General features: G+C 42.8%; 2 protein-coding genes and 1 long non-coding RNA gene across 4 annotated transcripts in view; all 3 read left to right on the top strand.

Annotated features, from left to right (window-relative positions):
• Positions 1-9,940, top strand: part of GINS4 (GINS complex subunit 4) — an 11,337-nt gene extending 1,397 nt beyond the window's left edge. The window contains exons 3-8 of one of the 2 annotated variants that reach the window (XM_042934757.1): positions 3,303-3,389; positions 4,234-4,347; positions 5,781-5,878; positions 6,044-6,132; positions 8,772-8,862; positions 8,945-9,940. In XM_042934757.1, the coding sequence (XP_042790691.1) occupies positions 3,303-3,389; positions 4,234-4,347; positions 5,781-5,878; positions 6,044-6,132; positions 8,772-8,862; positions 8,945-9,041 (576 nt within the window). In that variant the 3' untranslated portion in view covers positions 9,042-9,940. The remainder of the gene's footprint in view (positions 1-3,302; positions 3,390-4,233; positions 4,348-5,780; positions 5,879-6,043; positions 6,133-8,771; positions 8,863-8,944) is intronic. The other variant, XM_042934758.1, reaches the window with a different exon arrangement.
• Positions 9,941-37,508: 27,568 nt separating this feature from the next.
• On the top strand, positions 37,509-50,119 carry LOC122217587. The gene is made up of 2 exons (XR_006201590.1): positions 37,509-37,843; positions 49,640-50,119. It is a non-coding gene; the product is annotated as an uncharacterized LOC122217587 (long non-coding RNA).
• A 146-nt stretch (positions 50,120-50,265) lies between these two features.
• GPAT4 (glycerol-3-phosphate acyltransferase 4) lies at positions 50,266-71,197 on the top strand. Its single transcript, XM_042934755.1, has 12 exons — positions 50,266-50,648; positions 58,501-58,570; positions 58,732-59,032; positions 59,837-59,911; positions 60,652-60,741; positions 60,925-61,018; positions 61,652-61,767; positions 62,857-62,912; positions 63,461-63,546; positions 67,911-68,039; positions 68,127-68,206; positions 70,191-71,197. The coding sequence occupies exons 1-12, from the start codon at positions 50,484-50,486 to the stop codon at positions 70,297-70,299; spliced, it is 1,371 nt and encodes a 456-aa protein (XP_042790689.1). The 5' UTR covers positions 50,266-50,483; the 3' UTR covers positions 70,300-71,197.
• The last annotated feature ends 263 nt before the right edge of the window (positions 71,198-71,460 follow it).

The following is a 71,460-nucleotide window of genomic DNA, read 5'->3' as shown; positions in this document are numbered from 1 at the left end:
AAACTGGCTCTTTTGTCCAGAATAATATATGCATACACACACACGCAGAAATTTTACATATAATTTCAGGAGATTCACAGACACCCTGAAATCTGCCCACCTAGTTTAAGAGCCCCTGTTTGTTAGGAAAGGATTCATTAAACAAAAGTCCAAAAGCACAAAGCATAAAGGAAAAAACAGATACATTCAACTGCATTAAAATTAAGAACTTTTTTTTTTTTACACCTTGATGACAGTAAAAAGACACGCTGCAAAACTGGGAGAAAATTGTTCACAATATTAGTATCCACAGTATCTAAACAAACTTTACAAACTACTCAATAGAAAAAATGAAGTCCGAACAGGCATCTCCCAGAAGTGGAAACCCGGATGGCCAGTAATACCATGAAAAAGATGTTCAATCTTTTTAGTGATCAGGAACATGAAGATTTAAATCCCAAGAAGGTAACCATTTCATACCCGTCAGATTGGCAGAAATGAAAAAGGTGAACAATATAAAGCAAGGACGTAGGGCCATTTGCACACCTGTATATACTGTGGTGAATTGGTGCACTTTGGAAAATAATTTGTTCTTGTATTGTCAGGTTGAAAGCATACATATCTTGTGTCCCAATCATTCTACTCCCAGGGACAACCCTAGAGAAAACTTCCAGGAGACATGCACAAAATGTTAATAGTATTGCTTGCAAAAGTTAAAAACCAAAAATAGCCCAAATATCCATCAACAATAGAATGAATAAATATCATGAGATATATATATATATATATATAGATATATAGATATATAGATATATATATGTATGTGTGTGTGTGTGTGTGTGTGTGTACACACACACACACAGCAGGGAAAAAACCAGCAATAAAATGAGTGAAAGGTAGCTCCTGCCACAACATGGGTCACTCTCAAGAGAATAATGTAGAACAATAAAAAGTAAGTTTTTGAAGAAACAATTTATGTTAAGCTCCACCATTTGCAAAACTGTTGTTCGAGGCCGAGCTTGTGGCACATACTAGTGCACTGCCGTGCCATATCATGTTAACCATCTACCCTCTGGGACAGCCAGAGGCAACCCAGGCTGGTTGCCTCTTGTGGGTACGAGGGGCTCCTTGGAAGGAAGCCTGAGGATAGTGGGGTCTGACAACACAGCCCCGGTTGGCAGAAGGTGAGCATGCCTCACATCTCGGGCCTGAAGCTCCATTGCAGTGCCCCGAGTATGCCATGGCATGGGTCCACCACCTGGACAGCTGCCAGAGCCGGACACAGACTCAGAGGCTGCACAGCATGGCCTGAGGAGCAGCCTGACAGGCCATTGATAAACACAGCTCCGGAAGCATGTATAGGATACTCATGAATACCTGTTAAAAAAATGATTTAAAAGTTATTACCTACAGTGCAGATTTTCTCATTTTAATGATTGTATTAGTTTGCTAAAGCTGTATAATGAAGCACCACAGATTGGGTGGATTAAACAACAGACCTGTATTTTCTCATCTCTGGAGGCCAGAAGTCTGAAATCAAGGTGATGGCACTGTAGGTTTCTTCTGCGGCTTCTCTCCTGGGCCTGTAGATGGCCATCTTCTCCCTGTGTTTTCACATGATCTGCCATGTGTGTCTGTGTTCAGAGTTCCTCCTCTTGTAAGGACATAGGCCACTGGATTAGGGCTCACCTAATGACCTCATTTTAACTTGATTACCTCTGTAAAGACCTTATTTCCAAATTCAGGCACATTCAGAGGTGCTAGGAGTTAGGACTTGAACATATGGATTGGGGACACAATTTAGTCCATAATGATGAACAGCTTGTCATTAAAATTTTTGATCAGGAACCAGATACAGCTATTTCAAACATAGAACCTGATTGTTAAAAAAAGCCCATGGATTTAAATGTAAGTTTCTCACTAAATATATTAAAAACTTTTTTTTGAAGGTTTTACACTTCTACAGATTTTCTCCTAATGTTTTGTACATTTTTATCAAAATAATTTCATAATGTCAATGAGAAATCTCCCTTACCTACCCCATTTCACCCCAGTGTATACCCAGAAAGTGCTTTCATTTTCTTTGAAATCATTGGGAATTGTTATGTAGAGATACAAACAAATGTAGTGACACTGTGGAGAAAATTAAATACTAAGGTCAGGCTAACGAATACCTTTGAAGAGGGAGGGAGACACAGAGACTTTTAAAGTAATGATAATACGTGTTAATGAAGTTCTGTGCACACAGGTATTTATATTTCCATTCATGTTGTATGTACTAAATATTACTGTACCTATTCAGTATTTAATAAAATCAGTTAAAAAGAAAAACTCCCGCTTTATTAGTCCTGTATGACAATTTGGGCTTTCCTTACGTATAATGCTACTTGAAAATACAGACTGTCTGGTTGCAGGTGCTTGAGCATGTGAGAAACATTTTTATGATAGTACCAGTACCTAGTATTTAATAATGTGTCTTCGTGGTGATAACTGGAGATGCAGAGACTCAAGGACATCAAAAGGAATAAAGTGAGCCTGATTGGCATGTAATTCTGAGCTATGCTGAAACTAAATTTCCTATAATTGAAAGAGAAGATTAGTTTTCCTCAGTCACTTATGGATATTTCAGTTCTCTAAGCCTTGGTAATTTCTGAAATGTACCAAGCATCTGGGCCTGAGTCATACATAAATTAAGGATTTAACCTCTTGTTCCAAAACTATTTAATAGATGAATATCCTTTTATATTGTGATCCTCTATACTTTTAGGCGGTTAGTAAATAATCTGTGTTTTCTCGTTAATAAGATAAGGATAACTGTATCCATTTCCTCTCAGATGGTATAGTGATGAATGAAAAAGTATTTTTAAATTGGCTCTAAGCTTCAAGAATGAGGAGATGTGTGGATTTATGTGTTACTTCATCTCTTACAATAGAATGGTGCTGGTGCCCCCTGGTGGGAAGTAGCAGGTGAAGAAGTAGAAATGTGTTGTTATTTGGTGAAAGGTACAGTTTGAACACCAGGTGGTGTTACTCTCAGTAGTAGGTATCATACTGACAACATTTTTGGAATGAAGTGATTTTTTTTTTTTTTGTAATGTCGGTTAACTATAAGATTGTAAACACAGCCTACCTTCTAAAAAAATAGAAAAGCTATCATAAACGTAGCTTGTTTTGAAAGCATTTCCAGTATTTCCAACTCACAGGCAGTTTTCTTTGTCAGAAATAGCTGTGGTTTTCATGGGATATGTACAGACGCACAGGGTTATTTTGCTCCATTGTGAATGATACTGATATATATGGTGGGGGGGGGCATTGTTTTTTAGGCCTGGATGAATGAAAAGTTTGCCCCTGAGCTGCTGGAAAGCAAGTCTGAAATTGTAGAATGTGTCATGGAACAGCTAGACCACATGGTAAGAATTGCTTATGTCAGGGTTACAAAGGAAGAGAACTTTAAAAGCGTTTGTCAGCATAGTGAGAGGTTGTAGCCTGTTTTGTTTGTAGTCTTTTTTGTTTGACCCAGCCTTGTTTTGTTTTGTTTTGTTTTGTTTTGTTTTTAATATTGAGTTGGTTACCTACATTTCTAAAGCATGAGTGTTCCTTTGAATATCTAGACATCAGCTCTCCATGAAAAGTCTAAAACCCTGTCAATACCAGACCCACATTTCTATATGAGAATAGCTGACCAGAGCTGGGTAAGGGCAACCCCCCCCCCCCCACCTTTCATGTGCTATCTGCTCCCCACAGTCCCTAACTGCCCACCTTTCTCAGATACCTTGCCTGCCTGACCCCCACAGACACTTGAGTTTGTGGCCCTTGGCTTTCATGAGCTGAGCTTAAGTCCTTATCAGCCTCAGAGTACCTTTAAAACATTGGTATTATACCATTTCTCAACTGGTGATATAACACTGCTCTTGGACATTTTTTCTGCTATACTCTCTCCTTTACAATTAGACCAGAATTCTTCTAGGCCCTTCTGACTGACCATATTCAGATTTGATTCAGATGGTTGTTTTCTAAAAGTAAATGAGAATTGTTTGAACTTTTTATAATGAGGCTGTAGTCACATCTATATTATTTGTGTATGCAAATGAGAACTCTCAGGAGTTTTTTGGTTCTCCTTTGACCTAAATGTAGTCTTTGAGTCCTCAACACTGCCAGGGATGATAGTTCCTGTGGAATTGTGCAGATTAAACAAAGAAGGTACTTAGTCTGAATATCATCTTTTTTTATACACTTCATTTTCTCTTTTAACAGGAAGAAAATCTCAGGAGAGCCAAGAAAGGGGACCTGAAGGTCAGTATCCATCGAATGGAGATGGAGAGGATCCGCTATGTCCTTAGCAGCTACTTGCGATGTCGGCTCATGAAGGTTTGACATGGAGATCCTGTGGGCGTTAAGGCAGTGCAGTTTGTAATATAGATTGAGTGTCTTGGGGGAGAAGTTGGGCTGGGGCCTGGGAGAACCCGGGGCCTGAAGGTGCTGCAAAGACCAGTATCAGGGTAGCTAAAGAGTAAAGAGGACAAAAGATTATTCTGGAGAAGCATGAATGGAACATGTGTTGCACACTTCTGAGGACACATTTATAGTCTGTTTATCAGCTGTGTGGATGGTGCCCCATTGAATTACAGCATGGCAGTCCTGAAGAGTTGTTTGCATCAGTTGGCCAGGGAATAATGACCAAAGGAAAACCAGTTTCAGAAATTATTTTGTACCCATCTTGTCTCCAGTGTCAAACTGACCCTGATAACTTGACGTTCAGCTATAGTTCTGAGGTCGTCTAACTTATGTCTAACTTTGCAGTGAAATTGCAAAACTTAAACTCCTTTTAACAGATAAGCGCTCATTTATCTCGGCTCCAGGTCCTTCCCATTGTCATTTCCCTACTTGCATTTCCTTCCACATTTTTCCAAGCTCACCTCATTGTGGACTTCATCCTTGCTAGTTATATTCTTATAATTAAGAGTCACTATTCTGTCTGCTTGTGCATTCTGTATTCGTCTTTCCAGCTTTTGTATGTTCTATCTCATAGAAAACAACCTTTACAGTTACCTAGAAATGTTAAGTGATATCCCCTATCTCCCTCATAAATATCATTTACAACTGTATTTTCAGATTTTCTTTCATGAAAGCCTCTCATCCTTTTAATTTATTTTTATTTATTTTTTTAATGTTTATTTATTATTTTTGAGACAGAGAGAGAGCATGAACAGGGGAGGGGCAGAGAGAGAGGGAGACATAGAATCCGAAGCAGGCTCCAGGCTCTGAGCTATCAGCACAGAGCCCGATGCGGGGCTCGAACTCACGGACCGCGAGATCATGACCTGAGCCAAAGTCGTATTCTTAACCAACTGAGCCACGCAGGCACCCCTCCTCTCATCCTTTTTAAATGGTCTTCCTTTTTAGAGCACTTATCTTTGCTCTGAATTCTTTGAAACCTGCCTTCTTGAAATCTTGAAAGTCTAGAAAGGGTCATGACCATGAAGACTTGCTTTTTTTTTTTTTAATGTTTATTTGATTTTTTGAGACAGCGAGCAGGGGAGGGGCAGAAAGAGAGGGGGACAGAGGATCTGAAGTGGGCTCTGTGCTGACGGCGTGAGAGCCCAACATGGGGCTCAAACTCACGAACCACAGGATCATGACCTGAGCTGAAGTCCAGATGCTTAACCGACTGAGCCACCCAGGCACCCCAAGACTTGCCATTTTTTGAAGTCAATTCTAGATTAACCTCAACCCATTTCAGAAAACTAGGATATTTGACTCTTGAATCCTGACACATTTTCACAATTTTTATTTATCCTCAGATAGAGAAGTTTTTCCCTCATATCCTCGAAAAGGAGAAAACAGCCCACGAAGGGGAGCTATCTAGTCTTTCTCCAGAGGAGCTGGTCTTTGCCAAACAGTGAGTAAGCAGGACACAGGGGGACTGCTTTTTTTCCCTGGCTTGTGAGCATGAGTTTTGGTGGTTGTCTCCATGGATCCGATGACTGGGCCATGGTGTGCGTCCACCAACCCGGCAGCTCCTGCCAGTCATGTGGTCACAGCAATTTGGATTCCTGTCTTTCAGGTACATGGCTAACACAGAGACGTACCTCAAGAATGTTGCCTTAAAGCATATGCCTCCTAACTTACAGATGGTGGACCTCTTGAGGTCAGGTGAGCAGAACGCTCTCTTTTCAGACATAGCTTCAGGTGCCTTGGAATAAGATCTTCATGTTTACTCTCAAGCCTGGAAAAGTAAGTATTGTAGATAAGCAGAAAAGGGAAGAGAGGAAGTGTTGTGCATTAAAAACAAATCATTAAAAGCAGGTGTAAGGGTAGCCATTTCAGCATGACTTTTGTGGTCTTCAGCTTAGGCTGAAATTCTTATGACTGCCATTAAAAATGTAGACTTGCTCATGTTCAGTCATTCATTCCTTTAGTCGGTATCTGCTGGGCATCCACAGCATGCTACACTCTTCTGAGACTGAGGAGGCAAAGGTCTCCACATTCAAGGGGCTCGCACTTTTCCACAGATTCCAACCCATGCAGGGACTCCCTAGCTACCAAGGAGGAGTTAAATAGGCTAAACAGACCTCCAGTGATTGCCACTCACTTCCCAGCCACCCAGAGGAAGGGCTCCCAGTATTTTTTGTTGTGTGGGGTGTCTCATGGAAAGGGGAGCAGGGCTGAGAACGAGAGGAGAAAGGGAAGGCAGCCGGGAGAAGGGAAACCCAGCCAAAGCCACCTTTGTGCTCATCTCGCACAGTCCCCCAAACATCCTGCTGAGCCAAGGGAAGGGAGTTACGGTAGTCACGCTCAACCCTGGATCAGCCAGTTGGGGACCCCTGACGTGTAGGTTAAAGTCCATGGCCCTCAGCTGGTGGTAGCTTGACATATCCCAGCAGAACCTCATCCAGCAAAATTGCCAGGCCAAATGAAACCGTTCTCTGGGATCCACCTTGTTCACAACCTGCATGTAATGTGCTGAGGCCACAAGTTTAAGTACAACTGAGCCCTGGGAATTCATCTCCCACGCATCCTGTGCTGGGGGCCGGATCGTTGCCCGGGCGTCTCAGCTCAGGCTGCTATAATGAAGTACGAAGACTGGAGGGCTTAAAAAACATTTTTCTCTAGGCCAGAAGCCTGCGATTGGGGTGCTAGCAGGCTTGGTTTCCTCTGGGGCCTCCCCCATGGCTGCCGCTCTGTGCACACAAACCCCTCATGTCTCCTCCTCTTCTTATAAGGACACCAGTCATCCTGGACTAGGCCTACCCTAATGGTCTCATTTCAGCTTAATTACCTCTTTAAAGGCCGTTTCCAAATACATTCCCATTCTGAAGGACTGGGCTTAGGGCTTCAACAAATGAGTGTTGAGGGGACACAGTGCAGCCTATGACACCAGGAGCAAGGCAGACCCATAGCAGATTTGTGGAACTCTGAAGTGGTCAGTTGGTGAACCTGCCTGAGGAAAACAAAAGCTCCAGTCCGTGTCCAGTTCGGCCACTTTTGTCTGCACCTTGGAAGAATAGGAATGAAGCAAGGACCGTATGCCTAATCATTGCCCAGCGCTATCGAATCTAGTTGATTCAAACAGCCATGAGCATGCTTCTGAATTCCTGAAACTGACTTGAACTGAATTCTACTCATTGCTGGCGGACACCTTCTAAAACACTCACATGCCACTTGCCCCAGATCCCTTCCAAGGACTAGAGCCAGGCCCCCTGGAATTGGAAGCTTGCAGGGGGATCCGCCTGCCCCAGTGAAATCAGTCTTGCTTAGTTAGCCCAGGTGCCCTGAGTCCCCCTCAGACCTCTGGAGTACTGTAGACCCCACTGGCAGAGTGGGGGAAGGCATTTTGAAGTCTAAGCTGGGTTCCCTAGAATGAGGAGCTGCTCAGTGGGGGCAACTGACCCTGTGAAGTTGGAGTCTCTTTGGCAGGCCCCAAACTGTGGAGCGGCCCGGGGAACCCCCTTACACCTTTGAGCCAATTATACTGAACCCCTACCTGTGGGTGAGGGAATCAAGGGCAACATGAATGCTGAGCTAGCCTCTTAGAACTGAGAGTTATCCAGTAGGTTCTCAGAACCTGCAGCTGATGGGAGTCCTCTGGGCACACATGGAGCTCTGGGAAGTGAAGAGCTGTCGAGCAACCCAGCACAGGGCACCTCCTTACATGAAATGTTGGCTGATGGTGGAAGAGGCAACAGCCTCTTACCCTGTAATCAGCCAGTGAAGGACCACTTACGGTGAAAGCCTGTATTCCGTAGTCTGACATTCAAGACTATCCCGTCACCCAGTCTTTTTCATTCTCCCTCCTCCCACTCCCTTGTATAAAAATATTGCTCACTAGATTTATACACTCTGTCCTCCCAGAACGTCATGTATATTTCTACCTTGGCCCTTGGTATTACCTCCCAGGCTCACTTTTCCTCATTAAGTCTGCATTGACTCCTTTCTCCCCACTTCCCTGAGTGAATGTGCCACCACTGTGAGGCTTTATCAGATGCTGCTGGTAGCCCTTTCCAAAGAGACCACGTGTTACGCTTGCTTGTGTCTTCCATGGTGTGTGGCGGGATTCCCAGCACATTTTACATATTGTCATCTATTGCACGAGCTGTTGCTGTGTGAAACCATGGATGGGAAGTGTGCTGTTTCCATAAAGAGCCAGATGTCTCCTCAAAGTTACCCCTCCCCCAAAATGCTTTCACATCAGGGGTCCCTTAGTGCTCAGGACAATTAATCCCAGCAACTTTCCCATATTGATCTTGTGAGCTGCTGAACATTTTCTGACTGCATTATCATTTCTCTGGCAGTTCCCAAACCAGATCTAGATTCATACGTGTTTCTGAGAGTAAAAGTACGACAGGAAAACATACTGGTAGAACCAGAAACAGACGAGCAGAGGTGAGTCCTTGACCATGGGAAATCTTACTCCATTGGGGCACCAGCTCAACTCTGTGGATACATTTTTTTCCTTCTTTTTCAGGGACTATGTGATTGACTTGGAGGAAGGCTCACAACACTTGATCCGTTATAAAACCATTGCACCTCTGGTGGCTTCTGGAGCTGTTCAGTTGATTTAAAATCAAAAATAAATAAACAAGAATGATGGGCTGGAACCTTAAAGGAAATATTTAGAAACTTCTTCCCACTTTGTCTCTCAGGACAGCAGATCTCCTCCGCAGTGCTGTGGATCCCTTGGACATTGAGAAGGAGCTCAAGGACCTACCTGGCCACACAACCTGACTGCTGTTTTAGCCACAGTCAGTAGATGGAGCCATCGCTCTGCTGATTCCACGTGCTGGGCAGGGACCTGGAGATTCCCCCTTTATGTGCCTATTCCAACAGAAGATAAAATATCTTCTAGGGTATCTCACTAGATTGTGTGAAGTAACCTTCTGAAACCTCTCATATTGTACTTATAACAGTTTCTGTCCTGGCTAACTGAGAATCACAACTAAACCAATAAACCATTATTAAGTTTCTGTTTTGTGGCAGAAGGAGCCTCGGGGCAGTTCTCATTTTGTAGCCTAATGAAGGATGTTCTCCCTGCTGCTAAGCTGCAGCCCTTCCCTGAATCTCAGGCAGCTTGGCCAAGCCACCCTCCAGGCCATCTGGCCATTCTTGGCCAGGAATGTTAACAGCAACATTAACTATCCTATCTTGTGACCTCAGCAGCGTTTCTGTTTTTAGCTCTACTTTCTCAAGGGAAGTGGATGAAATTAAACTAATATGAGGGGTGAGTATCACAGGGATACCTGAAGGGAGGATGTAGAGACAGTGAATGAATCGTCTTTTCCTTGAAACATGAGAAAAAGGAACCTGCATTCCAGTCCTTTCTTGCTGACGAGAAGGCAGCAGATTTTCGTTTATATGATGTAGGCTTTTAGAGTAATCGATGTAATATGGGTATCATTTCCAAGAGAAATCACAAAGTGGAAGCAAGGAAGGTTTTATTCATTAATAAAAACATTTTCTATTTCATGCGGTGCTTTTTTTCCACAGTGACTTTACCCTCTTCAGCCATTTATAAAACAAATATGTATTGAGCATACAGTGTGCCAGCACAGTTCAAGGCACTGAGGCTCCAACCCAGAATAAGACAGTCACTGTCACTGTTCACATGGGATAAGTGCTTTGCAGAGGGTTGGAACAGGGTGACTCCCTAGAGAGTATCTAGATTGGAGTTAAGAGGTTCTCACCGAATTCAGTTAATCTCACTGAATTAGGCTGAGACCTGAACACCTAGAAGGAGCCAGACACACAGATCAAAGGGAAGGTCATTCCCAGCAGAGAAAATAGATTGTACAAAAGCCCTGAGGCAGAAATGGGCTCTGGCTGCAGTCAGTGTGCCCAGAACACAATGGGCAAAATGGAAAATGGTACACAGGAGGGTCTGAGGAGCAGGCTGGGCCCAGATCATGTAGGGCTTTGTTAGCAAGGATCCCTGTTGGCCCTCACAGCAGTCCTGAGAAGGAGACAGGGCTGGTAGTAAGTCATAGGTGGAAAGTGGATGTTCAGTGGTAAGTCTGAGACTAGAACCCATGTGCCCCTCCTGATCACATGTACACAGGCTCACTCCCCATTGCCTCCCTTGCTCTGAGCAGCCTACAGAGGGATGTGGGCTATGACACTATTAGCCAGAACAGTGCCTCCGGAGCCTTAATATGAACACCAATTGCCCAGAGATCATTTTAGATGCCCACTCCGATTCAGGAAGATGGGTGGGGCTGGAGTTCTGCCTTCCTGAGCAGCTCCCAGGCTATGCTGTTGCTACTGATCCAGGAGCCACGCTTTTGAGTAGCAGGGCTCTACGTCATCACTGGCTCCTGCCCTGAACGTGCCAGGCCACACGGAGGAGTTCAAGGTCTCAACGAAAGCCACAGAGTGAATTGCTCCATTTCATAGGCCCCCTCTTTAAAGGAAGACTGGTTTAAATCAGTCATTTGAAGGTAAAGGGAAGTTCGGTTTCAAAACCAAGTAGCAAAGGAAGTGAAGTGGCTTAGTGTGACATTGACTTCAACTTTTCCAGTTCGTATTTTGCTCTATTGATAAAAACTCATCATGGACGCATGACGTGTTTTCTTCAAATAATTGCAGCATCTCTCATCCTAAGCTTGTTAGCAAACTGGCTTTTCCCGAGAAGTGCCTACAGACCTGCAGGCACTTCTCGGGAAAAGCCAGTTTGCCAGCAATACTCATGCTTCAGCTGTGACCTTGCGACGAGGTCAGCTGTAGTTACTCTGTGTGCAGGCCCCAGCCAGCAACGTGACTTTAGTGCCATCCTCATATGCATCAAACTTCCTTCTGTGATGTACACGAGTTGACCACAGAGCTTTCAGAGCACATTGTTAGGCAAGCACCTTATATATCAATTTTAATATAATGTTCCTTAATTTTTCATGGGAGGCTAAAATTCCAAATATCTAGATTTCCTCAGAAATTCACTTTTTTTATATATTGTAAAATACACATTCAATTTCCCATCTTAGCTATTTCTAAGTGTACCACTCAGTGTATTAAATCCATTTATATTGTCCAGCCATCACCACTGTTCATCTCTAACTTTTCATCTTGTAAACCTGGACCTCTATACCTAGTTAACAACAGCTCCCTGTTATCCCCTCCCCCCCCCCCCCAGCCCTTGAAAACCACTGTTCTACTTTGTACTACTTTGCATTCTACTTTGTGCCAATTTGTACAACACGGATGTACAAATATCTCTTTGAGGGGTGACTGGGTGTTTCAGTTGGTTAAGCGTCTGACTTCGGCTCAGGTCATGATCTCGCAGTTCATGAGCTCAAGCCCCATGTCGGGCTCTGTGCTGACAGCTCAGAGCCTGGAGCCTGCTTCGGATTCTGTGTCTCTCTCTCCCTTTCTGCCCCTCCCCTGTTTACACTCTGTCTCTCTCCCTCTCTCTCTCTCTCTCTCAAAAATAAACATTAAAAAAAATTTTTTTTAATCTCTTTGAGACCCTGTTTTTAATTCTGTATACCCAGAAGTGGAATTGCTGGATCATATGGTAATTCTATTTAACACTTTGGAAATGTTATTCTGCTTTCCAGACCAGCTGTACTATTTTACATTCCCACCAACAGTGTGGAAGACTTCCACTTTCTCTACATCCTCACGCTGTTTTCCATTTTTGTTTTATTTTTTGTTTTATCTTTTTAAGTTTATTTATTTTGAGAGAGGGAGAGAAAGAGAAAGAGCACAAGCAGGGGAAGGGCAGAGAGAAAGAGAGAATCCCAAACAAGCTCCACACTGTCCGCGTGGAGCCCGATATGGGGCTTTGAGCCACTAGATCATGCCCTGAGCTGAAACCAAGAGTGTGACACTTAAACGACTGAGCCATCCGGGCACCACTCCATTTTTGTTTTATAATGGCCATTCAAATGGGTGTGCAGTGGTATCTCATAGTTTTGATTTGCATTTCCCTAATTGATGTTGAACATCTTTTCATGTACTATTCCTGTATCTTCTCTAGAGAAATGGCTATTCAAGTTCTCTACCCATTTATTTTTAGTTTACTTTTTAAGTTTATTTATTTATTTTGAGAGAGAGGGAGAGAGAGAATCCTAAGCAGGCTGGCACTCTCAGCATGGAGCTTGACGAGGGGCTCAAACCCACAAACCATGAGATCATGACCTGAGCCAAAATCAAGAGTCGGATTCTCAACCAAATGAGCCACCCAGGCACCCCTCTTCACCCATTTTTTAATTGGGTTGTTGGTTTTTTTGTTGCTGAGTTTTAGGAGTTCTCTATGTATTCTGGATATTAACCCCTTATCAGACATATGATTTGCAAACTTTTTCTCCCATTCTATGGGTTGCCTTTTTACTCTGTGAATAATGTCTTTTGATGCACACAGTTTTAAAATTTTCATGAGGTCTACTTTGTCAATTTTTTCTTTTGTTACCTGTGCCTTTGGTGTCACATACAAGAAATCATTGTGAAATCCAATGTCATGAAGATTTTCTTGTATGTTTTCAGAGTTTTATTGTTTTAGGGATTATGTTTAGGTCCTTAATTTATTTTGAGTCAATTTTCTATATATGGAGTTAGGTAAGGGTTCAACTTCTTTTTTTTTTTTGCTTGTGGATATCCAGTTTTCCCCCCACCATTTATTGAAAAGACCGTCCTTTTCCCATTGAATGGAAAAAATCATTTGACCATATATGTGAGGGTCGATTTCTGGGCTCTGTATTCTGTTCCACTGGTCTATATGTCTGGCTTTATGCCAATACCACACTATTTTGATTACTACAGCTTTATAGTAAGTTTAGACATCAAAGAAGTGTGAATCCTTCAGTTTTGTTCTTTTTCAAGACTGTTTTCATTATTTGGGGTTTTCTTGAGATTACATATGAGTTTGGGATGTATTTTTTCTATTTTTGCAAAAAATGTTGGGATTTTGATAGAGATTATATTGAATCTGTAGATCACGTTAGGTAGTATTAACATTTTAACAATATTAAGTCTTCAAGTCCATGAACGTGGAGTGTGTTTTCATTTACTTATGTCTTTAATTTCTTGCAGCAATGCTGTTTAGTTTTCATTACACAAGGTTCTCATCTCCTTGGTTAATTCCTAAGTATTGTATTCTTTATGATGCTATTGTAAATGGAACTGTCTTTATAACTTTTCATTGTCTGTGTATAGAAATGTGACTGGTTTTTGTGTGTCTGACTTTGTATCCTGCACTTTGCTGAATTCATGTATCAGTTCTAACAGCTTTTTTGCGAAGTCTAAGGTTTTCTACATATAATATATTATCTGCAAAGAGAGATCATTTGACTTCTTCCTTTCTAATTTGGCTATCTTTTATTTATTTATTTATTTTTCTTGCCTAACTGCTCCAGCTAGAACTTCCAGTACCGTGTTAAATACAAGTGGTAGAAGCGGTCATCCTTGTCTAGTTCCTGATCTTAGAGGAAAAGCTTTCAGTCTTTCACCATTTAATATGGTGTTTGCTGTAGCTTTTATTATGCAGAGGTAGTTTACTTCTCTTCCTGTTTTGTTGAGTGTTTTTATCCAGAAGAGGTGTTGAATTTTGTCAAATGCTTTTTCTGTATTAATTGAGATGATCTTATGGCTTTTTTCCTTCATTTTGTTGGTGTGGCCTACTACAATGATCAAGTTCATATATTGACCCATTCTTGTATCCCAGGAATAAATTCCACTTGGTCATTGTATATAATCCTTTTTGCATCAGTGTTTGTAAGGAGTATTGGTCTGTACTTTTCTTGTAGTGTCTTTGTCTGGCATTAGTCAGGGTTATGCTAGCCTCAATGAATGAGTAAGGAAATGTTCTCTCCTCCTCCATATTTTGGAAAAATTTGGTAAAGATTGGTATTACTTTTTTTTTTTTTTTTTTTTTTTTGAGAGAGAGAGAGAGAGCATGAGCGGGGGAGGGACAGAGGGAGAGGGAGACAGAATCTGAAGCAGGCTCCAGGCTCTGAGCACAGAGCCAAAGTCGGATGCTCAACCAACTGAGACACCCAGGCACCCCAGTATTAATTTTTCTTTAATTGTTTGGTAGGAATCATCAGTGAAGCCATCAAGTTCAGGACTTTTTCTGATTTGAAGATTTTTTATTACATATTCAGTCACCTTACCAGTTATAAGTTGGTTCAGATTTTCTATTTCTTCATGATTTAGTCTTGGTAGATTTTGTGTTTCTAAGAATGTGTCCATTTCATCTGGGTTATCCAATTTTGGTGTACAATTATTCAGGTACTCTCTTATAATCCTTTTTATTTTTCTAGAATCAGTAGTAATGTCTCCACTTCTTTTTCTGATTTTAGTAATTTGAGTCTTTTCTCTCTCTCTCTCTCTCTCTCTCTCTCTCTCATCTAGGCAAAGATTTGTTAATTTTATTGATCTTTTTGAAGAACCAACTTTTGGTTCTATTGATTTCCTGTTGCTTTCTATTCTATATTTAATTTCTCTCTTCTCCAGTCCTTACTATTTCCTTCCTTTTGCCAGCTTTGGGTTTAGTTTGTTCTTCTTTTCCTAGTTTCCTAGGTTGTAAAGTTAGGTTTTTGATTTGAGAATTTTTTGGTTTTAATGTAAACATTTATGGCTATAAATTTTCCCATTAGCACTTCTCTTGCTACATCTCATAAATTTTGGTATGTTGTGTTTTCACTTTTCACTTATATCTGTTTTCTAATTTCCTTTATGATTTTTAATTCGAGCCATTTGTTGTTTAATCATGTATTGTTTAACTTATACAATTTTGTGAAATTTTCAGCTTTACTTTAAAAAAATTTCTTTTCAACATTTACTTATTTTTGAGAGAAAGAGAGAGAGAGAGAGAGAGAGAATGCGAGTGCAAGAAGGGCAGAGAGAGGGAGACAGAGGATCCGAGTCTCACAGCACAGAGCCTAATGCAGGGCTTGAACTCAAGAACCGTAAGATCATGACCTGAGCTGAAGTCAAGAGTTGGCCACTTAACTGACTGAGCCACCCAGGCTTCCCTCAGCTTCACTTTTGTTATTGATTTATAACTTTATCCTGTTGTGGTCAGAGAAAATGCTTTGTATGGTATCCATCTTTTTACATCTAATGAGACTTAATTGGTGGCCTAAAATGTGGTCTATTCTGGAAAATGTTCATGTGTACTTGAGAAGAATATGTATGCTACTGTTGGGTAGAGTGTTCTGTATATGTCTGTTAGATCCAGTTGGTTTATTGTGTTTAAGTCCTCTGTTTCCTTACATAACTTCTGTTTGTTCTGTTCATTATTGTGGGGGGAGGCACTGAAGTCTTCAGCCGTTATTGTAAAACTGTCTATTTCTCCCTTCAATTCTTGCTTCATATATTTTTCATGGTCAGTCATTAGATGTACAAATATTTTTAACTGTTACATCTTCTTGCTGTATTGAACCTTTTATTAATATATAATGTTCTTCTTTGTCTCTCATAAACTTTTGTGATTTAAAGTCTGTTTTGTCTTGGGGCACCTGGGTGGTTCAGTCTATTAAGCGTCCAACTCTTGATTTCAGTTCAGGTCATGATCTCATGGTCATAAGATCAAGTCCCATGTCAGGTTCCATGCCCAGCATAGAACCTGCTTAAGAGTCTCTTTCTCCCTCTCCCTTTCCCCCTCCCCGACTTGTGTGTATGTATGTGCTCTCTCTCAAAAAATATAAAAATACTCTATTTTGTCTGATATTGCCATAGCCACCTGTGCTCCCTTTTGATTAGTATTCACATGGAATATCTTTTTCCATCCTTATCCTTCCAGCCTGTTCATGGCTTTGAACCTCAAGTGAGCTTCTCTTGGACAGCATATAGTTGGGGGTCATGTGTTTTTATCCATTCTGCCAATCTTTCAATTGGAGGTTTTAATCTATTTACAAATGTAAAGTAATTACTGATTAGTTCTATCATTGTGCTGTTTGTTTTCTATATGCCCTGCAGCCATTTTGTCCTTTATTTCCTGTCCTTCTTTTGTGTTTAGTTGATTTTTTTTTTTATTTTTGCAATGAAATGTTTGAATTCCTTTAGGGGCACCTGGGTGGCTCAGTCAGTTAAGCATCTGACTTCAGCTCAGGTCATGATCTCATGGTTTGTGAGTTTGAGCCCCGCATCGGGCTCTGTGCTGAGAGCTCAGAGCCTGGAACCTGCTTTGGATTCTGTCTCCCTCTCTCTCTGCCCCTCCCCTACTCATGCTCTGTCTCTCTCTCTCTCTCTCTCATAAATAAACAAACATTAAAAACAAATAAATTCTTTTATTATTTCCTTTTGTGTATATTCTATAGCTACTTTGTGGTCATCATGTGGATTACATTTAATATCCAAGAGTTAAAATACTCTAATTTTAATTCATACCAGTTTAACTTCAATAACATAAAAACTTTGCGTATTTGCAGCTCTGTCTCGTCCCTTTCAGTTGTTGGTGTCACAGAATTACATCTTTATACACTGTGTGCCAAAAAACATAAACTCATAATTCATTTAAATTCATTAGTCTCCTAAATTATGTAGGAAGCAAGATTTGTTGATACAAACCAAAGTTACAGTAATACTGGCTTTTACACTAGAACTCAGGGTTTTTTTTATTTATTTTTTTTAACATTTATTTATTATTTAGAGACAGAGCATGAACATGGGAGGGGCAGAGAGAGGGGGACACACAAAATCCGAAGCAGTCTCCATGCTCTGAGCTGTCAGCACAGAGCCTAACATGAGACTTGAACTCATGAACCGTGAGATCATGACCTGAGCCGAAGTCGGACGCTTAACTGAGCCACCCAGGCACCCCTAACTCAGCTTTTCTCTTAAAATATATCTCTCTTATATCATGTAGAAAACAAAATGTACAGTTATAAACCATTATCACAATAATACTAGCTTTTATAATTGCCCATGTTTCCTTTATTAGATTTTTATCTCTCCATGTGGCTTTGAGTTACTATCTAGTGTCCTTTCATTTCACCTTGCAGGACTCCCTTGAGCATTTCTTGCAGGGCAGGTCTAGAGGTCACAAACTCCCTCAGCTTTTGCTTACCTGGGAGTGTCACAATTTCTCCCTCACTTTTGAAGAACAGTTTTGCTGGATATAGGATTGGTTGACATTTTTTTTTCTTCTAGCATTTTAAATATGTTGACCCACTGTCTTCTGGCTCTGAAATTTCTGATGAGAAATCTATTCATAATCTTATTGAAGATCCCTTGTTATATGATGATTTGCTTCTCTTTTGCACCTCTCAAGATTCTCTGTCTTTGGCCTTTGAAAGTTTAATTAGAATGAGTCTTAGTGTGGGCCTCTTTAAATTCATCTTACTTGGAGTTTGTTGACCTTCTTGGATATTGATATTTATGCCTTTCATCAAATTTGGGAAGTTTTCAGCCATTATTTCTTCAAATGTTCTCTCCATTTCAGTCTCTTTTTTTCTGGGATGCCCATGATATGTACATTGGTCCTCTCAATGGCATCATGTCCCACAGGTCCCTTAGGTTTTGTTCACTTTCCTTCAATTTTTTTTCCTCTTCCTCGGCCTCAATAATTTCCATTGGCCTGTCTTCAATTCACTGAATCTTTCTTCTGCTGTTCAAATCTGCCTTTGAATCTGCCAGTTAATTTTTCGTTTTAGTTATTGAAATTTTCAGCTCCAGAGTTTCTTTTTGGCTTCTTTTTAGGTTTTCTTTTCTTTTTTTTTTTTTTAAGTTTATTTATTTTTAAAAGAGAGAGAGAGACAGAGCACAAGTGGGGGAGGGTCAGAGAGAGAGGGAGACACATAATCCGAAGTAGGCTCCAGGCTCTGAGCTGTCAGCACAGAGCCGACACAGGGCTAAACTCACGAACCATGATATCATGACCTAAGCCAAAGTCAGAGGCTTAACCAACTGAGCCACCCAGGCACCCTTCTTTTTAAGTTTTCTGTTTCTCTGATATTTCCATTTTGTTCACACATCATTTCTTGACTTTCCACACATCTTCTTCTAGTTCTCTGAGCACCTTTAAGACAATTTTAAAGTCTTTGGCTAGATTATCATTAGGTCTTTTTCAGGGACAGTTTCTGTTAACTTATTTTTTCCTTTGAATACGTCATACTTTCCTGTTTCTTTGTATACCTTGTTATTTCATGTTGAACACTGGACATTTGAAACTAAAGATGTGGCAACTCTGTAAATCAGACTCTCTCTTTTCCCCAAGGTTTGCTAGTTTTGTTACTGTTTGTTTTTATAGGTTTTGCTTTTCTGTTTGTTTTAGGCTGTCTCAGTGCCAGGGAGCACCCTGGGGTGTAAACTTTAGGTCTTCTCAGGTCTTTTCTGAACCTTCCCCTGGGCATGTGTGGTCACTTTCTAATCTTCCCTGTATATGCAATTAGTTTTTAATGCCCTAGTCTTTAAGTCTGGCTCCTTAACAGGGAAAAAGTGAAAAATAAAAGGGGAAAGAAAAGGTATCAGCCCTTTAAATCCCTGGAAAGTCACCTCAACCAGAGGGAAAGGGGCTTGCAACAATGTGGGGAGGTTCTGTAATGGCTGCCTGCCTCTTTGTACCTCTGGAATCAGAAGAACCAATCACCATCAGAGCACAGAGCCCCCTATATTTAGATTTCAGGGTCCTTTTTGCCCATCCTAGCTCCCATCAGCTGAGTGCAAGCTGCTCCAGGGACATTTGTACAGCCACCTACCACATGACTAGGAGTGAAGGATGGGTAGCTGCTACTGAGCTAAGAACTGAAACTGACCAAAATCAACTACAGTTTACCATCCAAGTCTTCTCCTGGAAGTTGCAAGCCTTCAATAGTCCCCAGAGTTCCAAATAGTTACAAAAGATCCATTCTGCCCATGCAATAGTTGTCTAGGCAGAGAGACAGTTTCCTGGTGCTTCTTACTTCACGATCTTCCCAGAAATGCTCTGAGGATTGATTTCTTTAAATGTATCTAATAAACTAGTTCTGAAAATACCCTCACTTGTCAAAACAACTTCATTTTTTTAAAACCAAAATCAGTATTCTTTACTTAACAGCTTGGTTTCAAATAACATAGCTGTTTCAAGTGAATATCCCTCCCATGGCTGAAAAACAACTACTGAGTGTTGTGAAAATTAATAAAGGAAAACCTCACTGAAGCAGAGTTGGGAGGCCAGGAAAAAGAGCAGTACCATGTAACATCAATTATAGACACCAACAGAAGAGTCCCCAGCAGGAAAGAATCATCAATTCCAAGTCCCAATAGGGAAAGATGGACACTGCATCTCCCACAAGAAATCTACCCCTGCAACTCAGCCGACGAGGAACTGTCATCACCCTGAACTCTTGCTTTTCTCCAATAGACTTTCGTTCAAAACAACCCCTTCCAGCTTTCTCCTTCTTCATAATACCACATTCCTCTCCTTTCTTTGTCGGACATGCCTATGGTTTTCCCATAGATTGCATGTTCCAAATGATACTTCTCTTGTCATTCCTGAGTAAACCCATTTTTGCTGGTAAAATAACTATTTTTACTTTTTTAAGGTTAACAGGGTATTCAAAGAAATGTAGTATAGATTCTGAATACAATGATAATAATATGTTTATCAAGTATTTACTATGAGTCATACTATTCTATATGTTAAGTGGATAAATTTGTAAATCTTCACGGCAACTTTTGAAGAGAAAAACTTGAGATTTTTGAAATGAGCAAAAGACATTCCTGGATATCCTGCAAGTGGGATATCTGATTTACGTAGAGTGTGTGCCCATGTCTTTGGGCTATTTTACAACTCTGTGAAGGTAGAAGTTAATTTATAGAGAACTGATAATGTGAATATCTCCTGACTGTTGAAGCAAAGAATTCCTATCCATGGCAGTGCAAATGAATTTTGTCCTGTAGAGTGTCAAATCCTCACTTGAACTGATTTTAACATTTTCCTGGTCCTCTCATTAAATAGTGAACTAAAGAAAACCTTTGCCATATGTTTGTTTTACATCTGTCTGAGAGGCAACAGTCCCTACCTTACACCTGTTAACAGATTTTAATTTTTTTACTATAAGATAGGTAACACTGATAGTCCCATTGGATAGATGAGAAAGCACACTAATCTGCGAAGGCCGCATAGCTATTAGAGGATATGGATTCAAAACCCAGTGAGCCTAGAGCACCAGAGTCCAGCCCCTTAATACCTTGCAGTACCGTCTCCACAAAAGGAAAGAAGATCCAAAAATGTTTTGAGAAATGAGAACTGTACTGGAGTAAGTTCACGTCTTCCAAAAAGATGCCCTTGAGGGAATAACCACTGCCATTCACATTATTTTAGAGGAAGTGGCATTTTCCTTAACATAAGAGTGCTCTCTGCTTTAAGCGGATCTTGTTCTGCATATCACAATGCTGACAAATTCTTCTAACTTGTTAAGGAAAGCTATTCAAAATAAATTCACACAATTACCCAAGCCTTGCTTCGTGTCCAGCTCTACTAGGTTCTATGAGAATAGGATTTGGGGCCCCTGGGTGGCTCAGTCGGTTGAGCATCAGACTTCAGATCAGGTCATGATCTCATGGTTTGTGGGTTCGAGCCCTGCGTCAGGCTCTGTGCTGACAGCATGGAGCCTGGAGACTGCTTCGGATTCTGTGTCTCCCTCTCTCTCTCTGCCCCTAACCTACTCGCAGTCTGTCTCTGTCTCTCTCAAAAATAAATAAATATTTTTTTAAAAAAGAATAAAAGTGAATGACAATTTCTACCTCTGAGGAATTTACAATGAATCCTAAGAGAACCCCTTAAGTGTAAATCTGAAAATACAGGATTATTTAACTCAGGGAAAAAATTCTTAAGAGCCAGGACTATGATGGTTGAAAAAAAATGATTTGCTTGGATTCAAAGCTTTGTATATCAGAGGATGTTTTAAGCCTCTTGAGTGGGGTATTCCTTGGGACCCAAAGTTGTTCCCAGCTCAAATGTGAACTTTTTAAAGCTTCAAATTGCTGCTTCTGTTATCTTTGAAGGTGCAATTTTCCTTAAGTATAATTCTGACCATTTCATTGCCTCTCTCAAAAAGCTTCAGTGGCTACCCACTGCCTACAGAAAAGGAAGGGGGTAAAGGAGGTTGATATTTTTGTGTGCATCTGGGGTGAAGACAGTGTATGAATTGCTCTCCACAAATTACGTTGTGTAATCCTCATAACAACCCTCTCCGGTCTTCCTGCTTAAATTGCTCTTTCTCTTTCTCTAAATGGCTTCTAATCTTCTTTTTATGCTTGCAGTTTTACTATTTTATGTTTATTAACATCCCACCAAAATTCTGTGGGGAATTAAGGGAGGTATAAAGAATTTTCTATTAGGAACACTGGAACAAACAAGATGACTTAGGCATGACTGCAATCTAATTTCCTGAATAGATCATGAAAGTAATACAATGCAAAATGGCATATGCCTCATTTAACTTCATTCGTTAGCACACACGGTGCGTGCACACCCACTTGGCTGCATTTGCAGGCACGGCTGCCCTCATCCTCCAGACATGGCAGCTGGTCCTCAGTCTGGGGGAGACTGCAGCCCACCTCCTCCATTTTTATAACAGAGCATCAACTGTGCCATCTCCCGGCATCTGAAGCTTTCTGATCTCCATCAACAAGATCACACGTGGACCCTTGGGTGAACTCAGTCATGAAGAATAGACTGCTAACCATGGCCCGTCAACAGCTTAGTAAACGAAACAAGAGAGATACTAAAAGCCATATCAGTCTCTTTCTCTTGGTTCCCACAACTTTTATTTCTGCATCAAACTTGATCCCAGAAGGTAGTACCCCTGGACTAATGGGAATGTATTTGTTCCTTGATTTTAGCGAAATGGCCATGTGAATCGCATCTCCATGTCTCCCAAAAAGTATTGTTGAGGACTTTCTCAATTATATTACCTATTGTTTTATTTATAAGAATCCATGTAAGAAATTTTTCTCAGAATTTAGTACAAGTAAAAGTGTGCCTCTTCAGACTTCTATGATTCATTGTATCAGACAGAGGAGTCCTATTGGTTCCCATTTTTAGCCTTCCTACCATGGAGCTCAGAACCAATTACTGTATTCATTGCCTCGCCATGGTTTCCCATAACATTGCCTTGGGTCTTTCCTTAAATAGTTTCTGATCTTTTTATACCTACAACTTTACTATTTTGTCTTAATTTAAAAAGCTACCCCAAATCTTGAGGAGAATTAAGAATGAATGAGTAGTACATAGTAGTAACTTAGGCATATACTAGTAACCTGCTGTTCCCAGTATTTAAAACATGTAGGAATGAGCCATTTCATGAAATACAAATTGCTAGGTGAGGAACATAAGCAAAACAGGCAATGAAGGCAAGAGTTGTAGTGTCCTGTCACTCTAGAACTTGACAAAGAGTGAACAGATCATATACATTACACAACACAAAATAGTAGTATGCTGAGTGCTGCATTTAAATTCAATAGTAAAAAAGATGTGAAGTTTAAAAAATTAAAATAAAAAAATAGTAGTATGCCAAGTATAACTCCACTCCATTTGGTAAACAAACTTCTAAGGTCAGACACTGTGGTGTGTAACTTGTATGTAACTCGTGCATCAGAGGAAGAAAGTGTATCATCCAGTGAGGGGGGATGAACAAGAACACAATCATGGAATAATATGCTTTTCTTAAAAGTAGGAATGGGCATGGAGTGGTACAAAAGAACACAGGAAGGAATCCAAAGACAGGAAATCACAAAAGTTTCCTGGAAAGGGTGGCTTAGCCAAGACTTGAAACACTAGAGAAATTAGCCAGGCTGAGGAGTAAAGAGAAGATGGCTATTTTGGGTAGAAATACCATGAGCAAAGGCACAGAGCCATGGGGCACATACAGCATCGTGGGCACTCCAAGGAGCTGGGCATGGCAAGATCATAGGATGAGAGTGGGGTGTGGGAGGGTGTGGGAAATATATATATATATATATATATATATATATATATATATATATAGTGAAATATTACCCAAACACAAAAAGAATGAAATCTTGCTATTTGCATATTTGCAACAATATGGATAGATCTTCAGGGTACAATGCTAAGTGAAATAAGTCAATCAGATTAAGATAAATGGCGTATGCTTTCGCTCATGTGTGAAATTTAAGAAACAAAACAAAGAAAAAAACAAAGAGCAAAGAAAAAAAGGAACAAACGAAAAAACAGATTGTTAACTATAGAGAACAAACTGATGGTTACCAGAGGGGAGGTGGATGGAGGGATGGGTGAAACAGGTGATGGGGATTAAGGAGTACACTTATCATGATGAGCACTGAGTAATGTATAGAATTGTTGAATCACTATACTGTACACCTGAAACTAATATAACACTGTGTGTTAATTATACTGGAATTAATTTTTTAAATGAAACTGCTTAATTTTAGTGAATTAAACAGAACAAATAGTAGTTTAGACATGATGACTGATGATGAAGCCATCAATTTGCATGTGGTAATTAGAGGCATAAACTCGACCTGATGACCAATTTGATCTTGGTTTTTAAGGGACAATTAGTTTTATGGGATAAAAAATGCAGGAGAAAATGGTTAGGGAATTATTTAATTAAAAGGAAGAAGGAAGGAATTAAGCAGTTTAAAAAAAAATGAATGTTAAAGGGACCAAAATTCTCTAATACTATGATTAGCAGGAGGAAAACAATGGAAAAGAAATGGAGTCTTGTAAAAATCAAGCTGCTTTTCTAAAGTATAAGTCAGCACACTCAGAAGCATATATAAAGAAAAAAGAATCAGAAAAGTGACAAATGACAAAGAAAGCCAAACCTAGAACTTTTTACAAAGAGGAAAGAGACCTACACGGTGTCATGAAGAGAAGGCTTTTTGTCATGCAGGTAACAAAACACTGAAAGGGTCTACCAAAGAAGGTTGTAGAAGCTATGGTCTTGGACATTCAAAAAGAGTCATAGATACTTTTCTGCTCCTGTAAGTTTTCAATATTACCTGCCTCACACCTGAAAGGATTGGACTAGAAAATCTCTCAAGTTGCCCTCCAGTTTTCAATCTGCCTACAGCCCAGCAGCCTTCTGCAGATTTGTGCACAGTCCCACAAGTGCCTCTTTCAGAAAATTAACACTAAATCTACATTTTTAAGGTGCTTTCTGGTTTTCAAAATGTTTTCACAAGTAACAGGTTACCAGGAGATGATGCTGAAATTTGGAGTCAAAACTGGGTTCAAGTTCTGAATCTGAATTTTTACTAACTCAGGAACCTTGGAGAAATCACTTCCTTATCTGTAAAATAAGGAGAATGGTAACACCAACCTACAGGGTTGTTGCAAGGAAAAAGTGAGATAAAGGTGTTCAAAGGGTTTGGAAAATTCTAAAATATTAACCATATGTAAATTATTCATTTATTGTTGTCTTCTTCTACAATACATTAATGTGGACAGAGATCCCTATCCCATTTGTAGACTGTCATGGCTGCTCATAATTTCCAGGAAATGATTTATCCAAGATGGGAACCTTGCACTTCGGACTCAGAAAGCCAGTTCTCTTTCCTGACCCCACACTGCTTGGCCAGTAGAAATCTGTTTTAGCTCTGAGCTTTTCAGAGAGCACTGACATAGGCAATGCCTACCCCACTGCCCACTTTCTGTGTTCTGTGTTAGGTAGCAAGCTTGCTTAGCTTGTGGTAGATCTTTTCCACTTCCAACTTTGTTTCAATATGTTCTTCCAACCTAGAGCTTATTGAAAGGACCAACAAGATGAAAAGAAGAAAAATCTAGAAAAAACAGTCCAGGGGCACCTGGACAGCTCAGTTGGTTGAGCATCCAACTCTTGATTTCAGCTCAGGACTCACTAAGAAGATACAATAGCACTGAGCTTTCACGCACCAAACAAGGTAGTATTGCAATAATATATAACATAGTTGTCAGAGAATACACAAATTTGAGAAAAATGCAATCATAGAAGACTTGAACACTCATTTCTCGGTATTTGAAATTCAAGTGGAAGGACTTTAATTTAACAAAATGAGAAAACACTTTTTTTTTTTTAGAAAATTGGATCACATATTAGTCAACAAAGCAAATCTCAATAAATTCCCCAAAATAAAGGTAATAAAGACAACATTTTCCGAATGCTAGAAATTAAACAACCATGTGGTCAGCAACCTTGCTATTTCTGTTCACCTTTGTACCTCAGCACCTAACTCATCACTTACCACGCTGTAGGGATCCAGAGTATTGGTTGCATAAGGGAGAAAGGATGAAAAACATACCCTCCCCCAGTATCATCCTTTAGAAATTTCAATAACACACTTAAGAATAATTCTCATATCAGGGGTGCCTGGCTGACTCAGTTGGTAGAGAGGTAGCATATTACTCTTGATCTCAAGGTTGTAAGTTTAAGCCCCACGACAGGTGTAGAGATTGCTTAAAAATAAAATCTTAAAAATAATAATAAGTCTTGCACCAAAGAGAAAACTAAAATAAAAACTGGAACCTATTTAGAAATAAATGACAATAAGAGCACTGTGTTTAAAAGCATATGGGTTTTCTTTGTGGAAAAGGTATGATCTTAAATGCATTTCTTAAAAAGAATTTTTTTTAATGTTTATTTATTTTTGAGACAGAGAGAGACAGAGCATGAACGGGGGAGGGTCAGAGAGAGAGGGAGACACAGAATCTGAAGCAGGCTCCAAGCTCTGAGCTGTCAGCACAGAGCCCGACGCGGGGCTCCAACTCATGGACCGTGAGATAATGACCTGAGCCGAAGTCGGACACTTAACTGACTGAGCACCCACGCGCCCCTTAAATGCATTTCTTAGAGAACACAAAAGATTGAAAATAAATGAAATAAAAGCATTCCACTGAAAAAGGCACAAACATAAAGGGGAAAAACAAAAGGGGTAAACCATACTGTGAAAACAGAAAATAATGGACTAGACAACAAGAAAATCAATATGCCAAACAAACTAAAGAAGAAAACCTCAGGTTTACCGTGAAAAAAATAGAAAACACAACCGAAGAGTATTAGGAATAATAAAAGAACTGTAGACAACATGGAGGTTTTTTAAAAATTGAGAGAACACCGTGCTTAACTTCATGTTGTTAAATTTCAAGTTTAGAGGAAATGGCTGATTTTTAAAGAAAATACAAATGATCAAAATTGAGACAAGGAGTAACATGACCTTGGGTGGTCCAATATTTACAAACACACTTTCCCAGTCTCTTGTTTGTTGATTTTGCTTATGGTTTAACCATGCAGAATGTCTCCTACCCAAAATATACCAATACTCTCCTATAACTCTTCCTTATAATTTATAGCCCTCTTTTTAATTTTTTATGTTTATTTATTTTGAGAGAGACAGAGACAGTATGAATGGGGGAGGGACAGAGAGGGAAGAGACAGAGACTCTCCAGCAGGCTCTGTGCTATCAGCAGGGAGCTGAATACGGGTCTCCAACTCCTGAAACTGTGAGATCATGACCTGAGAGGAAACCAAGAGTCAGAGGCTTAACCAACTGAGCCACCAAGGCGCCCCATATCACTTTTAAATTAACGTCTTCAGTTAGTTTGGTGTGGAGTAGCGGTCTACCTTTGTTTTCTTTCAGATAGATAGTCCACGGTGCCAATGTTATTAACCCAAGAACTACTACTTCATTTTAAAATATACAAATGGCTTACTGTAAAAATTGGCAAAAGATTTGACTGTGCACTTAACTGAGAAGAACTGGAAATGGCAAGTAAATATATGAAAATACTACATGTCATTTTCTTTTAAAAATATCAAAACAATCATGACATATTGTTTTTCACCTATCATATTGAAAAATATTTTAAAATGTGATCATTTTAGTGATGGCGGAGATATGGAAATAGGGCAACTCTTGAAGGTTACTGGTAAAATTAGAAACTTACACAGCCTTTCTGGAAGCAGTTTGGTGGTACCAGCAGAATTTTAAATGCACACACCCTTTGAACTAACAGTCCTCATTCTAAGTATCTGTCATGGAGAAATTCTCACACATGTACACAAATGTATGTATGCAAGAGTTTTAACTGCACCATTTTATTAGCAAAAAAAAAAAAAAAATTGAGAATCACCTAAATGTGTGTAGTAGAGTATGGTGGACCCATACAATGGAATACCATGTACCATGGATGAAAAATGAGTCACATCTATAATATGAAAAGATGTTCACTGCTGTATATATTAAGTGAAAAATACACGTTGCCTTTATATATATTCATTCCGAGGCCATTTTTGAAAGAACCAAATCTCCAAACCACCATATAATTAACAATTTACCTTCTTGAAGTTTTTTTTTTTTTTTAACTTTTGATTGAAGTAGAACATAGGTACAGAAAATTACACAGGGAACTCACCTGTGGTCCCACCACTCAGATCAAAAGTAGAACCATTATCTAGGAGTCTGGTGTGCAGGGGTGGGGGGAGTCTAAGCTATATACAGATGTGGTATTTAGCATATGAAAGTAATTGAATAACTGTCAAAATTGGATGAAGATCTCCAAGGAAAAGGTATACAGTAAAACCTTGCTTTGCGAGCATAATTTGTTCCAGAAACATACTTATAATCCAAAGCACTTGCATATCAAAGCAAATTTCAAGAACCATTGGCTCGGTTGTGATCATGGGACTTCCGCGTCAGGTACCACTTGTACTGCAAGACATTGCTCGTTTATCAAGTTAAAATTTATTAGAAATGTTTACTCATCTTGAGTAATACTCGCAGAACAAGTTAATCACAATCCAAGGTTTTATGGAAAGTGAAAATGCAGAGGGCTGAGGACTTGGGGTGAATTAAGATTTAAGGGATAGAGGGGCACCTGGCTTGCCCAGTGGGTTGGGCCTCCAACTTCCACTCAGGTCATGATCTCACAGTTGGTGGGTTCCGCCCTGCTGCCGGCTCTGGGCTGCCAGTTCAGAGCCCGGACCCTGGAGTCTGCCTCGGATTCTGTGTCTCCCTCTCTCTCTGCTCCTCCCCGGCTCATGCTCTCTCTCTCTCTCTCTGTCTCTCTCTCTCTCTGTCTCTCTCTCTCTCTCTCTCTCAAAAATAAATAAACATTTTAAAATTTTTGAAAAAAAGATTTAAGGGATAGAGAGAATACAGTGATCTGCAAAGGAGACTGAGCAGGATGCTAGGGGTAAGAACACAAGGAAAGCTGTCCATCACCTGAGACAACAGGAACGTGTCCAGCACTGGAGTGCCATGGACGCACACCAGGTGGGATTCCTTATGGAGGTGCTTTGTGTCCTGTGACCCTGTCACTCTGTCCACAACTGACCGAACCAGAGGTCTGAGCCCAAGGCCCTGTAGGAGCTATATTGGCCAATGAGTGCCCCACCCAGTGACCCTCCTCTCTCTGGATCACACACACACACACACACACACACACACACATGCGCGCGCGCGCGCACACACACGCGCGCGCACACACACACACACACACACCACAGGGGTACAGAGCAGTAAATGAACACAGAAACAGAAACACAGAAAGAAGGCAGTGGCAGAAGTGTGGCTGGGAAGAAACCATGACGTGGGGCTAAGAGAGGCCACAAAGTGGGCAATATGTCACTGCATAGAGGTGCGGAGGGAGAGGCACAGTCTGTTCCTACCCCCACCCCCTGGGGAAACCACATGCAGCGTGTGGGAACCCTCTCTTCCCTGGAGTATGTCTGCTTCCTGGTCGGCCTCTCCTCAGCGCAGACCACAACTACAGATAACCCAAGCGTGACGTTACGCCTAAGGGTGCCCGGTCGGGGGCAGAGGGCTGGCGGCCCAGGGCAAAGTGCCTGAGTCACACTTCTTGTCACATCCTTTTCATTTCCCCCAGTGGGTCCCACGTGAAAGGCCTTTCTGATTGGCTGCCTCCCAGGGGCCAGTGCACCCTGCCTGCTGGCTCTCTAGGGGTCAAGGGCACATAAATAGCTCCTGCCGGGAAAGTGGTCTCAGAGAAAAGGAGCTGCTGCCTGGAGCTACGTAGGGTAAGTGCCCCTGTCTCCAGGAACCGACCGGCTCTCCTTCGGCGCCCAGCCCACTGCCACTGATTGCCGGTGCTGCTTTCGACCCGGTTTCTGCAGACATCTGCAGGCAGGGGACCCCGAGGGAGAAGAGGTGCAGTGACGTGGCAGGGAGGAGGAAGGGCGGGCTGGGCTGCCGTGGAGAACGCCAGGGCCTTCTGCCCCGTCCTCAGAACGTCCTTCCCGGTTTGCCAAAGGTCCCCGCGCGGCAGGCCTGGCTTCTGCGTACCGCCCCCATGCACCTCGGCCTCAGCCACAGCACCTCCCAGCAGCGGCCCCTGCGGCCCCCGCGGTCCCTCCGCTCCTGTCTGGCAAGACCTCCTAAACCGCAGAGCCCCAAGAAGCAAGTGGTGTTTGCTGACACCGCGGGGCTTTCGTTGACATCCGTGCTCGTGTTTGAGGACGCTGTAGGCGGAGACTCCGAGGAGGGTTCGTGTCGCGCCACCAGCTTCCCGCGCCCCGCACAGCCCCCAATCACCTGAGCACCCCCCCCCCCCCCCCCCCCCCCCGCCTCCGCGCTCCTGGGCGGCTCTCGGAGCTTCCGGAGGCGCACGCAGACCCGGAGCGAGTGCGGGGAGCAGGGCGCAGGGCAAGGGGCAGGGGGCTGCCGGGAGGCACGGTGCGCGCGCGCGCTGGCTTTCCAGTGCAGGTGAGCAGCACTTTTGACGCCTGGGACTCCTTCCAAGAAGCGTCCTGTGTTCACACGACAGGTCCTTGCAGACGCCAGACGGACAGCTTCGCCTTCCAGATGGTGGGGCCGCTGGATCCCCGGGCCCTGAGGGCACTCTCCGGGTCTGCTTCTCCTTAGAGCTTGCTCGGAAGCTCTTGGGGGACGAGAAGCAAGGCCAAAACCATTGCTTGGTGCCTAGTTCCCAGTCCTGCTCCTCAGAATGAAGCTGAACTCTCCGAGGACCCACAGGCTGAGCCCTCTCGATTACTTTTTCTGCACAGGCAAAGCTTGGTTTTGTTGCCCAGGTTGTGAGCGTTTCCTCTCCCTCCAGGATCTTTACCCAGACTGTGTTTGCTTCCGAATTCATTGTGGGGAAACGGGACTGCAGGCAAATCCTAGCCCTCCCTTCTCCTCCCCCTGCCCCAGGCCTTGAATGCTTTGTATCGTTCTCTCCTGGCAGGCTCACTTCTCACAGAAGTGATATTTCCTTCAGGAAGATGCTGGCAACGGCACCCTTTGCCCTTTGCTGGGAAGGAAGCCTTTGGAGTGTGGAACAGAATTAACGTACATAAACCTTTTACATGTAATTCTTTAAAAGGCCTGGCAGAGAGGGTCTGTAAGGACTGCGTGGGTGTGTGGGTGAGGTCAGGAGGAGTTCTTTACCTTGAAGATAGAGATGCAGCACAGAAATATGCTTTTACTTTCTCTCATTCTAGAAGTGGCTATTTTCCTGGTAACTCAAAATCGTCTGGCAACTTCAACTTTTGCCCCCCCCCAAAAAATGTTTGCTAAAGCATCTTCGCGGTTCATCGCTTAAACACCTGACCTTTCCCCCTCTCCAGCAGATAAGAGTCTGGGGAAACTCTGTCTACCTCAAAATAAATGTACTGAAAAAACAGACATTATGAACTATTCAGTACATTTTTAAAGTGTAATTTACCTAGACCCAGTTGCCAGATTTTTGTTCCTATTTGCCTCCACCCCCGTTACACACACACTTTCCCTGTTGTATTTTATCCCCCTGTATTGAAGCTGCTTACTGAACTGCTTGCTTCCCTCAGGGCCTGGGAAGGCTGGGATAGGACTGCCAGGTACATTGTTGGCCACCCCTGAGACACTCAAGACATATGGGTTGAAATAATGAATATTTGTGCCAAGTATGTTCCCAGCTTCATTACATAATGTTCTGAGATCCTTAGTCTTTGAAAGATTTTACCCTCTTTTCAGAGATTGTTCATTCTCTCAGATTATCATTCATAGATGACAAATGTTAAATAAAAGTGTTGTTTTTTTTAAAAAAAAATCTTTATCTCCTTTGTCCTTGACTTCTTGGTTGAACAAGCAACATTCACTTTGTTTATTTTGGTCCCTAGAGGTCCTCCCCCAACCCCAATCTCTCCGTGTAAAACAGCCAGGTGGTCTGGGGCGCCTGGGTGGCTCAGTCAGTTGAGCATCCAACTTCCGCTCAGGTCATGATCTCGCGCTCTGTGAGTTGGAGCCCCGCATCTGTGAGTTTCAGCCCTGAGTCTCTGAATTCAAGCCCTGTGTCGGGCTCTGTGCTGACAGCTCAGAGCCTGGAGCCTGCTTCAGATTCTGTGTCTCGCTCTCTCTCTCTCTGCCCCTCCCCTGCTCATGCTCTGACTCTCTCTGTCTCAAAAATAAATAAAACATTAAAAAAAATTTTTTTTAAACCAGCCAGGAGGCTAAAGGGGTAAAGATAGAAGGAGCCAACCCCCAAGCTTCCTGGGGCAGTGAGAACACAGCTGCAGCTTCCTCATCTGATAAGGGACCGCTATTGACACTGTTTCCTCCCCCTCCGTACCCAGGCTTCTATGTCTGGCTTATTAAGAGATGATCACAAAGAGGGTGGGCCAACCGCACAGGGTATGCTGTCAAGACTGGGGGTGGGTCTCTGAAATTAAAGCTGGTAAGAATCAACAGAAAAAATGAGTAGTCAGATATAAAGGTGATTTACCCCTTGAATGTGTTGTAATATAGTTCCCATGAAACTAGGGTTTCTGGAATCTTATTGATGAGCCTTTAAGAAAATACAACTGAAGTCAGGGTCTACCCCTGGAGTAGGGAAGTCTTGGAGGACCAGATGGGTCAGGTCTCTCACAGTGTAGGGGGCCTGGAATCTAGACTTTTGATATTAGCTCCAATGCTGTTACTCCTACAACCACAGAGACAGCTAACAGGATTGAAAAAAAGATGCTGATCGGATCTTTCATTGCCAGATCACCAAGTACTCTACTGAATTAATATTTGATATTTTTATAAAGCCGTATCTTACAAAAAGCATAACTGGTTTTTTGCCCCTTTTTCTTTAAAATTGTTAATTTTGGAAATACACACATGAACTATATGCTACAATTGTAATCCTGTAAGGTTTTTTTGTTTTGTTTTTTGTTTTTGGGGTTTTTTTTTGTTTTTTTGGGTTTTTTGTAACGATAATCTCAGAAAAACAAAAATGGCCCAGGACTCTTTCGCCCTTTCAAACATTCAGACTAACATAAACTGGTTTGATTTATGATAACGTTTCCTATGTCGGTAATTTTTCCATTCAGTGCCCCATTTTACTGTTTTTCTCACACACACCCTGTATTGTCTACCAAATTCCATGTGTTAGGTACTACTTCATTCATTTCATGATTTTATTACACACATGCATAATTTGTTGAGTTTATAGTAGTCATCATGTAGTTTTTACTCATTCAGCAAACATTTATTGAGCAACCACTATGTGCCAGACATCACGTTAATTTTGGGGGATAAAGAGATGAGTAAAACATGGGGCGCCTGGGTGGCGCAGTCGGTTAAGCGTCCGACTTCAGCCAGGTCACGATCTCGCGGTCCGTGAGTTCGAGCCCCGCGTCAGGCTCTGGGCTGATGGCTCGGAGCCTGGAGCCTGTTTCCGATTCTGTGTCTCCCTCTCTCTCTGCCCCTCCCCCGTTCATGCTCTGTCTCTCTCTGTCCCAAAAATAAATAAAAAACGTTGAAAAAAAAAATTTTAAAAAAAAGAGATGAGTAAAACAAAAGTCACAATCCTGTGAGCGGAACCAGACATACAGATAATCAATAAAAATAAATACTGTTAGAGGCACCCAGACAGTGTTAGAAACATGTGAAGGGGAAAAAAAGGAAACACACACACACACACACACACACACACACACACACACGGAGAATGAGCCCCTTGGAAGAGATCAGAGAAAGCATCTTATTGGAATTCACCTTTAAAGAGAGGACCTAAAAGATTAGAGGTTTGCCAAAAATTACATTTCAGTTAGCTTCAGTGGTCTTGTTTATATATGCGATTTCCACTAGGCTTTTGAATTATTACCATAATTGGCAACTCCCATTTTCTTTCCCTGGGAGGCTCAGGAAGGCAGCCATTGTTTTGTTTGTTTGTTTGTTGTTTTTATTTTGTTTTTATTATTTTTTTGTTTTTTCTCTTTAAATGTTTATTTTTGAGACAGTATGAACGACAGAGGAGCAGAGAAAGAGGGAGACAGAGGATCTGAAGTGGGCTCTGCGCTGACAGCAGTGAGCTCGATGTGGGGCTCAAACTCAGGAACTGTGAGATTATGACCTGTGCAGAAGTCGGAAGCTCAACCTCAACCGACCGGAGCCACTCAGGTGCCCCGGTAGCCATTGTTTTAATGGAGGTGATAATGGCCAGTGGGAGTGGATTTTAGAAAATGGAGAGCTGGGCAAAGAGGAGGAGATGTTCTGCTTGGCCAACTGTTTTTGGTTGCTTGGCAGATAGAACTCTATACAAGTACAACTTTGGGGGTATATAATGTCACCAAAGGCTTTAAAGTAATACATTTCCTTTTTCCTTTTTTTAAAAACTTTATCATCAACCTATTGATGTTGATTTGGTCTCCCAAGTAGACGGTGCTACTGCTAAGGGTATGAACTGACCTATGGATTCTATTATTCCAGTAAATTTGGCATTTTCAATTATCCACCTAATTAATAAATGAGCCACTTTCATCAGTGTCTCCTGTAGCTTTGATTATCACAAATCAGTCCCCAGAACCAGATTATCTTGCTGTGAATTGGCAACATTGGGTCTGTGAATTTTCAAGCTGAGGACCACAGTGTGGATGCAGACTGAAAAACTTCTTTCTTCTTCATTTTGCTCTTAACTGCAAAGTCCCTGCTTCCTAAGTCAGAATGTTCTTGTATTGATCTAATCCAGCATGTGTATCAGCCATATTCTGATGAGTCTCAGATTTATATCACTGGATCTCTCCTCCCAACTTCACAACTCCTATAGCAAAGAAGGGCATCACAAGTAGTGGTTCCCCCAAAAATTAAAAATAGAATTACAACATGATCTGGCAATCCCACTTCGGGGAATAGGTCCGAAAGAATTGAAGGCAGCATCTCAGATATTTTTACATTCATATTCACAGCAGCATTATTCATAATAGCCAAAAGGTGGAAGCAACTCAAATGCCCATCAATGGATGAGTGGGTAAAGTAACTGTTGTATATACATACAACAGGACATTTAAGGTTGAATACTTAAAAAAAAAAAGGAAATTTTGATGCACATGGATGAACCTGAAAGGCATTATGCTAAGCAAAATATGCCAGTCACAAAAAGACAAATATTGTATGATTTCACTTAGATAGGAGTATGAGGTATGAGTAATCAAACTCAGAAACAGAAGTAGAATGGTGGTTGCCTAGGGCTGGGACAGAGAGGGAATGGGAGTTTTTGTATAATGGATATAATTTTTGGTTTTTCAGGGTGAAAAATTTGCAAAGATTGGTTATACAATAATGTGAATATACTTAACACTACTGAGACATTTAGAAATGGTTAAGATGGTATATTTTAGGTGTATTTTATGATTAAAAACAAATTTTATTTTTTTTAATTTTTTATTTTTTTTAATTTTTTTTAACGTTTATTTATTTTTGAGACGGAGAGAGACAGAGCATGAACGGGGGAGGGTCAGAGAGAGGGAGACACAGAATCTGAAACAGGCTCCAGGCTCTGAGCTGTCAGCACAGAGCCCGACTCGGGGCTCGAACTCACAGACCGCGAAATCATGACCTGAGCCGAAGTCGGCCGCTTAACTGACTGAGCCACCCAGGCGCCCCAAAAACAAATTTTAAAAAGAAAACACCTTTTGCTTAATTTGTCTTTTTCTCTTGGTGCTTGGAAATGAGCACTGATTTTGCTGGTTGTTTAGTAAATATTTGTGTTTCACCTCTTAATGTCAAAGGCTTTTACATGAAAAGGTATCCATGGAAGGGAGAGAAGTTATACAGCACACTTATGGGATTATTCTACTGGGGGGAAAGAGTATCTTTTTTTAAATGTTTATTTATTTTGAGAGAAAGAAAGAGAGTGTGTGCGTGCAAACAGGGGAGGAGTGAAGAGAGAGGAAGAGCGATCCCAAGCAGGCTCCATGCTGTCAGTGCAGACCCCAATGTAGGACTTGATCTCACGAACCGTGAGATCATGACCTGCGCTGAAATCAAAAGTCCCACATATTGGGAAATTAGCTCAAAGTCAGAATGACATGGGGGTTGTTAAAACTCTCACTGAAAACTTGAACACTGTAGTCCCTCTTTTTGAATGGACTATCAAGCTTCATCAGGCTTTTAAGATTACTCATCTAGTTTTTGTATTAAAAGAGTATTTTCATTCTAGTAAATACCTCAACAATCTAAAGACAGTCCAAATTCACCATGACAAGGAATTTAGTGTTGGATGTAAGTCTAGTCATGGTATAGGCAATGGGCTTTCCATATAGATAAACCTACTTTGTGTCTAACTCTTCAAGCATTACTTGCTCATTTTATCTCTCCCATTTGTACTCTTCTGCCTAGAAATGAGTATGATAGAGATGTGCCAGATCATTGACCTCTGCAAACAAAACTCTGGAGACTGAGGAAACCATATTAACCCAGTTCTTATTGGCTCCCTCTTCAAAAGGAGGTTTGATTGCCTTCCTGCACTGAGGTTTAAAGAACGTGCCAGTGAATATGTGCATGCTCTTGTGTGTGTGTTGATACAACTGAGTCTACTATTTGGCTGGGCAAAGAATCAATAGCATTTGTGTTGAGCCTCTAAAATGTGTGAAACATTTTTTAATTTCAAAATTATTGTATAGAAAGAACTGTAATATATGGCAAGAATTGTAAGAAAATGTAAACACGAATACACAAAAGCAGAACAAATAACAGACTACTTCCAAGTTTTGACCGGTTCTGGGGGCAGGAAAGGAGACCAGATATAAGAACCCAAGAGCATTTAAGATGGTGGTGACCACTTTAAAACTCTAGCCCTGGCACTGAGGAGGACACAAAAATGTATGATGTCCAGTATTCTTTTATGGAATTTAATCTAGTGGAAGATTTGACATGGCCATGCATTATTCAACTTTGTATCATTGGGACCCTGGCAAAAACTGGCCATATAGGAAGGGCTCAAATGAAGGTAGGTTAAATGAACAGATAAATGATTGAGTTCACAAATATGTGATAACACCCAAACAGGTGTGGGGATGAGTGGTCCAGTGTTTTTGGAGCACAGCCATCATTCTTACAGTCAGATTTTGAGGTCTAAGGATGTGGACTTTACCCTGAAGATTTATTATCAGGTTATTTAGCAGGGAATGGCAATCTGACAATAGTATAAAGAATGAAGGGGGCGGGGGAGGGAGGGCTGCTTTTGGAGGCAAAAATGTATTTTAAGAGCAAAAAGAAGAAGGGTTAATTTTTTTTTTTTCTAAGAAGAATCCACTTTAGGGAAGATGATACACTTGGGTTAGGCATTTGAAGTCCAAGAGATGGTGAGAAATACACAGGCAAAGTCCAGCAGGCACGAGTTAGACTTCAGCGGAGAGATCCCTTCCGAGTTGAAGTAGACGTTGGAGAGTTACACCTGCGAGGGAACACGGAAATCGTCCTTACAAACCCCTTGAACTCCCTGGCTTCACTAGTAAGACAGATGAGACTCAGGGATGATACTGATGATGTCGATAATGATGATGATGATGATGATGGTGGTGGTGGTGGTGGTGGTGCTGGCAGTGACGGTAATGGCAGCTAATGTTTCTTGAGCATTCCAGGCCTCGGGCTACGTTCTTTACATCCAGAACTGTATCTCACCGAATACTCCCAACAGCCCCAAGATGACAAGATAATTTAGTGACTCAAGCCTCTTCTTGCTGATCAGGGCTGATTTCACTCTCTTTAGAATCTATACGAGCGCACCTCGGGGAAATGAAGTAGCCAGTATTCAGGCCCGGGCACAGCTCAGAAACGTGGAGACTCCCTTTTACGAAGCGCAGCCCCTTATCAGAGCAGGAACCCTGGGGGATGCGCGCCACATTGAGGGGCAGGCGACCAGGACCCTGGAAGCACAGTACCAGCCTCCGCGGCTCCGGGCCAGCCCGAGGTAATGGCAGCTGGCCCGCCAGGGGGCGCCTCTGTCGGTCCCGGGCGCGCCCGGCCGTGGGCAGGTGACGAGGCGCCCTGTCCCCCGCCCCGCCTCTCGGGGCCCCCGCCCGGCGCGCGCCCGGCGCTCGGGTGCCGGGCGAGAGATTAAACCGCGGGAGGGGTGGGGATGGGACGCGAGGGGTCACGTCAAAGCGGCGTAGACAAAGGGCGGGCGCGCGCACGTCTTTACGCACGCCTCGGCCGGCGGCGGCGGCGGCCAAGGGCGGGAGGGATCGTTCACGGAGGGACTGGGAGCCCCGGAGCCTCGCCGTCGGTGAGTATGACCGAATTGTCCCCCGTCCTGAAGGTCACTGGCCCCAGGGGAGCCGACAACGGGCTGGGGGGTTCGGGGCGAGGAGCCCAGCGAGGGGCCGGAGGGCCGGGGACACCCTCCCTACGCCGCTCCGGCGTCAGGAGGCACCATTGCCGCTTCCTGGGGTTTCCCAGCCGGTCGGAACGTTCCGCCCCCTCGCCCTCAGTGGAACAGTCCGCGCCCCTCCCCGGGCGCTGGCCGCGCCGCCCTGCTGTCCCGCCACAGCGCCCCGCAGCCCGCGCCCAGCCCTCCCAGAGGCCGGTGCTGGGCTGGTCCCTCCACTCCCTGCTCCGGCCGGCTCCTCTCCGAATGGGCTCTTCGGAGTTCGCCCGCATCCCAGGTGCTCCGCAGTCCGCACCCCGAGCGTGGAGGAGTGGAGCCTGGGAGGGCTGAAGGGGGGTGGGGGGTAGTAGAGATCACGAGGAAGCGCCTTCACCTGTGATTTCTTTTCTTAGGTACTTTGGCTTCCCCGGGATTGATATTCTCCTCGCTTGTTCTCCAAAGGAACCCATTTTTCTTTCTTTAGAATTCCCTAACCCCCGAAATCCCTTGCCTTTCCGTTTTGATTTCATGTCCTGCAAGGCATCCTCCTACCAGAGGGTTTATTTCCTCACTTCCGTTTCACATAGGGTTTTAACTTTCGCTGTTTAAAAGTTTAGGGAAAATCTCCCGCATGAAACATACGGTATAGCTTTGTGGAAACAAGTTCATTACTGTACTAGATCTAAGTGCCTCTCACTGCTCGTGCCCTCCGTGCCATGGATCTTCTCAGTGATAACCTTCTTGAGAACAATTCCTTTCTGGTTCATTTTCCTTAATTTTGGCTGAACTTTGAGTGCCTCTCTGCTTAGTTTCGTATCCTGTCGATTCTGTCTCAACCCAAGGGAAATGGTGTGAAAGCAGTTATCCTATGCCAGAGACTGTAGGAAAGAGTTCTGTAATAATGCCATTCTTCTCTCACTTTGATAGTGATTTTTTTTTTCCCAACTTTGTATTATGGAGAATTTCAGACATACAAAAATAGCTGAATAATAAACCAGCATGTATTCATCATCCAGCCCCAACAGTTGATCTTTACATTAAGTCTGTCCTATCCACATCCCTATCCATCCCCCCCACACCTGGCAAGCTCTGGGATAAATCCTTGATGTCAAAAGTAGTTTGGGATTCAAAATAAAAATCTTACTGTTGTATAAAGTCATAATGTACTTTTTGGGGACATATTCTATTGGAAGTCCTTTGACTAAGAAATACATAAGCATTGGAGAGGGGCCAAAAAAGAGTATCTAAAATGATGAAGCTGCTGGAGGACAGGTTGAAACAAAAAGTCTTTCAGATCTGGATGAGAACTTCCAGATCATGTTGTCTAACTTCTTCATTTCTGATGTCACCTCAAAGTCCATAGAGGTTCAGTGACTTGTCCAGATCTACAGGAATAAGAGTCCTGAGTCTGGAAACCTCTCCCAACTCCACATTCAGTCTCCTTTTTCCTGTACCATAGTCCTTGCCTTTAAAAGTTGTATCTTTCAGGAGAGGAAAACGTGTAGAAGGGCTGTAACTGAAAACTCTTACAATGAAAGGTTTGGATGGGTTAATATGAACTTTTCCATCAAATTCCAGAATAATGAAACTAGGGGATCTGTCTTAAAATGTTTCTTAAACTAGGGGCGCCTGGGTGGCTGAGTTAGTTGAGCGGCTGACTCTTGGTTTCAGCTCAGGTTGTGATCTCATGGTTTGTGAGTTCTAGCCCCACATTGGACTCCGTGCTGACAGCATGGAGCCTGCTTGGGAGTCTTCTCTCTCTCTCCTTCTCTCTGTCTCTCTCCAAATAAATAAATAAATAAATAAACGTAAATACTTCTTTAGATATGGGACAGATGAGAAATTCTAATCACAGCTTTTAGGAAGCATGGGAAAATTCTGACCTTAGAAGGGGAATACCAGACTGAGAGTACGAACAAACTTAAAAAAGATGTAGACAACATTCACAGCTATTTAAGAAAAGGGTAACTAAGGGGAACTGGGATGATTTGGTATTCGATCCTGAAATTTTGCTCTTGATGACAAAGAGAAGATAGCACCCTTCCAGGAAACATCCTTTCTTGCTATTAACAGATAAGAATCCTAGGCTGGATCTAACATGGATTAGGCACTTGTTTTTGTTTTTGTTTTTATAAATAAAACAATGGTATGCATTTCTTAGCACACTCTGTGCTGTTAAGTTTTCTTATCTCCAGAAAGACCGGTAAACTCAGTACTTGTACCCCAATCTCCACCCTTAAAGTTGGAGGGGATATTGTACCTCCAAAGAATGTTGTGAATAAAGGAATCTTTGTATTTAGAGGTCATATAGAGTTTGCTTATAAATTTAGGTTCTGTAATGTGACATAGTTATTTATAAATTATTTTCAGGATGGCCTTTTGTTAGTTTGTGACCTAAATGCAGTGGTTGTCATGCTCATCCAGCTTTTGGAAATAACTGGTTAAATAGCAGTATCTGGGTGTGTTGGTAAATCATTACCCATAATGACATGGGTGTGGGGAGAAATCTTATGTTTTGTGTGGGGTTTTTTGTGTTTGTGGCTTCAGAAAGTACAGTGGTTAGTTAGGATTCTAGCCTGGTAAAAATGGTTTTTGCTGAAGAAAAAAACATTTATCTATGTGCACATCACAAAATGTTACATCTTATTATAGATTTCTTGCTTTCTGGAGATAGAAGCTAGAGATGATTTGACCCTGGTTGAAATATATTGTAAAATTGTTTCTTCAAGTAAAGTAGAACCTGATTATAGCCTGTCATTTACTTCTTTCTGTATCATTATGCTCAAGGGAGGACTTGACCAAATATCATCAATTCCATGTTATCACTAAACTACAAAATACTTACTATAGCATGAAGAATGCTTTTTAAAAGCACAGAAGTTTAGAGTTGGTAGGAATGTTAAGATTGGAGTTTTTCCTAACTCTTTAAAGGTGCTGTCTCTCCTTTAAAACACAGGCACACATATACACCTGTCACCCAGTCACAGGGTTTTGTCTCCTTTCATTGGGCACTCTTTTAATTTGCCTTCTGGAGTAGTTGTTAGTGTATTTGGATTGCACTTCCTTTTAGACTGTAAGCCTAAGATCTGCAGTATTAGAATAATGCTTTGTAAGAAGGAGCCTAATAAATTTCTGTTGACGTTTTGAATTAAAATACCAAAAAACTGGTGAGGAAATTTAAATCCACGGAAGCTGAATGAGTTACAGACCAGATAGTAACAGCTGTGCCTGAACCCTTAGCCAGAAAGACTCCTGAGTTCCAATTCTAAGCTCCTCCACTCTACCATTTTCTTCACACCACAAAGCAATGGGGAAGGAAAAAATATTATATGTATATATATTTTTTTTCTTTCCCAGTTAGACATATTTTATTTTCAGGGTCTGCTTAAAAGTTTTTGATCAGTGCTATCCAGTAAAATACACACCACATGCGTTATTTTTTAAATGTTTTTTGTGTTTATTTTTGAGAGAGAGCACAAGCAGGGGAGGGGCAGGGAGAGGGAGACAGAATCCGAAACAGGCTCCAGGCTCTAGCTGTCAGCACAGAGCCCAGTGCGGGGCTCAAACTCACGAACTGTGAGATCATGACCTGAGCCAAAGTTGGATGCTTTACCGACTGAGCCACCCAGGCGCCCCCATAATTTTAAATTTTGTAGTAGCCACTTTAAAAAAAAGGACAAAGAAACACATGAAAATCATTATAATCATATATTTTATTTAACCAAAATGATCCAGAATATCATTTCATTGTATAATCAATATACAGATTATTAATGAGGTCTTTTACATTCATTTTTTTCATAGTCATTTAAATCTAGTGTGTACTTTACAGCACATTTCAGTTTGGACTACCCACATTTCAGGAGCTCAAGAGTTCTGTGTGGTTAGTGGCTGCTGTGTGGGACAGTGCAGATCACTGTCAGCTGAACATAAAGAGAAAGGAGCATTTTAGGTTCTTAGTAATACTCTGTTCTGAGGTTAAAATAGAGTTTGTGGTTGTGATCATTCGTTTTTTTGTTTCATGTTTTAGTGTAGTTAGGATTGTTTCAAATTTGTGGCACATTGAACAAAGAAGTCTGCCAGTCCACAAATTTTGTACCTTTGTGATGAAACGCTTTCTCTCTTTTTATTTTTATTTTTTTATTTACTTTTATTTATTTTTTGTCTGTGGGATCAAACTTCTCTCTCTTTTTTTAAAACCATCTTCACAATGTTTAAGTGTATAGTCCGGTAATAATGCTTTCTAATTTCAAATAACACTGTTTAGTTTTGGGGGGTGAGGGGTGGGGAAAGCTTGGTTTTTTTAAAAAATAGCCCATAGCAAAACTTAGTAATAAAATAACCTAATAAAAAATAGGCAAAAGATTCAACACTTCACCAAGGTAGATGGATGGTAAATAAGCACAAAAGATGTTCAGTGTCATTGGTCCTTAGGGCAAATTAAAGTTATGAGTTACCACCTCACATCCATTAGTATGTCTAAAATTAAAAAGACTGATCCTATCAAGTGTGAGTAAGGTTGTGGAGCAAATGGAACTTTCATACATTGCTGGTGAGGGTGCAAAATGGTACAGCCAGCTTAGAAAGCAGTTTGGCAGCTAAATACACACCTACTTGAGACTCAGTCATTCTATTCCTAGGTTATTTACCAAGAGAAATTACAATGTGTATCCATACAAAGACTTGTAGATAGCAGCTTTATTTGTGACAGTCCCAAACGGGAACGACCCAGTTGCCTGTCAGTAGGTGAATGGATAAACAAATGTGGTATAGCCATACATTGGACTGTAGCTCAGCAGTAAAAAGGAATGTTGCTGCACACATGTTGATGTGTGCAGCAACATGAGTGATTCCTCAGAATAATTATGCCTAGTGAAATAAACCAGACAAAAAGATCTAAAAAACAAAAGGCAAGGAAGTTGCTTCCAGTTACATACACAATACTCAAATGTAAAAGTGCCATTTCTGAAATGAGCTCCCGGAGCAGTGTTCTGAGACGTCTTGGTCATAAAACCCCAGCAAATCACATTGTTCTTTCTTAGGCTGATTGCCCCAGAATATCAAAATATCCTGTGTCCTTTGTTCTTTTTTTTTTTTTTTTTCTTTTCCAGCTTGGAAGACTTAATGTTGCCTTGGGAGAACTTGGTAGGATGTTACTTGTTACCCAGTTCCAACTCAAGTTAGCCCTTGTAGGCAAGGGGAAAGTACTTAAGGTCAGAACAACTTTGCTTAAGACCAAGACCCTGAAACTGACCATATATTACTGTCTTCTTTCTAGTGAATTGAGTTATCCTTTAACTGTATCTTGGCTTTGTTTTGAACCATTTATTTTATCTAGGATTAATGTCTGCTGTATGTGTATTCTTGGTTTTTTAGCACTTCAGGTTCACTTCAGCATAGTGGCTCTGAGCGCTGCCCTATTTCCTTGGAAACACTGTACGTTTGCTCCTAGGCCCTAGTTTACTATTCAAGCAAATTTCTTGTACTCCACTACTCTAATACATTTGACATTAAATTCACACAGCACTATTACCTGTTTAAAATGATAAATACAATTTTATTTTTATTTTTTGTAAGTTTTTTTCATTTTTTAAGTTTGTTAATTTTGAGAGAGGGCGAGAGTGCGAGCTCGCACATGAGTGGGGGAGGGGCAGGGAGAGGAGAGAGAATCCCAAGCACGTTCTGCTCTGATAGCACAGAGCTCATTCTCAGAACCGTAAGATCATGATCTGAGCTGAAATCCAGAGTCAAAATGCAGAGTTGGTGGTGGCTGACTTGAGCCACCCAGGTGCCCTGATAAATACAATTTTAAAAATAGCAAAAAGATAAAGTGACCTCTCCCTTCCACTCCTAGAGGCGGCAACTGTAGCCATTTTGTGTGTATGTTTCCAGAGATCTGTATCTTTGCAAATACATACAAACTATGTATTTTTTCCTTTTCCTCTCTCACAGTTGGTATTTACTCTGAATATTGTTCTGCCTCTAACTAGTAGATTGTTTCTTATCTGTACACAAGTAAATGTCTTTCTTCTTTTAGCAGATGAATAGTGTTCCATTGTATCTTCTGTTAATGGACTTGGGCATTTCTTTTGATATTTATTACAAACAGTGCTACAGTCAGTAACCTTGCACACATCATTTTGTATATGCATCAGTACAGGGTTTCTCAACCTTGGCACCATTGTCATTTGGGGCTGGATCATTCTTTCCCATAGGAGGTGATCTGTGCATTACAGGATGTTTAGCAGCATCCCTGACCTCTCTGTACTAGTTGCCAGTAGCTCCCTATCCCAAGTTGTGACAACTAAAAATGTCTGCACGTGAACCAAATGTTTGGGGGAGGGAGAAGGTGGGCAGGCGTAAAATGGCCTTTGGGTGAGAACTACTGTTCTAATTTATCTTGAGGATAAATTTTCAGAAGTAGAATTGCTGGAGCTAAGGTTATGTGCGTGTAAAATTCTCATTGCATTTTCTGAGTTGTTCTCCATAGAGGATGTACCATTTTTACACTCCAACAAGCAGTATTTGAGGGTAATTTCTCATTTTCACCAATACAGTGGTTTATAAAAGAAACTGGGTTTTGTTTTTGTTTTTGTTTTTTGGAGGGTTTTTTTGGCCATCTCACTAGTTTTAATTCCCATTTCTATGCTTTACAGCTAACCTTTTTATTGAGCGCCTAGCGCTTGCTAGGCAGGTAGTATTTTTTGGCATGTGGGTTTTAGGACATACTTTGAAATGCCTTCCTCTCTGTAGCCCTCTTAAAGTTTAGCATTTGTAACCGAAGACAATACTCTGGGTTTCTTCTGACCCTAATGGAATGGTAGTACGTACCATTTATTGAGATCTAATATGTGATAGACATTGTGCTTGAAAAATGCATTAACCCTGTGTTTTTTTCCTTTGAGTTGATATGTGGTGGCATCCCTCTGGGTATATTCTGGTAGTCATGGTCTCCTGAAGTAGGAAGTTTCGTGGTGCAATTGACCCTTGAGCAACCTGGGCAGTAGAGGCGCTGACAAAATCTGCATGTAACTTCGACCTTCCCCAAACTTATAGCCTACTGTTGACCTGAAGCCTTACTGATAAATAGTTGATTGATATATATTTTGTTCATGTATCATGTACTCTATTCTTATTAAAAATTAGTAAGCTAGGGACATCTGGGTGGCTTAGTCAGTTAGGCATCCGACTTTGGCTCCAGTCATGATCTCACAGATCATGAGTTCAAGCCCTACATTGGGCTCTGTGCTGACAGCTCAGAGCCTGGAGTCTGCTTCAGATTCTGTGTCTCCCTCTCTCCCTGCCCCTTCCCTGCTCACGCTCTGTCTCTCTCTGTCTCCCTCTCAAAAATAAAATAAGCATTAAAAAAATTTTTTAAAAGAAAAAAGTAAGCTAGAAAAAGAAAATGTTATTAGTAAAATCATAAGGGAAAATACAGTATTGTATCAGAAAATAATCCACATGTAAGTGGACCCATGTAGTTCAAACCCATATTGTTATTCAAGTTTCAGCTGTATTTGGTTTTGCAGTTAGGAATCATAATAGTCTCTGACTTGTGATTGGATCAAAATTGGTTTAGATGACCTATATTAAATTAAGTTCCCTCTGTTATTTTCTTTCCCAGAATTATCTTTGCCTTGCTAACAATCATCAAAGTGTGAAATTACGACTTTGTGTATGCTTATTTGTTTAACACTTGTCTCTAGGCACTAAATAATGCCTGACATAATGTGTGAGACATAGTAATGTGCCCATTGAGTATTTGTTGAATGAATGAACTCATCACTCTCAGATCTGAGGAGCCCTGGAAATTGGGTCATTTGGGGGCTTAAAGTCCCAGATTTGCCATTCAATGGCTTGAAGAGTTTAGGTAACTTAGTGATGGGCTCTGTCACATTCCTAGGATGAAGCCACCCTCCCTCCTAAAAGGCTCAGAACTACTTGGTTTTTCTGTTTTTCTCTGGACCATTTGGGCTCCTGGGGCAACTTTGGTCCAAATTACTCTCAGTGAGTCTGGCTGAAAGCTGTGGAAGTCAGGAGAATGAGTAAATACCTCATGCTTGTGGAGTCATGGTTATATTTACGTGAAGCAAAGTGATATCTTCTCTTAACTGAACAGTCATCTGGGAATTGTGTGGTAGAGCTCTGAAGTGACTGATTTTCTGATATTATTTCCAGAGATCAAAGTTTGTATTATGGGGCCTAAGACACCAACCAGTCTTCCAGATTTAATGGCTGCTCTGCTGATCCAGCAAGATATTTGGGACTCTGTTTGATAACTGTGGTTTGCTTGCTGTTTCTCTTTACTTCTGAGAATCTACATGGGGATTGTTTAGTCTTGGCCAGATAACTTGTTTGGCTACGTTACTGTTCTCTGTTCTGGAGTCTGGCACCCATAAACATGAACTCGAGGGGTGGGGTGGAACCATGGGATGGGGCGTGAGTTCAGTGCCTCTCAGAGGAAAAAGGAGCAGCTGGGTCATGGGTTGGCAAACTGTGTAGGGTGAGATAGTAAATAGGTTTTGCTGTGGTCTGTGTCATATTATTCTTCATTTTTTACAACTCTTTAAAGATGTAAAAACCATTCCTAGCTCACTCCTGGCTTAGAAAAACAGTCCAAAGCCAGATTTGGCCTTTGAGCTATGGTTCATCAACCCCTGAAGAAATTAGTTTATTGCTAAATGTGTTTGATGTTTTGAGGACATGAACCCAGAATAACCTTGGGAATTCTCAGTTGATTGTGATTCAAGGAAAAGAGATCTAAACTCTGGCATGGGAAGTCAAAGGACCCTGGTGTCAGTCATCTTGGGTCCATGGAACCTAGGGTAACCTTGACCAGTGGGGCACAGGGGTTTTGTTCCTTCTTTCCCATGGGAGTGCTAGACAAGGGGAACAAGGACAGAAGAGTGGAAATGTGGCCCTAGAATTAGGCTGGAATGAGACAGGTTTAAAGAATACAGTGACTCAGCAAATTAAATGAAGTCTCAGAAATATATCTAATTTCCTCAACCTCTGTTGGTGTGCTGTTAAAAATCTGGCATGTACAGTCAGTTTAGCCAGTTTATAAAAATGAAAGAGCAGGTTTGTACCTTGGATTCTGAGAACTCCAAATTCTGATACATGAATCCAGATTCGCCTTGTGGTTTTTCTCTGACCACAAGAAGTTCTGTAGAGCAGCTCTGCCATGAAGGAAGTGTTCATTCATTGCAGTATGGTAGTTGGGGAGGTAGGAGGGCATGGTTAAAGAGCTTGGGCTAGGAGACAGATCCACTGGTGCAAATTCGTGCTCCGATACTTAGTAGCTGTATGATTCCCTTAACTTCTGTGATCCTCTAAGCCTTGATTTCCTCCTTTGTAAAATAGCAGTGATGATAAGAACTCCACCACAGGGCTGTTGTGAGACGTAAGTGAGGGTAGGGTATGTAAAATGTTTGTGAGGTTAGCTCAGGATCTGTCACGTTGCATTCAGTATGTTAGCAGTGATAATGATAGTGCAGAAGTGGAAGAACTGGAGGATCCCAAACAGGAACTAGTATTTGTGACTTGGTGCCACAAAATGGCATGTCTTTTTCATTTAATCACCAAATGTACAGGACTGTACTGGGAGCAGTACTGGGTTAGGAGTCAGAAGAGGGGGATCTGTCTGTGTCTTGCTTATTTCATGATGGGTGATGTGGAAATAATAGTGTTGACAAGTTCTGAGAGAAGATGTGAAAGGTTTTGAGAGTTCTGTGCAGAAAGGCACTGGACACAGTTTAAGGTGAAGGTTGTAACCTGCTGTCTGTTCAGGTTCTTGAACGTGTAAATGCATAGGAACAGAGCCAGAGGTGACTGGTGCAAAGCCCCGCTGTGTGCCAGAGATTTGAAAAGGTGCTCCCAAGTGCAGGGCTTGCACTGGTAACTTGTGGTTAGAAGTAAGTAATGTAAGGGACGCCCGGGTGGCTCAGTCAGTTAAGCGTCCAACTTCCATCCAGGTCTTGATCTCGCGTTTCCTGAGTTCGAGTCCCACGTTGGGCTCTGTGCTGACAGCTCAGACTCTGCTTAAGATTCTGTCTCCCTTTCTCTTTGCCCCTTTCCTTGCTCACATTCTCTCTCTCAAAAATAAATAAGAACATTAAAAAAATTTTTTTAAAGGAATAAGTAACCTAAAATTGAAATACTTTTGTTAAGATATTTAAAATAGTGGAGTTTATGAGTGGCCATGTTAAGTGGAAGAAGCCAATCCGAAAATATAATTCCAATTATAAGACATTCTGGAAAAGGCAAAACTATGGAGACAGTAAAAGATCAGTGGTGGCCAGGGGTTCGGGAAAGGGAAGGATGAGTAATTGGAGCACAGGGGATTTTAGGGCAGTGAAAAACTACTGTGTGATAGTATAATGATGGATACATGTGCTTATGCATTTGTGCAGGCTTCTAAAGCATACAGCACCAAGGGTGAACCCTGATGTAAGTGTGCGCTTGGGATAACTATGACGTGTCAGTGTAGGTTCAGCAACACTTGTAACAAATGCACTTTTCTGGTGGGGATGTTAATAATGGGGGTGGCTGTATATATGTAGGGACAGGGTACATGGGAAATCTCTGTATCTTCCTTTCAGTTTTGCTATGAACCCAAAACTGGTCTACAAAGAAGTCTTTAAAACAGAAGAGAATGACCAATGTGGGGAGATAGACAGCTAGAGAGAGGAGTTTAATCTCCTTGGAGAAAACAGTATCTTTTTTTTTTCTTTTTTAAATGTTTATATTTGAGAGAGAGAGGGCGTGAGCAGGGGAGGGGCCAAGAGAGGGAGATGGAGATTCTGAAGCGGTCTCTGCACTGTCAGCACAGAGCCTGATGCAGGGCTCAAACCCACAAACCCTGACATTATGACCTGAGCCGAAGTTAGATGCTCAAGTGACTGAGCCACCCAGGCACCCTGGGATGATGTCTTATAAAATTAAAACTCTGTTTCCTTTTCCCCTGCAATTCCATTTCTAGGAATTTATCTTGAAAATATATTTATATTTGTATTTGCATGTGCATTTTGTGTGCTAAATCACATATACACGTGGTTATTCATTACATTATTTATAACAAAAATGTAGTGTCCAACCTCAGGAAACCAGTTAACTAATTTATGGTACAGTAGTTGAAAACTGTGCACCTGTGAAGAGTGAGGGAGCCCTGTATGCACTGATGGAATATTCTTGCAAGATATAATAAGCTAAAGACACAAAACAAAAAAAAACCCAAGTTGAAGAACAGTGTGCTGAGTATGGCATCATTATTGTTGCCAGATTGAGGGGGGGTGAGCAGAAAAGATCAATTGAGATTTCCTTGTATAAGCGTAGAATTCCTTGGGAAGAATATGAGGCCGATAACATGGTTGCCTCTGCAGATAAGAACTCTGGGTAGCTGGGGGACAAGTAGGAGGGAAATACACTTTTCACAGTATCCCCTCTTTGAGAATGTGTCATATATCCATATACTTTCTATTCAGAAAGTTGGCCACAGATACTATTGAAATCGAAAGCTTATATGGAACATCTCTGTGCTTTCATTCCACATGTGTCTGCTACCTGTTGTTCTGCCCGCTCCCTTTGCCCTTGATGACTTGAGAAGCTGGCACTGAATCTAGGCTTACTCTAAAACAGCTCCCCTCCCCGCTAAAGCATATCAATGTTTCTCCTCTTGATTTGTGTGACTGATGGTGTTTCTGTTTCCACCCCCAGCTTTGGCAGCATGTAAGCAACTTCTTGCCAAGAACCCAGGTCACCGCTGAGAAGGGGGCCTCAGGGAGAAGAATATCCAGAAGAAACCAATGCCAGACGCATCTGGAGTTGCACTCCGCGCAAGCAGCATGAGACATTCTGTGCCAGCATCTGTGTCCTGCTGGCCAAGACTGTAGCTCTCCAGGTTGGAGGGTCCTGGACGCAGCACGCACCAGGAGTCTCTCCAGAGGAAGAATGGGGCCAGATATGAACTTTCTACAATGAACACAATTTTCAGCTTATGAAGGAGTTTTAAGTAAAACAATTATTTAATTTCCACATATTCAAGTTCAATAGCCTTCTGTGTGAGGTGCCAGCAGTCACCCCCCTCCACAGAAGTTATCAGGATTATTCTGGCACCAAGTTGAACTCTTCTTGGTACTTCTGGCAATGACAGATCTTCGGGACAGATTTATCTGCTAAATGCTCTTGAGCAGGAAAGAAAAAGTAAAACTTCTAGAAGGAAAGGAGCATAAGGGGAGCAGAGCAGAGATCCCTCCCATGCTACTCACTTTCACAGAAACTGCTCCCGGACTCAGATGCTTGTGCTGAAGATCGCTCCTGCCTCATTCACCTCTAGAGTCCATCTGTTTTGGGGAGAGCTGGCATTTTTGGGCTGTCCCCTACGGCCTTTTTTTACGGTCCTCCTGCCCCCAGGCAGTCGAATGATGTGAACTTGGAACAGGGTTTGCTATCCTATGGGGACTCGCTTTCTCTCCCAGGCTGGTGCTGTCTGATAGGACCATCCGAAGACAGTGCTTTGTTCTTGGGGAGGAGGGCACTGGCCCTGCCTGGATCCTCCACCATGTTCCTGTTGCTCCCCTTTGACAGCCTGATTGTCAACCTTCTGGGCATCTCCCTGACCGTCCTCTTCACCCTCCTCCTCGTTTTCATCATAGTCCCTGCCATTTTTGGAGTCTCCTTTGGTATCCGAAAGCTCTACATGAAAACCTTGTTAAAAATCTTTGCGGTAAGTTGTGCTGTTTACAAAAAGTTGCTTCACAGAGGAGGGAAGAAATGCTGTTAGCAAAGAGTTGTTCTTGTCTGGCAGATTATTATCTCTCTGTTGCATACAGAGAAAGTTGAGAGACTGGGAAGTGGCATTTTGAGTTTAAAAAAAAAAATGTGTATTTGTGAAAGCCTTCAGCAAACTTTCTTTTCCAGCTAAAGTACTTGAATGTTTGATTCATCTGAGCAAAGGAACCTCCTGTATCTCCACACCTTGCCTATTTATTTAAAAAAGAGGAGCTTAGGATTAAAAATCACTGCCAGACTCTGCCTCTTCTTATGTAACAGATATTGAAACACAGAGCTCCTGTTAAGGTATTTCCTCACTGATACGTGTGGGAGAGACCTTTCTCTAGTTCAAACATTTAACATTTATCTTCCGTAGGTTCTTGCGTTTCGGACAGAAAGAATTAACATGGCAGGTCATTTGATGAATTGGTTTATTTTCCTAAAGATAGAAGAGAAGGACAATAAATTTCTTAACATATGTCAGAACCTAACCAATTATACCCTGAACAAAAGTGGCCACAATGTAAAGGAAATGGGTGAGAAGTAGTATTTCCTAAAGTTGATCTGTGCCACAGGACTTTTAATATCTATCCAAAGAGTTGATAACTTGTTAGCAATATCTGTTTTCAGTCGTCACCAAATCTTCAGGTATTCTTTTTCATAGCTGAGACCATATATAATTTGAGAAATGCAAAATTTGAGAAATTATTTGTTCATCTGGTATCTTACGGTTCATAAAAAATTCAGTCATTTTCCTTTGGTTATTTATTCTTCAGTGGACAGGACATCTACATTTTATCAGTGGAAAATGGAGACTCTGAAAGATTAAGCAAGCTGTATGAAATGTTACTTTATAGTGGGAAATATTTTTATGTATATTATTGAATATTGGGATTTAGTATTTAATATTCCTGTAAGAATTACGATTTTACACTAAAAAATTTTGAGGTGAGATTGACATAAAATTAACCACTTTAAACTGACCTAGGATCTGTACATATTCCCTTTTCCATTTGAATATGTCCCCCAAAATTAATATATTAAAAGTTCATAGCCAATTAAAATCATTCTAATTGTGACTATATTTTTAAATGTATGCTTTTGTGACTTTAATGTAGATAATAATTACACAGTGGAAAATTCATTAGATATACATCTAATTGTTGGGCCAATCCATGGGATAGATAATCTTGGCCATCAGAAACTTTCTTTGCTGACCACATCTTGAAAATCACTAGTTCGAGGCACAGTGATTTAGAAGTGCTTCTGGAAATAATGTGTGTATATTTAGGTATATCCAGTTTTGACCTCAAGATTGAAGATTTCAGGAACTAGATTTGCACTTCTTATTTCCTAGCAGTAGTATCAGGGGCTGAGAGGGCTCTGGGTGCTCTTGGCACTGTCCTGTGGAGCTATGTGGGTAATTACAAATTGGCTGTGAGCTAGAGGCAGGTGGGCTAGAAAGACCTGCTAAATTCCAGCAAGGTTATAGGTGGCTCTGCAAGACTATCTGGTCTTGTCTCACTATTACTGTTCGGAGTTGACCTTAATGGACAGTAAGAACTGAATGCTGTATTTATCAGCATTAGTATTAGACACAAGTTGGATTTGGCCAAACTGGTCATAGATCTTGGAAAGTATACATGTGTGTATCCATGTATACATCTAAAAATACATCTGTGCTTGTGGTTTTTTTTTTTTTTTTAATTTTTTTTTTAACGTTTATTTATTTTTGAGAAGAGAGAGACAGAGCATGAGTGGGGGAGGAGAGAGAAAGAGGGAGACACAGAATCTGAAACAGGCTCTGAGCTGTCAGCACAGAGCCCGACACAGGGCTTGAACTCACGGACCACGAGATCATGACCCAAGCCGAAGTCAGACTCTTAACCGACTGAGCCACCCAGGCGCCCCTGTTTTTTTTTTTTTTTTTTAATATTTATTTTACCTTTTTTAGCTCCTTCATCCTTTCTTACATTGGGCTGATAATCTAGAATTTTGGAACTGGAAGGAAGCTCAGAGATCATCTTAATTCTGTGGTTCAGTCTCCCAACTATACATTTGAGTTACCTAGGGAAGCATTTTAAAAGTACTACTTATTTGGGAGTACTAGAATCTTCCCAGAGATTCTGATTCAGTTGGTCTGGATGGGTATTTTTAAACTCCCCGAGTGATTCTGATGTCTGCCATCAAAAGGTAGAATTCTGATTGACTTCCTTATGAATAGGGGCGTGCTTTATGACTTGTTTCTAACAAATAGAAGGTAGTGGATGTTAATTCTACTTTGTAACATGTGAGATTAGGTTAAAAATGGCAATATACCTTCTGTCTGACTCTTGGGATGTTTGCCCCTGGAAGTTAGCTGCCATGTTGTGAGGAAGCCCAGGCTAGGCCGTGTATTAGGTATTCCAGCTCTCAGTCCCAAGGAGGCCCTGACAACCATCATCAACTACCACACACAGGAGTGAGCAAGTCAGCAGAGGATCCCAGCCCTCAGCCTTTGAGCCACCCAGCCGATGTCAAACCTGGTACAATTTGCAGATTCATGAGCAAAATAATTGGTGGTGGTGTTTTAAGCCTCTGAGTTGTGGGGTGGTTTGTTATGTAGCAGTAGATAACCGGACAAATAATATAATATTAAAGAATTTTAAGCATTCGTTGATGTTTACCCAGCTTATAGTACCTTTAACGTTTTGTACGTGTGTTACCTTTTAGTCTTTGGCAACTGCATTCATATGTTGTGGTTAATAGTATATATATATATTATATGTATAATATACGTAATATATGTATAATATGTGTAATATATGTTGTATATTACATATGTTATACATATAATACATATTTATATATATATGTATATAACTTTGTATCCATGTTTTGGGATTTTGTCAGCCACTTTTACTGGGTAATCTTCATAAGGATTATTAAAACTGCATATCTCATGGTCCATACTGTAGCGATACCTGTGCTTTTGGCAGAACGAAGTAAGCCCTGGCTTAACAGCTAGTTTCCCACAATTAGTACATCCTTGTCTGTAAAAGAATGTTGGTATATCTGCCAAGGGGAGAATATGGGTGGGTCAGTGACTTCTCTGTTCCCTGTCCTGGAAGACTTAACTCAGTGTAGGTCTTGTCAGTGCTGAGTTGCAGAAGGTCTTCGTGCGCAGAGGGCAGTAGTGTTCTTTTTTTTTTTTTTTTCCAATATATGAAATTTATTGTCAAATTGGTTTCCATACAACACCCAGTGCTCATCCCAAAAGGTGCCCTCCTCCATACCCATCCCCCACCCTCTCCTCCCTCCCACCCCCCATCAACCCTTAGTTTGTTCTCAGTTTTTAACAGTCTCTTATGCTTTGGCTGGGCAGCAGTATTCTTTAAAAGTGGTTTTGTTTTAATGTTGGTGCTTCACATATACCCTAAACACAGTGATGATGGTATTATTTGGGGTAGAAGTCCTGGGAGTGGACTTCCCACTGAGTTGAAGATGATTTGGGAAAGGAGAAAGTAGAAAGTATAGAAATAGATGGAAAGAAATGACTGGAGTTATTTTCCCTCATAGGCTAGAGATTTATCAGGTCAGGTCAGAGACTGTTGTAATCTAACATTGAAGTACAAAGCTGAAGTGGCTGACAGAGAATGCTAGAAAGCAAGTGGCGGTTGTGAGGAAACCCAAGAGGCTGTACAGTGGGATTGTAGTGGGATGGGCATGAGCTTTCCAATCCAGTGCCCCTTAGCTTGAAATTCAGCGCTCTTCTCACGAGCTCTGCAACTTGACTTCAGTCATCAGGCTTTCCCACGTGCTTCCTCATCTACAGAGCAGAAGTAGTAACAGGTCCTTATGTGCCTATAGTGAACGAGGTCGTGTCAGTCAGGTCTGCCCTCCCAACCCCAGTGAGAAGGGTGATTGTAACATAACCCTGAGTGGCTGAAAGGATGAGCTGAACGAGGTGAGAAGGTGACTGTGGTGGGGAAGATGATGGAAAGTAGTTTTAGGTTTTATCCCTCATCTTTTCATGCGGAGACCTTGATGAAGAGAAATCCTGGGAGTTGATTAATTAAATACAGCCCTTATTGACTGCCTACTACGTGTGGGGCCCTCTCCTCTGTCAGACTCTGCTGGAGTGAGAACATGGGTAGGTTCTGGCTCCCGCCCCTCAAGGTGTTCATAGTCTATGAAAGACAAGTATATGCATACAGAACCAATTTACAATTAGATGCCAATTAAAATACACAGGCAGAGATGAACTCCACAGGAATTAACTAATATTTTGTATAAGGGTTGGCATTTGAACTGGATCTTAAAAAGGCAAAAGCATTCTAGAAGTGCAGACAGTACATAGTTTAGTGGAGTAAAAACATTGGATGCACAGAGGGAGTGAGGTGGATTATAAAACCAAGTGTTTCTTTCTTTTTTTTTTTTTTTTCAGTGTTTATTAGAGAGAGAGAGAGAGCATGAGCAGGGAAGGGCAGAGAGGGAAACCCAGAATTGGAAGTAGGCTCCAGGCTCTGAGCTGTCAGCACAGAGCCCGATGCAGGGCTCAAGCCCACGAACTGTGACATCATGATCTGAGCCGAAGTCGGATGCTTAACCGACTGAGCCAGCCAGGCACCCCAAAACTAAGTGTTTCTTTATCTATTGGAGAACGATTGAAGGTTTTTGAGCAAGGAAGTGACATGATCAGACTGGCAGCATGTGTTTGAGTGGCATGAAGGGAGGAAAGAGCAATTGAATCGCCTTTACATTAATACAGGCAAGAGAATAGGCTAGGGACAAAGGTGATGACATCACACAAGAGGCAGCTGTGGAAGGGTGCCATTTCAGGGGAGGATTGCTAGGACTTGGTGACAGATGGGAAAGCTTGAAAGCTTGCATGACCAGAGAGATAGTGATCCTGGGGCCACAGGGAGGGGAGCACTTTTGGGGTTGGGAGGAGGTATGCTGTTTTGAGTTCGCAACATGCTGTTAAGAGCCAGCTGGACTTGAACATGGAGATGACCAGCAGACGATTAGGAATAGAGGTTGGCACTTCTGTGAAGTAAAGATTTGCAGATTTGCTAGTAGCTACTTGGAGGTTACAGCTGAAGCAGGGAAAGAAAAGAGACATTAAAAGAGGTGGTGTTTGCAGGAGAATAAAGGTGCTGGATGATGGGAGCCTGGTTTTTCTAAGGGCCTCATTCTTTGGATATATATGTGGAAAAATGCAGTGGGGGCTGACTGCTGAGATTAGTGTTGCTAAGACTATTAGACGTTACTTGTGATTAAGTCCTAAATTGTAGCATTCGGTAGAAGGAGCAACTAGCAAAAATGCACCAGTGAACCGTCTGCCTTTTTAGGGACTGGGCCTGCACCTCACCTGCCAAGGTCTACCTTGGGTTTAATGTTACCTGAGCGTGTGGCATTGTTAATGCCCTCACATGGTCTCTTCTCTGGGAGAAGCTGAGAAGGGAATGATTTGGTAATCTGATACTGAGTAGCGTGGTAGATGGCATCTCACATCAGGGGAAGGAGAGGAGGTTCATAGGAATGAACTCTGAACCTAGGATTCTCTGTTTTATTCTGGGTCTCTGAACACTGTACTTCTTTAATAAGGTGACAGCTCATAGAAGCCAGATGTGTGGTTGTCAGACATTGCTCCTGTGCGTCACCCCTTACATTCAGTCTTCTGCACCAGGCTGACGCAGTCCAGTTCACGGATTGGCCCACTCCGTGACAGGCTTTTCGCTGCCAACAACGAGGTTCCTCTAGCCCTGCCCTCCTTCCTCCTACTCTTGTGACTGCACAGTTCCCTTCTAAACCCAGAAGCATTTTGTAATGGACCTGAAGTGTGACAAAGCAAAGCTACAGGTACAAAGCAGGAGGGCAAGGCGATATTTAGGACAGCTCTGTGATAGAGCTGGGAGACATAGAGTCTCATTTGACCTGTACCATTCCCATTAAAACACCACAGCAATCTTGAATTTTGCATAGTGAAGCAGTCCTCACAGACTTCAATTCTAGTGCTCAAGAGGCTTGATACCGTATATTACCTGCCTGTTGCAACCTTGTCTAAATACCAAAGTTGTCCTATAGAACCAAGTTTTTCTGATTCTATGTTTGCTGTACGCATGCAGTCTTGACCAAAATGGAAAAGCCTAAATTCTGGTTGAGCAACCTGTGTCTGTATATGTCAGGCTTGTTCTAAGCTCTCTTGCCCCTATTCATCTTCTCCCTAGATGGACTTCACAGGTGGAATCCACCTTCCTCCATTTTAGGAGCTTCATTTACATTTTCTTCTAGAAAAGATCATCCATGCGTAGAGCCAGAAAACATCAGTGCTAATTAAATACCTGATGTATAGAAAATGGGTGATGTGGGTTTTCTTGCCTTAGACCCCTCTTTGAGTGGGTGACTCTAAGCTGTCTGTTTAAGAAGTTTCCACATGAGGTCAGATCACCGAAGAAACTCGTGTCCTGCCTTTGGCTCTGCTAGACCACGCGGCATAGCCTTCCTACTATGCGTGGCTCTGCCAGCAGAGTCCGCACCAGGCGCTGTAGGCCGTGTGGGTTTTGCTGTGTCACAGAATGATAGCTTGCGTAACTGAGGAAACTGAAGTTTGAAAAGACACCTTTTAAAATATCTGTTCTATTTCTTTGGTCATGGGCATAGCTTTCTGTGTAGCACTAACATTCCAGGCAGGGAGAGTGAGCTTGTTGCCACTTCTCGTTATGAGGGTGGCAGGAGAGACCCTGGCTCGCTGACTTTGGCTAGATGGATGTTAAAGAAGAGAGGCTCTAGGAAGAGGCTTCTTTTCTAGATCGTTTCTGGAATCCGCTATTATTTCAGTAGCAATGAGGACAGTTAGGGTGGTCTGCAGTTTCCCAACCTCTGTCATATACATGATCTCATCTGATCCCAGTGACCCCATGAAGCAGGAGGTTGACATCCTATCAGTCTTATTTTGTAGATGGAAAAGAGTGTTGGAGTGAGGTGATTAAAGGACTTAGCAGAGGTGTCAAACTAGATTTTCTTTAAACCTCCAAGCAGTGTTGTTTTTGTTGTTGTTTTTAATGTATATTTATTTATTTTGAGAGAGAGAGGGAGGAGCAGAGAGAGAGGAGAGAGAGAGAATCCCAAGCAGGCTCCACACTGTTAGCAGGGGGCCCGACGTGGGGCTCGAACTCACATCATGACTCGAGCCGCAATCAAGAGTCGGTCACTTAACTGACTGAGCCACCCAAGCGCCCCTCCAAATAGTGTTTTTGTGTGATTTTGTTTAATACTAAACCACTCTCAGGCCCTTCTATGTCAGGTCTTGGGGTCCTTCTATTAAAAGGCTACTTAGAGGTGGATGGACAGTCTAGACATACAGATTTTTTTAATATTCAAAAACTAAAACTGTGGCTTTTGGAATAATTTGGGAGGTACGTAGCATCAAGTGGTAGGCAGTCGCTTAAAGGATGCTTGATTTTACTGTTTGTGAATAGCTGCTGTTTGGCAGTGACGAGGAAATGCAAGAGGTCTGTGTATCAGCAGTTGGTGAATTCTTTCAGTATCCTGGAGACAAAGATTCAGAGAGAACCTAGGCCTGAGAAACAGACCCAGGTGTCCTCAGGCCTTTGCTATAGATAACTTAACTTTTGTCTCCTTGTTGTCAAGGAGGGGCCTGCTCTAGAAGGAGAAGGCTTTGACTTTCCTTGTAGAGCAGGTGCTTTCTCAGCCACAGTCCCATCTCAGGTGACCAGGATGGGGACTTTCCGGGATGGAAATGGCGGCATTCACTGTGTGAAGAAGGGTCTCATTCCTTGTGTTGCCATTTCCCCCCACAGTGGGCCACCTTGAGAATGGAGAGAGGCGCCAAGGAGAAGAACCACCAACTTTACAAGCCCTATACGAATGGTAAGCCTGGCTCTCACTCCTTATCCCAAACCGTCTATGTTCCTGAGTGCTTGTAATTCCACACATACTCTTCACTGTATCAGAGGGAGGATGTGGACTCTGAATGTTTTTAACGTGCACCCTCCCAACATGCTGCTTGACAGGGGTGTTCTCTTTTGCAGGAATCATTGCAAAAGATCCCACTTCGCTGGAAGAAGAGATCAAAGAAATCCGTCGAAGTGGTAGTAGTAAGGCTCTGGATAATACTCCAGAGTTTGAGCTCTCTGACATCTTCTACTTTTGCCGGAAAGGAATGGAGACCATTATGGATGATGAGGTGACAAAGAGATTCTCAGCAGAGGAATTGGAGTCCTGGAACCTGCTGAGCAGAACCAACTATAACTTCCAGTACATCAGCCTTCGGCTCACGGTCTTATGGGGATTAGGAGTGCTGATTCGATATTGCTTCCTTCTGCCACTCAGGTGAGGGCAGGCCTCATGGGGACAAAAGGCCTGAGCCTCTGCCTCTAAGCCCGAGGTGTGACTGACCTACCTGGGTCGCCCTGCTTTGCTTTCCCGTTTTAGAAAGGATCATGGTATGATTGTGTCACTGGCCAGTCCGTCCGACCCTTGGAAGGGTACACTGGTGATTATCCTTTAGAGGCCCTTGGATTCTCTGCATATCAGACAGAAATAGTTGGGTTTCTTAAAATCAAACTGCTCGCCTACGTGGACTAAACACAGGACCAGGGAACGTGGTGTACTCTGATTACTGCTCCCTGGGCGCGGCTAATTCTTTCCTATAAGTGTGCCTCTCTAATACAGACGCAACATTGATCTCTCCGTTTTTCTGTAGCATGTACTATTCTGAGTACGCCTTGCTGGCTCCTGGTACCTTCGGGCTCTACTTCCTATTGCTCTACAGAGAAGTTGTGCTTCTGCCAGGGTGCAGAGCCAAAGGGAAGGGTAAGACAGCAGGACAGCAGGTGCCTGAGGGCACAGCAGCCAACAGTAGGCTTTTCCATCGTCATTCTGGCAGCCTGATGCCTGAGGAGGTCGTGTCAGCTGAGAGCCAAATCCACAGTTCACTGGCAGCTTGGAATTCAGATGCTCTCTGGTGATGATAGGCCTGCTCACTTTTCTAGATGGAGCTCTTATCTAGATGGGTCCTGGGTGATCAGGTCTTGGGGGTGGTTTTGTGATGCCCACTTTCATTTTCACATTCTTGATTCTGTCCTTAGTGCAAGGATTTGTGTGCTGTGTTCTCATGGGTCTTCTTCTTTACAGGATAGCTCTTGCTTTCACTGGGATTAGCCTTCTGGTGGTAGGCACAACCGTGGTGGGATACCTGCCAAACGGGAGGTGAGTCCATGTCCACAAATGGTGGCTCCAGCCAGGCCACTCCTTTGGGGACAGCCACATCCACAGCATCTTCGATAGATAAGATAAGCCAGTGATAACAGTGGCATCAGCATGAAGGTTGTGGGTTTTTTGTTGTTTTTTTTCATCAGTCTTGATCTGTGACTGTGTTCTTTTGCCCTCTGACACTCTGGGAAGAGTGTTGAAGGGAGGAACCTCACAGCCGTGGAGTTCAGTGCCAGCAGATTTTACAGCACATTGTTTACTTTTGAGCATTCTGCTGTGTTGATAAATTGGTAAGAGGATAAGAAATATAGGTAGGGCTTTTTCGTGTTGTTTTTTTTTTTTTTTAAGAGAAATTTGTTTCATCTGAAAGTTCGAGAGCTGGCTCTCTTCTTCCCTGGGCTGGTGAGGTCAGACCCTCTGTCCTTTGCCCTGCCTCTAGGTGTTGGCTGGGAAGGAAGAGAATTGAGGAGACTCACCTGTGGTGGACATTTGAGAGCTATAAATTCTAAACCCATTAACTTAGGTGAATTTAAGCAATTCTCCTCATTTCTTTGTGTCCTCATATGCAGTCATAAAGACACTATTACATTGTAGTTTTATCATATCCACCAATATTTATAAAAATACTTAGCAGTCATAAAGGACTGTAGGCATGATAATTACATTGTTAGAGTCAGTAACTTTCCTGCCTTCCCCTGCGTAAAATAAAAACAAAAATCTTTGTCCTGTTGTATCAGGTTTAAGGAGTTCCTGAGTAAACATGTTCACTTAATGTGTTACCGGATCTGCGTGCGAGCCCTGACAGCCATCATTACCTACCATGACAGGTGAGGTCACTTGGTATGATGTGGAGGGAAATGGCACTGGCAAAACACAACCTACCTGCAGCCAGCCCACGGGGGCTCTTCTGAGCTCTCAGAGCTGCTGGATCTGGTGAGGAGGGGGGCAGCAGGCTCCACATGAATGGTTTCCCATGGATTTTTGTTGCTTTGCATATGTTTTAAACACAGGGAAAACAGGCCTCGAAACGGTGGCATCTGTGTGGCCAATCACACCTCTCCCATTGATGTCATCATTTTGGCCAGTGATGGCTACTATGCCATGGTAAGACCTTCTTCTGTTGCTTTCTTGGGCAAGTAAGAACTTTAGAATGCTCAGGGCTAGGACGCTTCTGGTCCCTTCATAGATCTCTTACCTAAGGGTGTAAACATGGAGCCATGTTTTTACATGTGGGCCCCAACATAGATTGTAGCCTTTGTTTCTATTGCTTTGAGAACTCCTCGGTACTTTGATAGGAAGTATTCTGATCAGAGTAACTGAGTGCGGTTGGAGATTAGACTTTGGATGTTTAGGTAGACCACGGAAAGGGGTGAAGGACAGGGAAGGATTTGAAAGGACTGGGTTCAAGGGCATTGGACAATCTGCCCAGGGAAAGCATTTTTACACAAGGTATTGCTCAGCTCCATTAGTTCTTTTTAGGGCTTTCAGTTTAGTTCTTTTTAGGGCTTTCAGCTGTGTTTTCAATTACATATTTTTGCTTTGGCTGATTAAAAGGCGAATGTAAGATTCAGTGAGTCTAACAATGGTGTCTTTATAGTGAGAAACGTGTTGATCAATAAAATGTTAGAGGGTGAGAGGTCGCGGTACTTTCCTTTTGGGATCTGGGGCTTTCTCCACAGAGTGGGGGATTTGTGTGAGGATGGTTTCACTCCCAGTTATTCCTTTGTGTGAGGTTAGGTGGGTCAAGTGCACGGGGGACTCATGGGTGTGATTCAGAGAGCCATGGTGAAGGCCTGCCCACACGTCTGGTTCGAGCGTTCTGAAGTGAAAGATCGCCACCTGGTGGCTAAAAGGTAAATCAATGAAATGCCATTGCTCCGTGAGACCAGTTAGAATGTATGCATTTTAGGGGTAGTTATCCCTCCACAGTGGAATTATAGTGTCTTCTACACTGAGCCTAGACTGCTTTCATAGTAAAACATTTTTTTCCCTAAAATACGGAATATAAAAAGTATAGAAAGCCTAGTATCATTTGTCAAGTTAGTAACGTCTATTAATTAACCTTTTTTATTCCTTGTGATAAACGTATGAACTTTAAAAAAAATTTTTTTTAATGTTTATTCATTTTTTGAGAGACAGAGACAGAGCATGAGAAAGGGAAGGGCAGAGAAAGAGGGAAACACAGAATCCAAAGCAGGCTCTGTGCTGACAGCTCAGAGCCCAATGCGGGGTTCCAACCCACCAACTATAAGATCATGACCTGAGCGGAAGTCAGACACTTAACCGATTGAGCCACCCAGGTGCCCCTAAACATATGAACTTTTAACGCTATCTGAAATCTCAAGGTGAATTCATTATCACAAATAAAAACCAACTTAAGGCAATGGAACCAAGTGCTTCTCTGTTTTCAAGTTTGAAAGAAAGGTAGATGTGGTGTAAGCAATGGTGAGAGCTTTGCAGGGAATGGAGAGCAGCAAGACTCAGGTGAGGCGGTATTCCACAGGGCAAATGGACCTGCCATTGGACTCCCTTTACCTCATCTCTCAGGGATGGTGTAAAGCCAGGTGGACTGTAGGTCCAACCCAGCATGGCTGTTAGGAAGTCCAGAAGTCCAGTAACAGGTGTTTATTGAGGGTGCTGTCCTCAAGGCCCTGTGGCAGGCACATTCTTTTAGTAGCCCCAAGTTTGAGCAGTGTCCTCTACATAGATGTTAAGACTGCATTCGATAGTTGTAGGAGTTAAATAGTAGTCATCTGATTTTCTGTGTCTTCATAAGCTTTGTCTTTATACAATTTAGACTGTGGGTTTGTAAAAGATAGTCGTTATTTGTTAACTCATATACGACATCCCCTGTGACATCTGCATAGGTTGTTTTATAAGTGCATTTGGTGATGATGGACATAAGGCTGTCTGAACCTTTGTTCTATTTGTCTCTTCTAAAGACTGACTGAGCATGTGCAGGATAAAAGCAAGCTACCCATCCTCATCTTCCCAGAGGGTAAGAAGGGGTCGATCACTGCAAAGAGTTTCTGGGTGGGGAGGGTGGGAAAGCCATGCAGGATGATGACTCTGCTGCCACCTCAGACCAAGTCCCCCAACCCTTGCAGGGGTTCTCTGTTTTCACTGAATAATGTTCGGTCCCCCTCAAAATTTGTTGTGGGACTGAACACTCAGGAAAGTTCAGAATTTGGACTGAAGGCCATAGTGTGACCTTTCCCAATGCAGGAGTCCCCTCTATAGTATTGTCAGTGGGATCTCAGCTTCATGTAGATTCTTACTGAGACCTCCCAAGTCCACTGAGTGGCTCTGGCCTTTTATCTAATCTGGGTGTGTTAATTGGGAAAATGATCTTGTACTAGAGTAAGAAACAGTACAGTGTCTTGCTTATCCCTTTTAGGTATTCATCCATAAGCTATGGAGATGACAGATTTATCCTGTTTGAAAAGCCATTAAAAGAGGTTTTATTATTGTATTTAGTCCTTAAACTCCTAGTCTCTGAGGTAAAGGACCAAAAGAAATAGCATTTTACTCTCTTCTGCATTTTAGGAACCTGCATCAATAATACATCAGTGATGATGTTCAAAAAAGGAAGTTTTGAGATTGGAGCCACAGTTTACCCTGTTGCTATCAAGGTACAATCAGGACCTCTGAGGGGACATGTGGTTGTTACCGCAGATGCCATGAATGGGACACAGCAAGAGAAAGGGGAGGAAGAAGCTGGTGTCACTGGTTCGTGGGTTGATCCTCCAGTGGAGCAGCTTGGGCTTGGCTAGTGTGGGTAGAGTGTGCTGGAGGAGGAGACCGTGGAATTGTTCACAGTCTCCAGCCCATTAGAAGGGGCAGGGGAGGGGCTGAATGAGGAACAGCCAATTAGAGCCCACACCTCACTGCCACCACCAGATTCAGGAGGTGGGGGACCCTTCACAAGCTTTGCTTGTCGCCACCCTCCCCCCCCATCACCTCTTTCTTCCTAAACCTACCCAGAATGCAAGGTACTCCACTCGAAGAGGAGGCTTGCCGCAGGGAGTTGAGGGTGTGGCCCGGCTGGATTTGTACAGTTGGTGGAGAGGCCAGCACGGATGGCTACAGATGTGTTCTTAACACTGAAGGAAGAGACAGCTCCACATCTTGGGCTGTGATGTCATTTTCTGTACCAGGAACAGCTTATGAAAATGAAATGCACCCAAAGAGCTCGTCTAGGCTGCTCCCCCACTTTTCGGGTGCTTGTACCTCTAACTGCTCAGACTTACCTGGGAGTATAGAATTCAGTCAGTTTCTCTTTTTTCTCCTTCCTGCCCCCCATCACGTCCATCTGATTTTATAAATACTTACATTGTACTATTTCTAAAAGAATACTATGACTTCTAAACACCACAGGCTGTTGTCAGTATGTTTAAAGTATTGACGTTGAAATCTCAGATCAGGGTGAAACAATGAGTAAATCTGTGTCAGTTATACTTAGAATTTAGTCTCTATACTTTTGCAAGGGTCTGCTTGCTGTTTGCAGAGCATTATTTTGAAAGAATCACTGTCACTTTGCCAGCACAGCTCGCGCAGTTGAGGAAGAGGGGTTTCTCCTGGGTAAGCAAACACTCACCAGCCCTCCCCTTAACTAGGGAGGCAGAGCTCCAGTGCAGGAATGGCACATGAACAGTGGCTGTAGGGTAACTAACTAACTGATCCATGGGTCAGGGCTGCGTAAGCCACCTGTTGAGGGTGCTGTCTCTGGGAACTCAAGAAAGAAAACAGTCCATTAACTGTGTCTGCTATGGGGAAGAACCTGGCGAGCGGTTTTTGTGTCATGTGCATGCCGTCCTGCATTTGAATGTACTAGGGATCCTGGGCTGCTCTGTACATGCTCGTAAGAAACAAGTTCCTAGAGGAGGCCCTTCCTCACTGTCCCTGCTCACTCCGGAACATCGGTTCTTTACAGCTGCGTCAACATCACCTGGGAGGACTGGGAAAATGCAGATTGCTGGGTGTTTCTGAACTTGCATTTCTAACCCATTCTGGGTGCTGCTGATGCGCTGGTTTGGGAACCCTGCTGTGAAGCAGTGGTTCTTAACAAGTTTGGGTACCTGGACCCTTGGGGCAGTTATGGCTCTTCTCCAAAGAAAAAGGCATGTAAATTTTTAAAAAAAAATTTTTTTTAATGTTTATTTTTTGAGAGAGCACAAATGGGGCAGGGGCAGAGAGAGGGGGACAGAGGATCCAAAGCGGGCTCTGTGCAGATAGCAGCGAGCCCAGTGTAGGGCTCGAACCCACGAACTGCAAGATCATGACCCAAGCTGAAGTCGGACACTTAACCGACTGGGCCACTCAGGTGCCCCAAAAGGCATGTAAATTTTACATATAATTTCATTCCCTTCCCAAATTTATTAACAAACACTTATGATTAAGAACTTCTGCTTGGGGTGCCTGAGTCCTTTGAGCATCCGACTTGATTTTGGCTTAGGTCATGAACTCAGGTTTGTGGGATGGATCCCCCGTGTTGGGCTCCCCACTGAGTGTAGAGCCTGTTTAAGATTCTCTCTTCCTCTGCCCCTCTCCAACTCCAGCTTTCTTCTTCTCTCAAAGAAAACAAAAAACAGAAAAAAAAAACCTTTTGCTCTACAACTTTGCTAGTTGTTATAAAGCCTTCATTGGTAATCAAATTTGGACAATCTTAGCAATTTCAAGGCTCTTACTACATTTGCACCAAAATTAAACCATTATTTGACATTGAGAAATTTATTACTATTTTGAGTTTTTGCTTTGTTTTTCTCTCAACAGTGTCTGCCCAGCATGGAACAGAAAATCAACTCTAAACAAAGTGCTGGCACACATAACATCAACTATTTTACCCATATAGTGCTTATAAAATGTAACACCACTTTCTTCAAAACATAAACATTAGCTTCTCTTTTTTTCTTTTTTTAAAAACTTATTTATATTCAAGTTAGTTAATATACAGTGTGGTATTGGTTTCAGGAGTAGAACCCAGTGACTCATCACTTCCATGTAACACCCAGTGCTCATCCCAACAAGCGCCCTCCTTAATGCCCATCAGCTCTTTAGCCCATCCCCCACCACCACCCCGCCAGCAACCCTCAGTTTGTTCTCTGTATTTAAGAGTCTCTTATTTTTCCTCCCTCTCTGTTTTTATCTTATTTTTCCTTCCCTTCCCTGTGTTCATCTGGTGTGTTTCTTAAATTCCAAGTATGAATGAAACCATATGCTATTTGTCTTTTCTCTGACTTATTTTGCTTAGAATAATACTCTCTAATTCCATCCACAATGTTGCAGGTTAGCAAGATTTCATTCTTTTTGATTGTGAGGAGTACCCCATTATATGTATACACCACATCTTCTTCATTTATCTGTTGAAGGACATTTGGGCTCTTTCCTTAATTTGGCTGTTGGTGATAGTGCTGCAGAGAGATTCTAACAGGGGTTTGTAACTCTTTCTGTTTATAAATTGCAAGCCATAAGTAATAGATCAGGGATGGCCGTACAAAGGGATGCCAGTTTCAAATGGAGGAAAAAATTATGCTTGAACAGTTTTCGTTTCTCTGTGCAGTTTTTAAACATTAGCTTCTATTTAAAACTCGTTCTTCTCCTTTATTTCCCTTTGCTATTATAATATAAACTCACAAAGCTTTCTATAAATTTGAATTTCTTAGTTGAGTCTGTAATTTAATCTAAATGTCTTCCTTCCTGTAGTCAGTCCACAACTAGGCATAATTATCCAATTTCTGTTCTGAGAATCATAAAGTGGCTTGGAGAGCCTTAGAAAAGATTGTGTAGTCCAAATCCTGCCCCAGCCTGTCAAGTGCCTTAGTCTCCACAGCGTCCCTGCTGGTGTTCCTTCTCGAGCTTCTGCAGAGAAAGGGCATTTCTGACACAGTGGCAGCTAGGTCCTGTGGGAGAACTCTTGAGATTCTGCCTCTTTCTAATTTTCCCCATTCTGGTCCCCGTCTTTGCGCTATAATTACAGTCTGGTGTCATGTCTGTGAGAGCCCTTCAGACACGTGCTGGCAGTTGCAGGACAGTCGGTTCGGTCATTGTCTTCGAAGACTGTGTTCCTTTTGCTGCTGCTTTGATAGCTTGCACAGCTCTCCCAACCCTGCTTACCTGCTGCTTAAATTCTTCTTCTGTTGGTGAGACTGCGGGTCACGGTGTCAGCCACTTTTCCCACAAGATACCACTGGAGTACAGCCTTAGCCTCCACTAGAGTCATTGGCAAAAGAAAGTCTCTGTTGAGCCTGCCGCTTGGCAGGGAGGGCAGCACGCGTGTGGTGGCCTCGTGAGCTGTCGCACCCCTGTTCCCTCTAGAATGCTGGCGATGTGATCAGAGCAGAGCCTCCCGCTTAAACAGATCATTAGCTTTGTTAGAGGTATAATTACAGAAGCATAGCGTAAGCTTTGTAATTGTCTTCTCCTTGGTCCGGAGCACCAGAAATGATCTTAAAAACTTGGCAGTGATGTGAGAAGGTGTCTCTGTTTGAGTGAGGCACATGTAGAAGCATTGAGGAGTGAAGGACACCATTGTTGGAGATAGGGTTTGTGAGCAGGTGCGGGATGGTGGGGGCAAGGATGACGGGGGCAAGGATGGTGGGATGTCAGTAATGGTTGAATCTGGGGAGTGGAGATATGGGAGTGTCTAATCCTCTTCTCTGGTTTTGGATCTGCTTAAACATGTTAATAACTACATACATCCATGAATGAGTAAAACCTGAAATGGATCAAAGAGAAGGAGGACGTTTGTTGGGGGAAGGCGGTTCAGAGAGTCCTCCCTAATGATCCACAGCAAAATCTGAGTCAATCGGGGGTTCGTGTTGCTAAAGGTCATAGTGCCCAGGTGTAGAATCATTTCAGAAGTGTTCATGGAGGGGTCTGAGTATGGCTTTCTGGTACTGATACTGCCCCAGGTGATGTATTCACAAAAGTTGCTGTTGACAACCCACCTCGTTTGAACTACTGACTTCTTACCATCCAATTTTCCACTCTTTTTCAGTATGACCCTCAGTTTGGTGATGCCTTCTGGAACAGCAGCAAATATGGGATGGTAACGTACCTGCTGAGAATGATGACCAGCTGGGCCATTGTCTGCAGTGTTTGGTACCTGCCTCCCATGACCAGAGAGGTGGGTCCCCACACCATGCAGAAGTCTTCACTTCTATCTGTGTGACATCAGCCTGTGTTGAGTGGTCTCATTTATTCTTTCTCACAGACTGATGAAGATGCCGTCCAGTTTGCAAATAGGGTGAAATCGGCCATTGCCAGGCAGGGAGGGCTCGTGGACCTGCTTTGGTGAGTCAGAGCCGGGTGTTATCAGCTGAGTGTAGCAGGATGGGAATTTCTGAAGCAGAAGCTGAATTGCTGACTCCATTTACAAAGAATCCGCCTTCTCCCTGTTGTAGAGAATTCAGCTTGTCAGCCTTGGAGAGTGAACAGTTTGACTCCTTTCTCCTGGTGTCAACTCAGAAGTAGTCCATGCCGCCCTAACTTTGGGGAACACAGAGCCCAGCATGACTAGACTGAAGCAGTTGATTCTGTGTACCTTCTGGGTTTGTGTTAGTCTACCAGAGCACCAGGCAGTCCTGGTCCTTCAGAAGGGCTGGCCTGATGCTGGTCTGGAAACTTCATAGAAGCACTGGGCTCTCTGATCTTGTACATTTGGCAAAACTGGACTATCCTTGGAAAGACAGAAGTTTCCTTTATTGTATTTGGCTTGTTACCTATTAGAGCAGCAGTTGGCAAACTTTCTCTGTAGAGTCAGTAAATTTTTTACTTTGTGGATCATGTGGTCTCCGTTGTAACAGCTTAAGTGTGCCATCGTAGTGTGGTGGCAACCAGAGACTGTGTGAACAAAGGAGCATGCCTGTGTTCCAGTAAGACTTTATCAGGACAGTTACCAGGCTGCATTCGGCCCACGGGCCATAGTTGTGGACCCTTACGCCAGAATATGCAATAGTTAGCCTCCAAATTACAGGACTGTGATCGGGAGGAATGCTGGTTCAGGGAAATCATTCCATGCCCTAGGACCCTTTGTTTTAAGCACAAGGGTGAGTTCTATAGGGCATTTGACTAAAGTGGGCATTACGGGGAAAGAATGTAGAAATTCAAATTTGATACTGACATGTGGATTCTTAGGTGATGGCATGGCTCTCAGGTATGGCCTTTTAAAAATTGCTTCCCTTATCGAACACTCCTCATCAGCCAGACGCTGTGCTGAGGCTGCTCTAGGTGCCGAGCTCACTCCGTCCTCACAGCAGGTGCCTGCAGTATGAGCATTGTTACTCCCATCTTACAAACAGGACACCCGCACTCAAGAGAGGTCAGGTAACCGTTTTCACAGTCACAGAGCAAGCAGTGGAGCCAGACTTTGAACTCCGGTCTGACAGGCTGCTGGAGCTGGAGTGTTTGCCACTGCCCGCATGCCCTGTCCGCGAGGCCTAAGAACGACCAGCGTGACTACCTTTGCCATGGCTTGTAAAGGGGCAGCAGATGGTACGGGCATCAGCATAAGGTCCGTCCAGACTTTCTCTGCCATGGCCACCTCCATAACTCAAAGGGGGAAAAAAGCTGTAGTGGAAAGCCTGAAGGTGGACTTGGGCTTCCATTAGTTGTTGAAGGTGAGAGATGCTCATTCTAGGGTGTAGGCGAGCAGTTGGGGTGATGAATGGGAGTGGGACTTTGAAGAAGCAAATCCAAGTATAGGGAATTGATTGGGAGATATTGGGGGGCGGTGCCAGGGTTGTCAGCCCAGGACCCTGAGAGTGACTTGGTTTCCTTTGCAGCACTGTCCCTCACGCACAGAAGAAGTCAGGAGTGGCAGCTCCCCTTGTTTGTTGTTGGCATGAATTTGCAGAATCCCTGGGTCTGAATTTACAGATTTTATCCCACAGATCAGATGTGCGGATTCATTATAGTCTCAGTGTTTCTTAAAGCTTGGCTCACATTCCATGATCCCAGAATACCTCCTGTATCTTTTGTAAGGTGAGGGCAAATTGGTAGAAAGAATTGTAAACTCCTTGGTAGGTTGAAGTGATTACAAAGTGCCTTGAACATGAGTGGGGAGTTCTGACCCCAGGGCAAGAGTGAGAGCTATAATAGAAACGGTGGAGTTGGGGCGTGCAGCCTCACTACTGACGGCACCTCGGGAGGGAGAGAGCCACGGGGTACTTTTGTTTCTGACAGGTTCTTCTTGGGTTTGGAGCAGCGTGTTGCTGCTGGCTGTGACTGGGTGGGCTGGAGGCCTTCTTTGCTCTTACACCAGCCTTTCTCCCATCAGGGATGGTGGTCTGAAGAGGGAGAAGGTGAAGGACACGTTCAAAGAGGAGCAGCAGAAGCTGTACAGCAAGATGATCGTTGGGAACCATGAGGACAGGAGCCGGTCCTGAGCCCGCGCCTCGCGCTGGCTGGAGCCACCACTCGCGGGCCTGACCCGCGAGCCAGCTGGAGCTGCCACCGCCCCCTGCCACCCCCACTGCTGCGTCCTTGCCACCTGCAGGGCTCCTCAGGCCGCCCTGGAGCCTAGGACTCCAGCTTCTTCAGGACCGCCCTGGGGACCCCTGGGCTTGCCATCGGAAGCGGACGCCGCTGGGGGCCGCTGCCTGGGATGGGACACCCTTCTTGTCTTCTTTACAATGAGTCCATTGGGGGAATGCCATTAAAGTCCCCTCTTCACCTGCACACATGTGGGACTGAGTGGTCGGGAAGAATCGGCCGTGGGCCTGTGTTTGGTTTGTTGCGGGTGCCACGTGCCAGGGGCTCTGCTGGGGAAGGGGTCCACCCGTGCGCGAGGAGACAGCGCCGAGGCGGTGCGGCCTGCTTTGGCCTGAACATCACCCCCTGCCCCGGAGCTCTGCAGACTGGATGGAAAGAAAACTGTTGTCTGCAGGGGCTCTCAGCAAAGCGAGGTTTCATTCCTGTGCTGCTGCCACGGGCAGTCACCAGAGGGGACGGTGAGAAGCAAGGTGATCGGTGACTAGCGTGTGGTGGGAACCAAGAGTCATTTTGTGTTCCAGCTCCAGTGCTAACCCTGAACTCCCACGTGACTTGCTCTCTGTTAACTCGTGCCTCGGTTTCCCCATCTGTAACCTGGCTCAGGAGGGGAAGGGTGGTGATACCTACCTCACAGGGTTGTTGTGGGGATTGAAGTGCTACTTTGAAGGACAAGTTGCTCAGTGTTACAAGTGTAGGTCCATGAAACGTGGCAGGACAAGGTCTGAGCTCAGAGCTGCTGCAGAGGGCTTTGGGCTTGTTTCTGTGAGTCAATAAAATTGTCTCTGATGGTCAGTGATCCGAGGGGTTTTTCCCTTCCCTCTGTCTCCCCTGGCTGCAGCCCTAAGTAACATGTCTCTTAACAGCAGTTACAGGTCTCTGACTTGACCATAACCCCAAGACTGTAGGGAATCCACCTGACTTCTGGACTGAGGAATAGTATTATTCAGAAGGAGCTACCGCTCCTGTTGGATGTTTGCATATCTGTCTGGTTAACTTGGAATTTCCAGCACAGATGAACTGTGGATTTCTGCGTGGATAGGTGCAGTGGGATTAGA

The sequence above is a fragment of the Panthera leo genome, chromosome B1, assembly GCF_018350215.1.
Source record: "Panthera leo isolate Ple1 chromosome B1, P.leo_Ple1_pat1.1, whole genome shotgun sequence".
Classification (NCBI taxonomy): domain Eukaryota; kingdom Metazoa; phylum Chordata; class Mammalia; order Carnivora; family Felidae; genus Panthera; species Panthera leo.
The sequence above is the reverse complement of the archived record's forward strand: the minus strand, read 5'-3'. Positions and strand labels throughout refer to the sequence as shown.

Excerpts from the sequence above, each read along its gene's own strand:
- GPAT4 (XM_042934755.1), top strand. The coding sequence starts at position 50,484 with ATGTTCCTGTTGCTCCCCTTTGACAGCCTGATTGTCAACCTTCTGGGC. Across the intron at positions 58,571-58,731 it reads TTACAAGCCCTATACGAATG|GAATCATTGCAAAAGATCCC; the intron begins GTAAGCCTGGCT and ends TCTCTTTTGCAG. Across the intron at positions 59,912-60,651 it reads GGATACCTGCCAAACGGGAG|GTTTAAGGAGTTCCTGAGTA; the intron begins GTGAGTCCATGT and ends CTGTTGTATCAG.